This window comes from Henckelia pumila, chromosome 3 (genome assembly GCF_033568475.1).
Source record: "Henckelia pumila isolate YLH828 chromosome 3, ASM3356847v2, whole genome shotgun sequence".
In the NCBI taxonomy this organism is placed as follows: domain Eukaryota; kingdom Viridiplantae; phylum Streptophyta; class Magnoliopsida; order Lamiales; family Gesneriaceae; genus Henckelia; species Henckelia pumila.
In genome coordinates, this window is record NC_133122.1 from 20,866,771 (window position 1) to 20,927,718 (window position 60,948).

Sequence of the window (60,948 nt, forward strand, 5' to 3'; positions counted from 1 at the left end):
ATGGTGTCATCCCGATAGATACTTGGTAACTGTTATTGTAAGAGAATTCCACCAAAGCTAAAGATTCTTGCCAACCACCACTAAAATCCATCACAACAGCTCGTAATAAATCTTCAAGTGTCTGAATAGTCCTTTCAGATTGACCATCTGTCTGTGGATGATAGGCAGTACTCATGGCCAATTTAGAACCCAAAGCTGATTGCAAACTAGACCAAAACTTAGAAGTAAATATGGGATCACGATCTGATACTATAGTAACTGGCACACCATGCAATCACACTATCTGATCAATGTACATTTTTGCCATTTTCGTATATGTCCACGTACGATCATATGGAATAAAATGGGCAGATTTAGACAATCTATCCACAATAACCCAAATGGCATCACAACCACGATTAGATCGAGGTAGGTGTGTCACGAAATCCATAGTAATGTGTTCCCAATTCCACTGTGGTACTTCAAGACTAAGTAACATACCACCTGTCTCATTCTTTCAGCCTTAACTTGTTGACACGTCAAACACTTAGCCACAAAATCAGAAATATCATTCTTCATACCTTCCCACCAGTAATGGGCTTTCAAGATATGATACATCTTTCTAATTCCAGGATGTACACTATGTCGACTACAATGAGCTTCTCGTAGTATATCGTCTTTCAAATCTATCAAATTCGGAACCACAAGTCTACCATTATAATGCAAACATCCATCAGAAGCAACAAGAAATTTCCCTGACTGACCAGCTGGAGTTAATTCTTTCAAGTGATGAATATATGGATCAGTCTTTTGTGCTGCTTTGATTTTTGAAATTATTCGTGGTTCAACTTGAATAGATGAAACTATGAAATGATTATCTTTAGCTCGATAAGTCCATCCTGAAGCTCTCAAATGCTCATGAACTTTAGAAATAGTTAAAGATGCCAACATCTTAGTATGAACTTTTCTGCTCAAAGCATCTGCAACTTGATTCACGTTTCCTGGCTGGTATTGAATATCACAGTCAAAATCCTTAAGCAGTTCCAACCATCGACGTTGTCTCATATTCAAATCAGACTGTGTGAATAAATATTTCAGACTCTTATGATCGGAATAAATCACAAACTGCTCACCGTACAGATAATGACGCCATATTTTCAATGCATGCACAATGGCAGCCAATTCTAAATCATGAACTGGATAACGAGTCTCACGTGGTTTCAATTGACGAGATGCATACGCAATCACGCGTCCATTTTGCATCAAAACACAACCCAGTCCATTCAAAGAAGCATCTGTACAGACAACAAATCCACCTGAGCCTGAAGGTAATGCTAGTACTGGAGCCGTAGTCAATTTCTCTTTCAAAGTCTGAAAACTAGCTTCACATTCCTCAGTCCACACAAAACGTCGATCTTTTTGCGTTAATATAGTCATAGGCCTAGCTATTTCAGAAAATCCCTTGATGAAACGCCTATAATATCCAGCCAAACCCAAAAAACTACGAATCTCAGAGACATTGGTTGGTCTGAACCAATTAAGAACATCTTCAATTTTACTAGGATCGACAGATACTCCTTGTGCTGATATCACATGTCCTAGAAATAATACTCTGTCCAGCCAAAATTCACACTTCGAAAACTTAGCATATAATTGTGATGTTCTGAGTTTCTGACGTACTAATGTCAAATGTTCTTTATGCTCCTTTCTTGGCTTAGAATAAATCAAAATGTCATCAATGAAAACGATAACAAATCGATCTATGAATTCCCGAAACACACGATTCATTAAATCCATAAAAACCGCTGGAGCATTAGTCAACCCGAAAGGCACAACTAAGAATTCATAATGTCCGTAACGCGTTCGAAATGCTGTCTTGGAAACATCTTCCTCTCGAACTCGAAGTTGATGATATCCGGAACGAAGATCAATTTTAAAATATACAGATGTACCCTGCAACTGATCAAACAAGTCATCAATTCGTGGCAAAGGATACTTATTCTTCACAGTAGCCTGATTCAATTGCCGATAATCGATGCACATTCTCATCGTTCCGTCTTTCTTCTTCACAAACAAGACTGGAGCACCCCAAGGTGATACACTTGGTCTAATATAACCTTTTTCCAGCAAATCTTGCAATTGCGTCTTGAGTTCTTTCAATTCTGCTGGAGCTAATCGATATGGGGCTCGAAAAATAGGACTTGTCCCTGGCATTAATTCAATGCTAAGATCTATTTCCCTTTGAGGCGGAAAACCCGGAATCTCATCAGGAAATACATCAGGAAAATCCTTAACGACAGGAATATCTGAAACTTTCAATTTCTCTTCCTTCGTCGCATCTAGAGCATAAATCATAAATCCTTCATTTCCTATCGACAATAATCTAAACATTTCCATTGCCGATACTAATGGAATGCGAGATTGTGAATCACTACCATAAAAATTCCACTTATTGCCATAATACGGTCTAAATCTCACAATGCCATGAAAACAATCAACAGTAGCTCTATAATTCATCAGTGTATCCATACCCAAGATACAGTCAAAATCAGACATAGCTAGTTTGATTAGATTGGTTATCATTATCTTATCCTCAAATCTAATCACACAATTCAAAACTATCTCATTAGACATCAAGAAAACACCAGCAGGAGTAGCAACAGACACAGTATCCAATAACGGGGTAAAAGCAATCTCATGCTCATCAGCAAATGTAACAGATAAAAATGAATGAGATGCTCCTGTGTCTATCAAGATACGTGCAGGATACTCAAAAATATAACAAATACCTGCAATAACTCCCCCAGGTGCATCTTGTGCCTGATCCTGAGTCATAGCATGGACTTGAGCCTGCTGTGGACCTGGAAAACGCTGCTGACTCTGAGGAGATGGATACCTAGGCTGCTAAGTGGACTGTACTGGAATATAAGACTGTGTAGGAGCAAACTGTGGTACAGGAGCATATGGTCTGAATGATGGTCGTCCAGGAAACTAGCCAAACTGTTGTGGCTGAAATTGCTGTCTTCCAGCATTTGGACATACTCGAGACGAATGTCCAGCCTGCCCACAAGTATAACAAGTTCCTGGAAATCCTGTACAATGTGCACTCAAATGCTTACCACCACATCTGTCACAGTATATCCTACCAGACGATCCAACTGAACTTTCTGCACGACTACCACTGGAACTCGATGAACTAGACTGCTGTTTCTTTTTAAATGGTTTCCCCTTAGCTTTAAACCAAGGCCTTTTCGCTTGCTGAGAAGATTGAATAGGCTGATATGAAGGTAAACCCATTGGTGTCTGTGAACTGCTTCCAGCTCCTTGAGGAACAGATGCTGGGATTGATTGTGGTTCACCCCTGAGTAGACTCGCTTTAATCTTCTTTGCCTTTTCTACTGCTTTCATATAAGTCGATGGAGTTCCAGTAGTCACCAGCGTGTGGATAGTTCGTGTAAGCCCCTTCAAAAAATGTGAAAGCTTTGACCGATCATTCTTTGTAACATGTGGGACATAAGGCAAAAGAGCAGAAAATTGAGAAGCATATTCAGCAACAGATTTATTGCCTTGCACCAACAGATTAAATTCATCTTCTTTAGCAGAATAATAAGATGGTGGTGCATATTCTTGTGCAAACTGCTTACAAAATACTTCCCATGTGATCTTTTCACCAGAATTAGAAAGTGTTTCTGCTGTCGTTTCCCACCACAGTTGCGCTCGGTCTTTCAGCTGAAAAGGAACTAACTTCAGTCGAATGTCATCAGGATATTCTAGTCCATTAAACATATTGTTGAGACTTTTCAACCAACTAGCAGCTTTCTCACTTCCTTTATTGCCAAAGAACTTTTGCGGACGCAACTCCTGAAATTGAGAAATTATTAATCTTATTCCTCCCATTTTCTCAGTCAATTGGGCTACTGGATCAGCCTCAGCCTGAATCGCTTTTCCTTTGTCAGGATTTACCCGTGGTTGTTGTTCCATCTCTAATTCCACATCTTTCGGAGGCTGAACAGCTGGTCGACCACGTCTTCCCCTAACAATATCATCAAAATTTCTAACATTTTCCGCTGCAGACTCTTCTACAACTTCCTTCCCTTTTCTACCTCTTCCTCCTGGTGCCATTCTACAAGACACAAGGATTTAATTACAGGCAAAAATAACTTAACAAACAGAAAACTATGATAGGAACTCAGAGTTCTAATATGAATTCATAAACTAATTTTAAAGCCAAGAACTACTGGTTCTAACAAATACGTTCAAAAATAAACACCACAAGTAAGTCACGTAAGAACAAGTAGTCACACACATACGCAACCATTTTGGTAGACTCTAATTCGAGCATATCACAGTATACGCTCTGATACCAAATGAAAGGGCCCGTGTCCTGATTTAATATTTAATGATCAAACAACCAGGATTAATTAATGTAAACAGCGAAAACGAGTTAAAAATTTGCGTTTGGGCCTACAGAAATTTCGGCATGACCTATTCGTAAATAGGACATCCCAAAAACCTGTACAACACAACCAGCAATATATACTCGAAAATAGAGTCACAACTCCAATTTACAAACCTATAGCCGCACTGGCCAGGACTAAACACATGCAGAGCCGGCAAGGCTCGATCACACAAATAACAATTCAAAACAAGGTCCAAAACTATTTATACAGATACACAGGGCATCACCCCGGCAAATATAAAACTCGCTAAACTGATATATATACATATATCTGGGAACTCGACTCCACGCTCGCCTCACTGGGTACCACTAGATGACGCTCCACCAGATGCGTCAAATCCCCCTGGATAACCTGCTATAGAATCACAAACAACCACAACATAAAAAAAAAACAGGGGTCGGACCCCAGTACGACGAACTATAAAAATTACGACAAATATAACTGACATGAATAAAATCAAGTACAATGCAATGAAATGCAATGTAATGCGTGACAGGTATCAATGAAATAAGGGATACCAAAAGGAGTCCAAATAATCGTATCACAATAAACTCAGTGGCCACCCGTGCCAGGAACGCAGCAGACCTCGAATCATCACTGCTAATCCATACACGTAGCATCGGAGGGTGACAGGAGCGACCCGTCCAGCCTCATGCTATTATCAGGAGTGTCGTACGTAGCATCGGAGGGCAACAAGAGCTACCTGTCCGTGCCTCATGCTATCTCAGGAGTGCACTAAAACAATGTCACTCGCTCCATGATGACTCAATACATCTCAAGAGATCAATATCAATAGCAATCAAAGGAGTCAAGGCTCAACGTGCTATGTAAACTTGTAAATGAGTGAATGAAATCATTTAATCCACGTAAGCACATAAAACACATTATCACTCATTACAAAATACTTAATATCATTACATGCCATTATAGGCGTCGTAATATAAACAGCTCATACGTACCTCAACCGACACTTAATTACCACAGAAATATCTCAAGTATTTCTCGGATATTTCAATCCCAAATTTTCAGAATTTGTAATTTCAGAAAAATTGCTCATAAATCCTAAAATTCATAGTTAATATTAAAACATCCTATCAATGACCAAATATCGAATATACGACTCTAAAAGTCAAAATACCCCAAGTAGAACAATCTGAATTTTCCGAAAATTCCTACAAATTTCGAAAATTCGCATTTATATTTAAACACTCAATTAATGAATAATCAACACTTAAATTCGAAAATCCCCAATATAAAAAAATCTGGAAATTCGAAATAAATCCCAAATAAATTCTGAAAAATATCGAATACCTTCAATCGACTTCGATATAATACCTACAACCAATAATAAATCAAATATCAATTATCGGATGTCAATTGAATCGAAATACCCAAAATTCGAAACCCTAAATTCAAAATTATACCTCAAAGCTTGGAATTAAAGGGTTAAACAACTAACACAACCTACCCCTAAACTCCGGCGACGATCGGCGGCGGCGAACGGCGGCGGCTGGTGCGACGGATTTTCGGAAATTTCAATAAAAATATGAAATATGGGTACCGAAAGATAGCTCTCGTCGCGAGGATTCCGGAACTATATTTACTTTCGAAAATCGATAACCGACGGAAAAGTTACGGCGATTTAAAGCGATAGGAAAATTTTTGGAAAAGAAAAGAACAAGGAAAACGATGATGAATACCGAGGAGAGAGAAATAGAATATATATCCGTATATAGTAATTAGATATGTATTGGTTTAATGCCTATCTTATTTTATTCATTCGGGGTTAAAACTTGACCCGGTTTGAGTTATTTCAACTCCTGTGTGATTTATAAATCAAATATGCAATTTAATATCGTCTATAAACCGATATTTATAAATACATATTTTTAACACACAAATTAATTAATAGAGTAAAATCGGGTCCTTACACCAAGTAAAACTGGACTTGGCAGATGGAATCCAAGCCACCCAATTTGGACCCAAGACTGACTATGGAGACTAATAAAGTCCGTTTTGAATAACTGCATTGGCTGCTACTCCAAGTTAGGTAATTTCTGTGGGCTACGCTCGGGAATTTACAGGATGGATACCCAAAAAGACTTAAAAGCACTTTGGCCCATCGAGAGTTTGTACTAACCCCCTTGCACATTTATTGGGCTACATCTTGACAAAATATTCGAGGGTAATTTATGCATCGAGGGTAATTTAAACCAAAAGTATTGGTCTCCCGAAAAACTACTCTTTTGTGAAACCTTATACGTCTTACTACATAAAAAACAAGAGCATTTTAATCAGGAAGGGATCCAAAAATTAAAGTTAGAAAGGGCTTGAACTTAATAAAGAAATTATATATTATAAAAAAATTATTACATTGTAATACTAACAAAAAATAGAAAACTCGTGTTGTTAGTCCTATATGTTTGTCTTTAGGATTTTGATCTTCTATATTGTCAAATTTCAATCTTAGTCCGCTGTCTCTTTTGTTGTTGTTGTTTTTTTTGTTTTTTGTTTTTTTTCTTTCAATTTTCATATTTTTTTCCGATTTAACTCTGACATGAAAATAATGCAGTACTGGAATGACACTAGTGTGTATAGTGTCACATTAGAACTTCTAATAAAAAAAACTACAATTACCAAAAAATTATGTGACTAAAATTGAAATTTGATAACATATAAATCAAAATCATAAAATGTTAAATTTGCAAGACCAAAATGTAAGTTTCCTCCCAAAAATGAAGTTGTGCACTAGAATTAAGAATATGGGTTAGGCTTCCGGTGTGAAAAATAAGTTTTATTGAATTAAGTAAAAAAACTTACATATGTAATAAAAAAAATTTGGGGTGGGCTACAACCTGGCTTAAGCTAGATCCATCCTTGACTTTAATGGTCTCTTGGTATACCCACTCTTAATTTTTTTTAAAAACAAAAACACACAAAATTATCAAATTTCAAAAATATAAAAATAAAAAAAATATTAAAGTCAAATACTTATTTTTTTTAAAAAAAAAAAATCTATGTTATATACACACGTAACATAATATTTGTATATAACTTACACACCTAATGCGTGTGCAATGCAACTAGTTCATTATTAAATTTATAATATATACCCACATAACATAATATCTCTATATAAGTTTACACAATGTGTGTGCAATGCTAGTTCATTATTAAAGCAATGTTTTTGGAACCCGACCGACCGGTTCGACCAGGAACAGGTCGGTTCTCCAGTCCGAAACGACTTCAAGAACCAAAAAACCGATCCAACCGGTCAAAATCGGTCAAAACCGGTCAAAAACCGGTTGAACCGGCCAAGAACCGAAAAACCAGTTCAACTGGTTGAACCGGTTTTTCGAATTTATTTATTTTTTTTGAAAATTTAAATTTTTTTATTTTTAAAACTTTGAATTTAATATTTATATATATACACACATTAAAATTTAGAATTTTTACTTCATTTAAAAAATTATTTTAATAATTATTGTTTTAAAAATTAAATAATTTATAACCATAATTGATATTTTGAATATATTTACATATTTATTTAGCTTTCAAACTATGTTAAATATATATTTTTTGTCTATTCATATTATTTTGGAGTTTTTAAAATTTAAAATATATTATTTATTATATTAAATTATATAAAAGATTTTTCGGTTCGACCGTCCGGTTTGACTTTTTTTAAGTAAACCGATTCGATCACCGGTACGGTTATAAAAACACTGTATTAAAATAGGAAAAAACAGAGTAAGGAGTTTAGCTCTACCAAGTCCAAGTGGCCAAGTCACCCCAAACTTTCCATTTTGTTTCCACTAAATATTTTTCAAAAAAAATTATGCTCTTTTATCTAAAACAATCCGTGATGTTCAATGTCCATAATAGATGGCCTCCGCAACTATTATGGGGAAACATATGCAGGTATCACAGAGCTAAAACATTCAATTATACAGTATACTTTTTTGTTTTTTGTTTTTGACACACAAGTTGCGCCAAGTTTCATCGCCCCCACCAACATTCGGGGGTCAGCCACTGTAAACACCCTGATCAGTACAGAGAAAACTCACCAAGAAACAACAGTGAAGAAGCAGAAGTGGTCCGCATTCAAGTCAAAAGACTCCACCAGTGACATAATGCGAAGGCCTTTGGCTTATTCGAGATATATTGAGTTTGCGTGTGGTGCAAAATCATTGAACAACCTTGAAGCACATAGATACAAACTATGAATGCGATATAACAGCCGAGAATCGACAAAAGCCAGTACACTTTCCCATGGAAACACTTCTTGCAATTAACAAAGCATGAAACAAAAGCTTATAGGAACAAAGATACATAACATATATTCAACATCTAATCGGCTAGAAAGCACCGAGAGCGTTATTATCAACGAATTTTAGGAAGAACGAAAAGAGGTAGTCGCTAGCTATTTATATAATTCCCACGTCCGAACATTTAGGCAACCTATCGCGCTATATAAGCATCAACCATCCCTATTCCAAAAAAGGGTGATGCATGCCGCTGCTTCATCTACCGTTACTATATCGTCCTGCAAAGCGTTGTAACAAAACTTTAACCAGAATCTTGAAATTTGGTGTCAAGAATATTTTTGTGAAGAAGAATAATCACCGTGACAAGTACATCATTCACTTTCCCATGAAGATGGGGTCTCAGTAATAAAGAGATCCTGCAAAAGAAACAAAAAAGTAGTCAATAATAGAAAATTTAGCCAGCAATTGGTACACGAATTTAAAGAACTGGCCTACCCTGCCACCAGTTCCCTCTTGAAGCACCGCCTGACTCATCTTCTCCTCCATCTTTATTAAACTACTCATAAACCAAAATTACATCAAATCATATAGTTCATTAGTAGCTTCCCCTTTAGGTGACACTATAGTAATTTGTAACAATGTGTTTGATTGCCATTAAATCTCGTTTCGTTGAATCTGCCGAGATAGACAAAAGACTTATAGGCTTCATACACATACAAATTAGTGAATTCGCCTTCTTGTCAATTTCATTACTTTCAAAAAGATTGAATAACAACTTTTCTCAAAAACTCGACTTCGCCATTAGTATTTTAACTTGCTACTTCGCATATACGCTGGAGACTAGGTAACCAAGACCAACTCGATAAAACACACAAGATTTCACGCGATGGGGCATGTTAACGCTTTGACTCTGATGCGATGTTATCAACCACTCAAGTTCATAAGAAACAACTTCGAAATACTATTCATGGAGACAAGTTAACTTTGGTAGAAAAAGTAAATCTCGGTGTTTTACTAAAGTAATCTGATCTTTATGTTAACATGTGGATGTGATCCCAAATTTATTTTAAGGCTACTTACAGTAGTGAAACAAGGATTTGGAGCAGTTGGGGGTCGAGAATAGAAATCTTGGCCCCCATAGTAAATTGATGAGTCATAGTGGAATGGATGTGCTTTATGCTCATGTTGATACAGATTCATCTCTTTGTTTGTCGTGCTCTGGCTTCGTCCTTCACCACTTGAAACATCTTTTTCTTGGAAAGAGCCTAAGATGAATCCAACCTCCAAAAAACAGTATAAATCTCTACAATTCAAGAATAAGCAAACAATGAAAATAAATAACCCCTCCTGAAATATACCCGAAACTCCGTTCTTGGCATTCAAAGCTTGACTTCCAGAATCATGCTTCTTCTCTGTTTCAGATGCATTCAAGGGCTCACTCCCAATGCCCTAAAACCAACATAATAATCAAAAAAAAAAATTAAAAAAAAAATCTCTCTCTTTGTTAAATTTAGGTTCAGTTTAAAACTTTCGGTTCTTGAAAGAAAACGTTTTTGACTCCCTGCTGCACCATTCGCTCGCATGCAAGAACTCGAGGGAGGAACACCAACAGGGCCAAAAAATAAGATCTTCCCATCGATTTCATTTACTTTCTCACCTTTAAACAACAGGCTATATAATTTGTAATTCATCTTAACATGATCTTAACATGCCTTTCGACCGATGACAATCGTCATTTCACATCCTGTAATTCCCAAATTTACTCACTCAAATTGGTGAAAATGGCCTCATTTCTTAGCATATAACAGCATACTGAAACCCTTCGGTAAACAAGAAACAGAGAACGAAAACATCCTTAAAAAATTTCAAATCTTGTAACCAAAAACGAAAAAGGCATTGACAAAATCCGATTATTTGATCAAGAATAAATCAACCCAATAAATGATTTCCGATACCTGAGCAGTCCGGGTGAAAATTGAGCCAAAAATCGAAGATGATGAAGCGGCAGAAGAAGAATCATTAACCCCAAAAAGATTAGAAGGAAACGAAGAACTCGATGGCTTGCGTCCTTCCATTCTCTCTCTCTCTCAAATAACCCTATTCTAAAATCTTGAATATGAAATAGAGATTTGGCACAAAAGGTTGGCTGGTATATATAGACAAGGACCACCGCCAAGAAACGTAACCGCCGAAAATCTCTCTCCAGAAAAAAACAGAAACTTTTCTACATAAAGCGATCATAAAATGGCCAAAAATAAAATTTAAATTAAAAAAAGATGAGAAAAGGAGAAAGAAACAGAGCAAAACACGTGAATGATCTCTCTCTTATGTATATTTACACGCAAAAAAGTATATTTATTGGATAGGAAAGAGAATAAATTACATAAACAAATAAAAAAAGGAAGAAAGAGACGCAAGAAAAAGATAAACCGGGCCAAAACGGAACTCTCGCCTGATCAAGATTTATTTATTTTTTATTGTTGATCCAATTTGGGATATGCATATTCTGTCTTTCATACAAATTTATAATTCTTGATTCCTTGTTCAGTTTGTTTATCCTCTCGCAGATACAGTTAGTCTGCGTTTTGATCCTCGGAAAGCCACTTCCTTACTCCTTCAAATCTCAGTGAGAGATGACAAATGGAAAAGCCATGGGACCCAACATTCAACTTCAAACCTTTACTGCCACCAACATTTCTGGATAAATGGTAATCATTTTTGAGACGAGTAAATGTCTTACCAATTTTAATGGAGTCCATTTTTTTCGTATTTATAATAAAAAAATAATATTTTTGATACAAAAAAATTTAAGTTTTTATCATAAATGACATAATTAAGAGATTAGTCTCACAAAATTATCCGTAATATTTTTACAATAATTTTTGTGTTTTGAGAAATTACTTGGAAAATATGTCTTCTTTCATAATTTCAGGATGAGATAAGATGTATCGAAAAGTTGACGGATATTATCTCATCTAGTCATTATCTCATCTAGTCATCTTATATGTAACATTATGCATATAATTGATCTCATGATTTAAGATAGTTAAAATCGATGAGTCTCACTACGTCTAATAGCTGATATACTAAAACTATGTACTTATGATACCGTGAGACGATCGATTTTATTATAAAGATCTTTTATTCGACGCAACACATGAATAAATATTATTTTTATGTCAATCGTAATACTCTTCATTCCACAAAATGAATCAAATTATTCATCTCACATAAACATATTCAATTATGTAATGACGTAGCATAGTTATTAATCTTTGCCAAATTTCTTTGACACCATGCTCACGAGCTTTTCGTTTTGTTGGTTATAATTTGGTCATATTGTGTATGAGTTCAATTATTATTATACGTTTTTAATGGATTCTGGTGTAAATATATCGTGATTAGAGTATGTTTGATTTAAATACAATCAAGTTTAAAGATGTATGAATTCGACTGCACAAGCATTTAGAAATTTAATAGTAATTTGAAATATATTTTATAGTAGCAATCATCATCACCATAGTGTTGTGTTAACTTTTCTTTAACGAGGAATGTATCACACCTATGAGATGGGAAAAAAATGATGTAGTTGATAGTTTTAGTCATTAGATGTTTGTTTACTAATCAAATTGACACTCATTTTGTGTCATTTGTGTTTTTTTTTTAAATTACGAAAATGTCATACTCATTCTACATGAGTCAAAGGTTCATTGACTCATGCGGAGGTTAAATCGAGGGATGTGTACGAGCGGCAGGGACCTGAAGGAGGGAGGAACATGACCCAGCCCCCAGAGCATATCTCACAATATTTCAGCAAAAAATATGCTCTACACGAGAATCGAACTCGCAACGCTGAATGTCATCCACTCAATGTTTCTATTGTTCATTGCTAACTCTTTGTTCACAAAAGCACTACATTTTTTCGTATTTTTTTAATTTTATCATTTATTTATTTTGTTTTCGTTAAAAATGGATAGTTACATATACCGGAGCAAAATATATATATATATATATATATATATATATATAAAAGTTATGTTATGATGTCCATCTCCTGTGTCCACCTCCATGCCCACTTATGAGGTGGCAATCATCCAATTGATGAGATGAATCATATACAAATGGTTCATCCAATGGATGAGTGTCACCTCATAGGTGGGCATGGTGGTGGGCACGAAAAGTGGGCAGCATAACAAAACTATATATATATATATATATATATATATATATATATATATATATATATATAACTATTAATAAAACAAGAGTCAGTTAACTTTTGATGAAGCATATTTCATAATCCCAAAATTTCTCCACACATTATAGATTTGTAATGTAATTAATAATAATAATAAAATTTGTTTTTAAACTTAACTTCAAAAGGAAAGGAAAAATCTTTAAAAATGATTTAAAAACAAAATACAAACAATACATAATATTCATATGATTATGTTACACACACAAAGTATATGTATAGTAGATAATCTATTACTATCTATTATATAAGAGTCATTTAGTTTGGTCTCTTGATATGCACACAAAAATAAAACATATATTGAAAAAAAAAAACACACACACACACATACACACAAACCGTTTCCCTTTACTATTTCAATTTTCCCCCTCTATTATTTTCTTTTTTTCTTATTTTTTTCATTTAATTATCTTATTTCTCCACAATTTTTGTATTTAATATATAATACAATTATTTTATTTTACAATTTTAATTAAAATATTATTTTATTATAAAAACAAACTATTCAACACGCAATGCGTATAAGAAGAGGTTAGTATTATATAAAGCCAAACGTTAAAGTCCTTGATATTAGCAAAATTTGGTGTGCTTTTGTGACATATTGATTTTTACAAAAAAATCATCTGTCAACCAAATATTCACACATTATCTCCTATTAATTAATATTCACTTTTTTTGAAATCAAATATGAACAAATCATCTCTTACGAATTACATATTTATTATAGTTGCATCATTGTCATCCGAATAATAATTAAAATACAACAAAATAATCACAAATATTATATATAGTAGTATCTCTTGACACAAGACATGCATATACATTAAAATTTTTTGTACTAATTATTTTTTTTGAAAAACTTCTAAAGATCTTATCCGAATGAAATTTTTTAAAACTATGTGTATTCAATCCAGAGTTTTAATGACTTTCAGTGACTTTTTAAAATGATAGACTTTTGTGGAGTTGATGAATTTTTATTGACTTTTATATAATCTTACGGATTTACAAACAGATTTTCGTGGATTCGATTTTTATAGTGATTTGTAAACTTTTCATACATTTATATAAATTTGTATCTTTAATATATCTTATTATTTTTATTTTTTCTTTGAAATAATAATTATTTGACATAAATAATAAATTTATTTGAAATATTTTTTTAATTTATTGATGAAATGGATTTCATTTATTTTAAATGTATGTATATATATATATATATTAATGTAACAAAATTATAAACTAAAAACTTTGTGATTGTGTAAAGTTATTTTTTAAAAAAAAACATATGATAACTTATAAATTATTTTATCAATTATATCATAAAATTTATTTGTCAATTTTTTTTTTTATCATGCCTGTTATCCACTATTCAAATATTTGAATTAAATCATATTATAATTTTTTGAATCATATATTATTATCATTAAATATTAAAATTATTGGTATAAATCATAAATTAAAAAGAACAAAATATTTCGAAAATTTCAAAATTTTAAATAATATTTTTTATTTTGATTTTAGTAAAAGAACGAATATATATATATATATATTAATTCATTTTGAATATGAGAGAAAGTGATATAGAGAGGAGTGAGATAGTGAGGAGTGAGGAAATATGAGAAAAAAGATGAAAATTATAAGTTTAGAAATCCATCCAAATCTTTGGGTTAGACCAAAGAATTTTTTTTTATAAAATATAATTGTACCTAAAGAATTAATGTTTGTATGTCCATGATTTTCATGGAGTTATTAAAGCTTAAAAGTTCATTGACATTTTGAATAACATTAGACTTTTGTAGATTTTTTAAAAGTCAAGGTTGAATACCACTTGACTTTTAAAACTCTAAAAAAGTCTATTTTGAATACAACTAGACTTTTATAGAGTATATAAAAGTCATAATTAAATACCACTATACTTCTAAAATCCATAAAAATCATTAATTTTCGAGATTGAATACACCCTTAGTTTTGCAATCATGTGCTTAAAAGAGACACTATTCATTACTCCGTCAGTTCGTTGGCTTGCACAAAAGAAACAATAGAAATTTTAAATTTATATTATATATTTATACTAAAATTTAATGTTCTATATATAATATAAAGGGCGTTATTAGTGTTTGCCAAGCTTTAACGGGTCATTCTATGTTGCACCGGATAAATTTTACCCGATGCAACATCCGCCATTCATTGGCTTGGACCCCACACAATTTGTATGTGGGGCTCGGGCTATGAATGACGCAAATCCACAATTCACCCTGTGGATTATAGGAAAACCCAGCTTTAACATATTTTGCTGGGCCCAAAAAGTGCCAAAAAAATTTAAAACCCAAGTATTATATATAATATAATCTAATATCATATCATATATAAAATTAAATTATAAATACAAGCAACACGGGTTTCGAAACAAAAAACTAATAACTCGTTCTTTTTCAGGTCTTTGCCGCTCGTACACATCCCTCGATTTAACATTCGCATAAGTAAATAAATTTCTAACTCATGTAGAATGAGATATCCTTCGAAGTCAACCATTTTAAAACAACTTAGTCGAAGCTTAGCTACCTGCTAGGAAGGTGGGACAACACTTTTTTATCTTCAAATAATTCCGATTCTTATCTTTACCTCGTTGCATCATCATTATTAGTTTCTTTCTTTCTTTAATCTTTATTATTATTATTATTATTATTATTATTATTATTATTATTATTATTATTATTATTATTATTATGTCAAAAATGGTACAATTAATTAAATAATAAAATATAAATACCATCAAACTTGGCAAGATTCAAATTCAAAACGAAATCATACAAACTTGGAAGAGAGATCAAATGTGTCCAATTTAATTATTATCCCACTTGGAGTTAAAAATCATTATCTTCGACATTAATTACCATATATCAATTAATTATTTAGTGGAAGGAAATTGAGTATGTATATATATATATATACCACTATTTAATTAAGAGTATGTATGGTTTGAGAAACTAGGAGGGTAAAAACATTAAAAAAAACATTTTTCTTAAAATTGTTATGTTTGGTTGCAAAAGCCATTTTTGAAAAAACAAGAAAAAGTATTTTTAAAAAAAACTATAATTTTTAGTTTTTTTAGCTTTTGTGTTTAACTATATTAAAAAATTTAAATAATTTTTTTTTCAATATTTATTCAAACGTCAAAATAGATTCTGTTTTTAAAATAAGAACACTTAAAAAAACTAAATTTATTTAAACTTTTTTTAAAAAAATTCAGCTTATATATCCAAATTGAGCCTAAATTTGAGACCTATAATAAGTATTAATTGATTGTGAAACCATATTCAAAACCATATCTCCATAATATAATTTTATTTCAGTATATATATTTTTTTTAAAGCATATTTCAGTATGTATATATATATATATATATAATATTGTCATTATTAATTTATTATGTAAGATGATGTAAGATAAACTTAGTGGTATATATCTTGATATGTCAAATTTTAAATAATAAAATAAATCCACAAAATTATAAAATTGGTTAAAAAATCTAAAACTATTTATAATTGTGAGAAAAAAATTATTTAAATGCCTATTTTTTTAACATATATATTGTTAATTAATTTTAATTTTCAAACAAGATTTTTTTTATAAAAAAAATCGACTTAATATAAGAATATTTAAATGGGTCCCAGACTCCGGTAATACAAGGTGCAATTAGTTGGTGAGAGCAGCACCACCGAGAGTCGCCGCATGCTACACGTGTGCGTCTTATTCTCCCGCCACATGCTATGTCTCCATCTGCTTCGTCATCGCTCTAATCACCATAATATTGGGATCAAACCAAAGGCGTGGAAAAATACCAAATTTTCGATATATCGATGTTATTGCACCAAAAACATATCGGATTTGTCGAATTTTTGATATAATGAAAATTTTAGTACGATACGATAGCGATATGAATTTTGAAATTTTCGACATATATCGGAATATTAAAATATCGAAATAATATATAAAAATTTAACAATATACAATATTTTTAATCAATAAATTCATAATATTTTTTAAAAATATAATGTTTTCTCCGGTATAAAAATAGTATATACGGTATATCAATATCGTACCAAAATCTCGACATATCTTAAAATTTCGGCATAATTGGTAAGCTAGTTATATGTATCGAAAATTTCGATATATCAAAAAGCGGTATGACGAAAGTTTCGATACAATATCGATATAAAATTTTCTTATATCGTTATTTTCTGTACGATATACGATGTGCAGTATACCACCCCTAGATCCAACATGCTAATTTAATTAAATTACTATTATTCATATATTTTCCTTTCTAATTATAAAAAGTTTTGATATTTTTTCAAATATGCATATAGCTTGTATATGACGATTAATAAAAGATGATAATAGTAATATTGTAAGTTTGGATTCAATTCTAGGGAATGGAAATTGGAAAATGAGTACAAACATATATATGGACTATGGGCTATGGCTTTGGGTTTTTATACCAAGGGATTAGTTTGAATAACTTCTATCCGCATATGTTAAAATAGTTTATTCCGTTATGGGAACATATACGAGTTAGTTGAATAAATGAGAATTTGATCAATAGTTTCAGCTTTTTTTAACTAGTCGAATCACAAGGGTCATATATCTTTGCATCGTTAACTTCTCTCGATCTTATCCATTGTATTTAATGGTTGTATATCTTTTCTTGCATTTATTTGAACCACTTCGTCATATTGTTTTTCTTTTATTTTAATAATCTATCACGGCTAAAATTCAACATTATGCCTTGTTATATGTCTTACTAGTGGAAATAACAAATTATAAGGTATCCTATTTTGGGTTGAGTTATCTCCAAATATATATCTTTGAAATATATTGATTCGATTCATATTAACAATGAAAAATAATATTTTTACATATAAATAATATTTTAAATTTAAATGACTAAAAAATTTCGTATAAAAAAATTGACCATGAGATGATTTCATAATAGTTTTTGTGTTTTGGATGTAAATATATTCATTAATCAAATTTTGGTCTAATAATATAAGTTTTAATTTTTCATTGATTTTGAATCTTATTTCACCCAAATACTGAAATGAACATATCTATATGATCTACATGGTTTAGTCTATGTTACCTCATTCGAGCAGTGTTTGAATGGGGATCCAACGGCCCACATTTTTTTTTACATTTGAGATGTTCACATGAATATTTTAAATGCAAAAAAATTGGGCACATGTGCTAACATAGACTAAACCGATCTATATAGGGAATTAGAGCTACATTTAGTGTCCTGATAGGTTTTGTACATGCCGTCCATATGGTACTACCCTATGGCGACGTGTTTCCCCATGATTGGTCCAAATCAGTGGGTTCCATTGATTTGAATCAATCAAAACCCGCCACGCTATGCACAGGGCACTACCCTACATGGGTCTCATTGATTTGGACCAATCAAAACTCGTCACGCTATCCGCAGGGCACTACCCTGTGGGTAGGGGTGTCAATTCGGGTTGGTCGGGTGGGTTCGGGTTTGACAAAAAAAACAAAAAAATTTGTCAATCCGAACCCGAACTAACCCGAAAATGCCCAACCCGAACCCGCCTAACCTGATCAACCCGAACCAACCCGATTTTATTTTTTTTATTTTTTTAAAAAATAATTAAATAAAAATTCAAAAACACAATAATATTATTAATATTTAATTTAATCACATAATAATAAAATCTAAGCTTATATATAATTTAAATTTGAACTTTTAGTTGTAGAAAATTTAAAGTATACTTATTACAAAAAATAAAAAAAAAATTTTAAAAAAAAATTGTACAAAATAAACATTAAATGACGAAAATATATTATATCAATATACAATAATTTTTTTTCAAACATACAACATATAAAAATGTAGTAAATCTATCTTAATTTATATAAAAAAATATTATAATTAAAAGTTTCGGGTCATTTCGGGTCAACCCGGATTGACCCAAACCCAACCCGAACCCGATTAATTTTTTCGGGTTAGCTTTCGAGTCAACCTGATTTTACCCAAACCCAAAAACCCCCAACCCTAACCCGATATTTTTCGGGTCGACTCATGTCGGATTGACGGATTGGGTTGAATTTTAACACCCCTATTTGTGGGTAGCATCGACATCTCCATCATGATATAAGATCATCTATGTTTCAAAATCTTTTAGATATTAAATTTCTTTTTTATACCTATATAATATCTGCAGTTCTAAACTTTTTAGATGATTGGATCACTTCTAATTAAAAACAATTAGTATTAAAATTCATTAATTTCAAAATAACAAAAATTAACATATCTATAAAATATTATAATGTACGAAGGTGTTAAAATAACCGTTTTTGGTCATTTTAATGGTTGTATATCCCTACTATTATTCACTAAAGATATCATATATATCACTGCCCCACTTTCTCACATTCTTTCCTACGTTTTTTTCTTAATCGTCTCTTCTATAATAGTGGGAAATAAATCATGTTAATATATATAAATATATAAATAAATAAATTTTATATATTATAATTTATATCACACATGCAAAGCGTGTTTTGCATGTGTGCTTGAATGCTAGTTTAAATAGTTATTCCAATTATACAACACACAACACTAGTAATCAATTAGATCTGATTTTAGTGTAATATATAGTCTGTTAACCTTATCTACTGACATGTCACAGTATACATATACATATATTTATATTATTAATATATTTATACACACGATGTGTATGATGAAAATTTTTATTATTATTATACTTAATTTCAATAAAAAATATAATAAATTTATAGTATAAAAAGTAAATTTTTTTTGGATTACGAATGATAACTATAAGAAGTAATTAAAGCATCATTGTGTCTATTAGGTATTTTTTTGCTCCATTAATTTTTTTAAATAATTTGAAATTTGAAAATATATTATTATTAATTTTGTGTAATTATACCAAGATATCAAACAATTTCTATAAAGTCTTCTTATTTAATATATAGGTATAAATATGTGTATATATCAGCGATGCGAGCTTACAAAATTGAAAGAACTTTGACTAGTTAATTAAAATCCAAAATATGTCAACAGGATGATTTTAGTAATTTTTCCTACCTATATATGTTGCTATATCACCAAGCTTATCACATAAATTTCACGCAAATATTGTTACAAATGATCACACACTCATATATATATACATATATATGTATATTTAATTTCAACATGCTTGGATTAATGTTATCCTTTTCCATTCTTTTAAATTCTTATCATGACACACCCCAACACACTAGCTGAAACAACTAGTGAAATTAAAAATTACCATGATCCGTGTCTTTATATGATTAAATAAATTAAATATTCTATGGTTGATAATATAAGCTCGAGTAATCAACTAGGACATGATTACATCGACGAATATTGGAATATATCACGGGGCATAATGCTAATATAAATCATGAAATGCTTTTATGTTCATCATTGAAACTTTTAAAGGATAATTATTCAATAACACGCTTCAATAAATATATATATCTTCTATTTCCCAAAACATTGTTCCAATTATGCCCCTTAAATTATTTCACCGTTTCGCTTTCTAAATCTTTGATCAGGTATATTTTGGTAATTTATCCACTCAACTTCTCCACACCATTTCTTCCACTTATCCCACGCCATCTTCGACCGCTTCCGATCATGTTTATTTCTCTTATACAGTTTTATTTATTTATTTTGACTAAATGTAGTTGAACAAAAATATTTTAATGTTTACAGTGCAGCAAGAAGAAAACGAAGAAAAAACGAGCGCCCAAGGAAGAAGAGTGCTAGGAAAAGGAGTATGTGACTGAAGAGTACATTTCTATCTATGCCCAAGATCATCACTTTTTTTTATATGGATACTTTGTATTAATGTAGAACATTTATGTTATTTGTATAATTTCGTGAATGTATTATTTATATATATATATATATATATATATATATATATATATATATTGTATGGAGTTCTTTTACCAACAAACTAAAACCATATATATATTTCATATGAGATCGTAATTGTTAAATAATGTGTAGCAACGAGTATCTTTAGAATTCAATTTCCGTTTCAATTAAATTCTTATAGGAGTTTCAGTAGGCTGTAAATAATAACAAACATTTACTATAAGAAAAATATTTTTGATGCTGGGCTATTTTGTGATGAAGTAGTTGTAAACTTGAAATTTCTCGATTCTTATTTTGCACAACAATGTTATATAAAACAGAGCACCAAATATTTTATATTTTTGTTAACATTGGAAAATTACACATATTATGTTTTACACACGCATTGCGTGTGATTCGGTCTCTAATATATATAATGGAAGAGAGTAGCTAGGAAAACCTATCTGAGGGGGACGAGCCCTTAGCCTCATCTTCATCTCAAGGGAGAGTTCTCTTAGCTTCAATCCCGTCTCAAAGGTGATGTCATACCTTGAATCGCCCAAGGAGGGCGAGCCCAGGATGAATAACATGTGAGTTACAAGTGTGGTCCTCTACATTCATTTGCAACTCGTTCATTTTAATTTCAAGGAACGCTCAAACTCTTTTTTTTTATTCGTTCACGTCTCTAAATTGACCGTTGGAGGGATTACGTCGATCGGGACACCCTCTCCACCTTTTTTAACACTCTTTGCTTGGTTTCAACCTTTTCAGGTTCATCTTGAACTTGAAATTTGAGCTTAGGTTAGATTCAGACCTCATAAAGAACCCTCTTATTTTAATGAGTACGTACCATATATAAACCCACATATATGATATATTATATTTTTTTTCTAAGATTTATATATTATAATTTTAAAATATTGTGTGTGTTTATCCAATTTTTTCTAAAAAGAAAGTGAAATTTTGGGTGCAACAATTTTCTGTGCTTCTCATGCCAATCATCAACTTGTGATTATGAAATTTCTTGATGTAAGTGGTATTATGACATTAATGATAATGTAACAAACCTTTCCTTAGTCACATCAAATGTGAATGCTTTTATTGGAATAACATGGATATGCGCAAGTGACCACAATTCTGTCAAGTCTATATCCAACTTCAACTCACTTTTGGATTTTAGACTTCTTGTGATATAACATTTAACTTATCATCACTAGGACCTTACAAGAATTTCAAGTCCCTTTTATTGGATCATAGAAATTGGACACACACACTTATTATTATTTTTTTCCTTTCAAAAAAATGTTATCAAACGTACAAAATCAAAATTGTAATTTTCTCAAAACGCTAATGTCATTCTGTACTATATTACAAGATTTTTGGGTCAAACCCAAATAGATATTGAATCACAAACTCTAAACATATTTTAAGTGGAATATTAATCTATTCAAATATTTTAAATCTATCCCTTTTCATTTGTGGGTGCACATAATATATCGAAATTAACCTTTGTGTGAATGGTGTGTCCCATCTCTTTCTTATCTTTAAATCGAGGGTTCTCAGATTTGGTGGATTGGTCATTATGAAATGGGACCGATTTGATGATTATATATAAACCGATTTGATGATTCTAAAAGAAAAAATTTTCTCAGATAGAATGATATGTCCTTATGACACAAACTGTCCTAATTATTAATTTTATAAATTATAGAGTGTCATTTCATCGGAATGGATCCATCATGGGAATCAAAAGAAGAAATAAAAAGGACGCCATCCACTGATCCAAGGGCGGACCCAAGTTCAACTCCACCTAGGCTTTAGTAAAGCCCGGGTCGATTCAATTTTTTTTTTAAAATTTGTATTTAAAATTTTTGAATAATTTTGATTTAATTTGATTGTAGTCTGGGTAATTTAATTCAAAATATTAAAAGATGTGGGAGCTTAGAATTTTAGCCCGAGTAGACTAAAAATTCTGGGTCCGCTCCAGACGCCATCTAATTTTTTTTTATTTTTAAATTTTGAAAAAAAATGAGGAGCATTCTTGGAATAATTTTCTGTTTTGATTTTCAGTTTCCTATTCTACTAGTTTCTTTGGAAGATTGAAGAGGTCCTATATTTTTATAAAGCGTATGAAATTATTGTCCTCGATTAAGAAATTATTGTACTTTGGTCCGTCGTTAACATTTGCCTCCACTAATCACTATCATATCGGCCTGCCTGCCTGCCTATTTGCACATCAGAAACTAGCTTGGTTATGCATCCTAAATAAGACAGGTCAATTGATTTCAAATAATAATAATAATAATAATAATAATAATTTAATAATAATATGGATAAGTGTTATCAGTTCTTTATATTTTAATAATCTAAAGATTAAGACAAGAAGATGAATAACAAGAATCAGACATGTTCAACATATATATTCTTAGGGTCCGTTTGAAGTTATGGATTATTAATCTATCTATTAATAATTTTATCTAATCTCACGTTTTTTTTGCTGTATTATTTATCCATCTTTCAATTATTTATATCACATCAATAAAATCATTAATTATTTATATTACATCAATCAAATTATTAAATTTAAATTACTATATTACCCTTTATAAATAATATTATTTATATTTTATTAATTATTAAAAGGATAAAATGATATTTTACTATTTTTATATAAAATATAATCAATCAAATCAAACAAACCATAATCAATCAATCAAATCAAATTTTATATTAACTATCTTTATTTATTTATTTTTTTATTACAATATATTACTTATCTCTATATTATTTATCTTATCTCCCACTTCAAACGAACCCTTACCATCGTGTCAAGATCCGACTATTTCGACATACTACATGCAAGAATTTTGCAAAAGAAGTTACGTAGACTTATGTCATCCAAAATCTTCTTGAATGCTCTATTATTTCCTTGAAGGCAAAAAATGTTGAACAGAAGTTAGTAATAGACTTCAAGGTTCTATGTTCATATGAAAGGACCTAGAACATTTTAGAAAAGACTTGAACATTCCGTGAAAAATGCTGGCTCTAAAAGCTTCTGCGGTAGTCTAGAAAAGTATAAAAACTTGAAAAAAGATCTAAACAATTCTAGAGCTCAGGACATATGTTGGAGTAGAAAATAAGTGTAAGAAGTTCTAAAACTATCGAGTTACGAGTATATAGAGCAAGGTAGAATATTGTAGAGACTTCATATCCATCATTGCTCACTATAAAGATCAAGATAATGTAGATGACTTATATATATATATATATATATATATAAGTGTAAGAACTCATTTATAATCTATTAGTTAACACTCATCATCTAACAATTCTTTATTATCTCAATCAAGTGTTGTATTTTTCCTCTTTACATAATCTTCCAAAGTAATTAGATACTTAACAACATAAAATCACTCTTAATGAGTTCATCGGGAAGTCATTTCGTTATGGTCTCAATGTTCATTGAGATCATAGCAAAATGACTTACGGAAGAACTCATTGATGCTACCAAAGGGTCCTCCAACAGATAACTGCGGCCCCATCTTGATACCACTCGCATTTCATTATTCAAATAATTACAAATTGCTTGATTTTTATTATATAAAATTTCTTTTTTATATTTCTCTTTTACACATGCTACATCCTCTTATTGTTCTTTTTATTTTCTCGCATTGTGCATTTACGCCATCAAGAAAAAAGATGAGATTGAAAGGGTTGTCAGGGCCAATCTAGCAATGCTTATGTTGGTCTAAAGAGTTATGCTTTAAAACATTTTTGTTTTCAATTGTGTGCTAGAAAAACTATTGTACTTCGCTGTGAATGGTGATTTCGTCTATCATGTGGCATCGATTTATTTATATTTTCTGCAACGTTTTTCAGAGTGAATTGAATTGTCAGGACTACAAGTGTTTCAATTAAACTACTTGAGTTATTATGCTGTAGTGGATTTCTTTACTTCATTTTTGTCCCATTGTCTTTTATTCCAAAGTTGCAACTGAGTTTTACAGCTTTATTCGTATTCAACAATCCATTGTTTCTAAAATTATCCTTCTCATCCAAGAAGAACCATATAAACAACAGTTTGTTTCTCAAGCATTTTTTCATAATTTTTTTTTTTTTAGCAATTTTGATATTTCACAAAGGTAGTATGCAATTACCTCTTGAAAAATTTACCAATTTTAAAATAAAAAAAATTTTGTGGGATAATCTAGTCAATTTTAGGAGACAAATGATATTTCGAGTAGTATTCGTGTTCCAAGTTCCAACCAATCACTGCAAACTGGATTTGGGCTGGGCTTATGTTGTAAACAAAATGGGTCCGAACATATTCTAGCATATTAAGATGGGCTTATGTTGTAAATAAACTGGTTAGGTAATAGAAAGATGACTGAAAATTGCATATTTCACTTAATTTTTGGTCATCTTTTTATTTTTGACTACCGAGATTAAAATTTGTATCATATAATATATCGATAGATTCACATTTTCGATACGATCCTACTGAAAATTTCAAGACAATCAGAGTTATTTTGAGCACGGGTGCACGTGGAACCCCACGCACTCTAGGATGCGTGAGATCAAAACACTATATATATATATATATATATATGCTTGTGTGTGTTTAATAATAACATGGTTATGATAAATGAATGTTAATTTAATGTGGTTAGGATCATTGTTTAAATGGTCATAGATGAGTAAATATTAAAAATTAGACACATGAAAAACAAATACATATTGAAGGATAAATATCTAAATTTTGTTTGGTAATGATTTTTTTTAGACATTCGATATAATTCTATATATGAACTTCTAATTTTTTTGGAATTTATCTTTAACTTGGAGCTTCATGTTTGATACACGCAATATTATGCATGGATTTCACCATAAGAGTTATTAATTTGAGCACATCTTATACGTGACGGTAAACGGATTTATATCTATGAGATATATCGATCCGACCTATACTTAAAATGAAAAATAATATTTTTTTGCATAAAATATAATCCTTTTTATAAATTTATTTAAATAAAATATGTGTCCTACAAAATTGACCAATCAAAATGTTTCATAGGATTTTGCGTATTAATTTCGATACAAGAAAACTTGAGTGGCTGAGTAAATACACATGCATACATATATATATATATATGTATGTATATAATTAATATGATGATTTTATAGATCAGTAGTAGTGTATGGATTAATCTCAGTGCATGTTACGGATGGACCATAAGAAAGACAAACTATTTGGTGACATAGTGTAACATGGCCGTGATTTCATGTGATAGTTTTATTTTTATGATTTAAATTTTTGGAAAAATGCATTTTTGGTCTTATAATCTTATCACTCTATGATTTAGTCTTTTATGCATTCACATTTATTTTTTAGTCTACTATTATTTTTTTGTTTGCTGTAATTTTAGCCTTTTTTTCTATACAAAGCTGATATAACAACAATATATCGACGATGTGGAAATAACTGATTTCAGGCACACCTGTATTCTGATGAAAAATGATTAGATTTGCAAAAAAATCTAAATATGTAAAACTAAAATAAAATGTGAAAACATAAAGAACTAATCGCAAGATAATAAAATTACATGACCAAAAATATACTTTTTTCTTATATTTTTTTATGAATTAAGTTTTTACAATAAAATATTTATGAAAAAATTGAAACATAGTGGTTTTCATAAGACTCAATCAATTAATGGGTTCGGTGAGGATCTGCCATGGTTTAATAATAATTAAATTAATATTTGTTGAAAAACAGAATAATTCATTAAGTTAATAATTTTAACCGAGGCATTCAAGTAAATAGCAGAAATGATAAGGGTATTTTTGACCATTCTCAGTCCTAGGGTTTCGTTGCCTCCCTTTTTATTCATAACCTGCTGCTACCACCGCAAATCGCACAGCACAGGCAAATCGAAGAGGCAAATATGGCGGTTGCGATAGAGGCAACTAATCAGCTTGATGATAAGGTTCATAGCTCTGTGATGCTCTTTAACCGTTGGTCCTACGACGAAGTTCAGGTTACTTTCCCTTCCACGATTTTTTAGAATGGGTTTACCATGAATTTTCGATGCGAATGTACGTGATTTGATCAATAATATCAATTTTGAGTTATTTATGCTGTTTATTCCTATAGGATGTTGTTGCATCTCTTTTATGTTTATCAATGGAGAAAAACTTTTTTGAGTTGTAAAGAAAATTGGAACGATGACACACACCATTTAAATGTTTTCCACTGTTGAACATCCATGCTTGAGAATCCGTATGTCCATTATTAGTTATTGGTGTTTGAACTGCTGTCTCTGGACCACAGCTTCGGCCTCCGAAGGAAAATCAATTGGATAAAAATTATAGGAAGGCCAGTTGGACACAGAAAAAAATGTTGACTTTGACAAAAAGAAACGGAATTCATTGGAAAAAAGCTTTTTGTTGTGAGCCTGATACTGTATTGGGTGATTGCAATGTTGATATATCAACGTCTTATCTTGTGACTAAATCAAATCTTAAGTAATCATCTAGTATCTGTTGATTGTAAAAACATTTTATGGCTGGGCAATGGCATTTCTCCTGCGCATTGTGATTTAATAAACTCTGTTGTGAAAGTGCTTCTGGTCTTTGATTCCTTGAATTTTCCACTCCTGTTTAGATCAATGATATATCTGTTGAGGATTATATTACTGCAACTGCTTCAAAGCACCCTGTGTACATGCCTCACACTGCTGGGAGGTACCAAGCGAAGAGGTTCAGAAAGGCCCAGTGCCCAATTGTTGAAAGGTTGACTAATTCCCTAATGATGCACGGGCGTAACAATGGGAAGAAGCTGATGGCTGTGCGAATCATCAAGCATACCATGGAGATCATTCACTTGCTGACAGATCAAAACCCAATCCAAGTCATAGTGGATGCTGTGATCAACAGGTAAGAAATTTGTTGGCTGACAAAAGACATAGTTGTGAAGTTTTAATGTACAGCTTTATGGCCATGGCGTAAATTGTCTCCACCAAGAATGACATGTATACATAATAGTTCTTGATTAGCAATCTTCTTTTCATGGCATATATTTTATTCTGAGTTTCATGTCATAAAGAGGCTTGATTGTAAATTAATCATGTTTGCATACTGTCTTACATATTGTAAGGGCATCAGTTTTAGTTGCAGAATTACTCCAGCCCTTTCTATTTCAAAATATTTTATTCTGGGCAGTTTATACTTACTTGTATATTTTTGAATCAGTGGACCTAGGGAAGATGCAACCAGGATTGGTTCTGCTGGTGTTGTGAGACGTCAAGCTGTTGATATTTCACCTCTGCGACGTGTTAACCAAGCAATATATCTTCTTACTACCGGTGCTAGGGAGAGCGCATTCCGCAATATCAAGACGATAGCGGAATGTCTTGCTGATGAGCTTATTAATGCAGCCAAAGGGTCTTCCAATAGGTAACTGCTGGCCCGATTTTGATACTATTTGCATTTTATTATTCAAATGATTATAAATTGCTTGATTTTTATTATCTTAAATTTCTTTGTTATCTTTCTCTTCTACACATGCTACATCTTTTTATCGTTCTTTCATGCTATTGTTCTTTCATTTCATTTTTCTTGTATTGTGCAGTTACGCCATCAAGAAGAAAGATGAGATTGAAAGGGTTGCCAAGGCCAATCGTTAGAGTAAAGCTTATCTTGGTCTAAAGAATTATAATTTAAGATGGTTTTGTTTTCAATGGTGCTTTATAAATGTTTGCCCATTGTTCGTTGTAACTCAAACCCCATTGTTTTTTTATTCCATAATTAGTAACTGAGTTTTGCAGTTTTATTCGTATTCAGCAATCTAACATGAATAATTTTGTTTCTCAAGGGTTTTACAGTTTATTCGTATTCAGCAATCTAACATGAACTATATGAAACTGCGTTCTTGAAAAAATTAACAGCAACTCATTTACTTTCATTTCAAGGGACGTCCAAGCTCTTTTTTTTCTTAGTCATTCACGTCTTTGACTTGAGCGTCGGAGGAACTAAGTTGGGACATCCTCCTAGCCTCATCTAACACTCTTTGCTTGGTTTCAGGTTCAAATTAAACTTTAGGCTTAGGTTAGATTCAGACATTTGATAGAACCCTCTCATTTTAATGTGTACCATATATAAACCCACATATGTGATATTATAATTTTATTCGAAGATTGATATCATATTTTTAAAATATTGTGTGTTTATCCGATTTTTTTTTCCTAAAAAGAAAGTAAAATTTTAGGTGCAACAATTTTTTGTGCTTCTCATGCCAATCATCAACTTGTGATTATGAAATTTCTTGATGTAAGTGGTATTATGACATTAATGATAATGCAACAAACCTTTTCTATTCCTTAGTCACATCAAATGCGAATACTTTTATTAGAATAATATGGATATGCGTGACCACAATTCTGTCAAGTCTATATCCAACTTCAACTCACTTTTGGATTTTAGACTTCTTGTGATATAACATTTACCTTATCATTATTAGGACCTTACAAGAATTTCAAGTCTCTTTTATTGGATCATAGAAATTGAACACACACACACACACACACCTTTTTTTTTTTTTTTTTTTTTTTAATGTTATCAAACGTAACAGAATCAAAATTGTGATTTTTCCAAAACGTTCATGCCATAGGTGGTATAAATTAAGTTATACCATAGTCCATGCACACTGGTATATTATTTTTTTTTTTTTTTTAATGTTATCAAACGTAACAGAATCAAAATTGTGATTTTTCCAAAACGTTCATGCCATAGGTGGTATAAATTAAGTTATACCATAGTCCATGCACACTGGTATATTACAAGCTTTCTGGGCCAAACCCAAACCCAATAGATTTTGAGTCACAAATCCTTCATATTTTAAGTCGAATATTAATCTATTCAAATATTTTATATTTATCCCATTTCATCTGTTGGTGCACATAATTATACAAATTAACCTTTGTATCCATGGTGTGTCCCATTTCTTTCTTATCTTTAAATTGAGGGTTTTCAAATTTGGTGGATTGGTCATTATGAAATGGGACCTATTTGATGATTATATATAAACATATTTGATGAACTAAAAAGAATACTCTTTTCTCAGATAGAATGATTTTTCTTTATCACACAAACTGTACTAATTATGAATTTTAAAAATTAAAGAGGGTGATTTCAAAGGAATCGATCCATCGTGGGCATCAAAAGTAAAAATAAAAAAAATGTTGAATATTTTTAATTTTATTTTCTTAAAAAATCAAGGAGCATTCTTAGAGTAATTTTCATGTTTTGATTTATAGTTTCCTATTCTACTTGTTTGATGAAGAGGTTCTATATATTTTTTTATAAAGTGTAGAAATTATTGTCCTCGAGTAAGAAATTATTGTACCCTGGTCCCTCGTTACCATTTGCCCCCATTAAGTTTTCTTGATATTAATTCATTAAGTTTTCAAATTTCGATTTCCATATACCATTTTTTTACTTTCCCTCGTTACCATTTGCCCCCATTAAGTTTTCTTGGTATTAATTCATTAAGTTTTCAAATTTCGATTTCCATATACTATTTTTTTAGTTTTAAGTTATTTTCGTTAAATTACTTATGATCTCAGAAAAAATACTGACATGACATCGAAAAATGCTGACGTAGTATCGAAAATTGTTGATTTGATCAATATCATTTAGTAATTAAACCAAAATGGCTAATAATTAAACATTAATATACCAAAATCAAATTATGAAAATTAATAGATCAAAACTAAAAGTTGAAAAAATTAATGAATAAAAAGGTGTTTTCCCACGGCTGTTGTTATTGGGTACGTATCGTGTCTTGAAAAGTTAATTCCCGAAGTCCGAAGAGGGGATCAGGATACAAGGGCTAAAAGATGGTAAAATTATCAGATAATTTATTAGTAAAGATTCTTGCATGCGATATCAGTTTTATATGTCAATTAGTAAGTGATTTTATTGGAGAAAAGCGATATGTTAATATAAACACAAAAGACAATTTCATATACATAAAAAGTGTAGCCAATTCTAATAGGGTAGGGAAATATTAGGAGATTAAAATCACAGCAAATTCTAAGCAGTTGTTATTAACATTGATGATTATGAAAGTTTTTTCACCGGTCATGTTATCGATTATAATAATTTTAATTTGATAATTAAAGTTTTGAATCATTTTATTGATGAGATAGTTAAATAATTACTTCATCTAATTTTTTTTCCCATTATGATATTGTCATTTATATCCATCGTGTTTTAAGCATATGATTTGATTTTGTTTTGTCTTTTGTTATTTTAAATGAACATATGTATTTTTATATTTGATTTCCATGCAGAAGTTGAGAGGTCTTTTACTGTATATTCTTCTATGGATCGAATAAAATTAAACAAACACAGACAAGACAATTCAAAATATGACCATCATCATGAAAAATATAGAAACTTCGTAAATCTTACCAAACCATCGAACATTTGACTAGTTATAACTTATAACCTTCTATATACAAAGACGAGTTAAAATAACGAGCATCTTCCTAAAAGAGTGAACAAGTATAGATATGGGTTTGGATCCTCTACCATGTTAAAACCTAGTGTCGTGTTAAAAACACGACACTGTGTGCTATCTACTTTTTACACAAGATGATGAAGACCCCACATATTGTTAGATAAATTTGAAAAAGTTGTAAGATGGATTGAGATGCAGCTAATCATCTTGTTTAAAAAATGCACAACACATGATGATGTAATTGAACCACCGTAGAATCCAAATCAACATAATATACATAATATTTAGCAATAGCACAGCTGTAGAATTTTGTGGCTTCTCCACAAAATCTAATATCGTTTTGATCTTGTCTTCCTAAATGTTCGAGTGAAGGCAAGAAATCAAAGAAACCGGCTCCTATCGCACGTCGCTGAGTTCATGCTATACCTCAGCTTTGGTGCAAAAAACAACAAAGTAGTAATATTTTATAGAGGCTTTCTGGACAAACAAGTCCATTTTCCTCTATAACTAAAGCCCCTCCCACCAGAACATAATACATACAAACACATAATAGCAAAAGGAAAAACTACATACAAAAGTATAAGATAAACTATAATGGGAGAAGTGAAGTTGTTTGGTGCTTGGGGAAGCTCAATGACCTGGAGAGTTGAAATGGTGCTGAAATTGAAGGGAATAGAATATGAATACATAGAAGAAGATCTAAGCAACAAGTCCGCTTTGCTTCTCCAATACAATCCAGTTCACAAAAAAGTTCTGGTGTTTGTACACAATGGTAAAGCCATCGCGGAGTCATTGGTGATCATTGAATATATTGAAGAAACTTGGAAAAATGGTCCATCCGTTTTTCCTAGAGACCCTTATGACAAAGCCATCGCACGTTTCTGGGCAAAATTCTTTGATGAAAAGGTACAAAATCTCACAATCCTTTTATGTCCTGTTAACTTGTTTTGATCTAGTCACGAGTTAAAGTTTATGTGTTGACAGTTGAACATAAGAGCCTAGAGCATAGTTAATGCCAATGCCATTAATCATATGATTTTTGTACCATTAATAATTTGCAATTATACTAAATAAAACTAAACGATAACAAGGGTACCTAAAACTTATGATGAAATTAAGCTTGACTTGTCTTGTGCCAGTGCTTTCCTGCGATGCTGAAGGCATGTAGCACAGCAGGGGAGGAGCGAGAGAAAGCCAAGGAAGAAGCAATTGAACAATTGAAATATCTGGACAATGAACTAAAGGGCAAGCGATTTTTTCGGGGGAGACACCATCGGGTTTGTTGATATTGCGGCCAATTTCAGTGCCTATAGGTATGGGCTCATCTCAGAATTGGTGGGTCTCGAGCTCATAACGAAGGATAAGTTACCGAATTTATGTAAATGGATCGAAGAGTTCGTCAATCATAGTGTCGTTAAGGAAAATCTGCCTGATCGGGAGAGAATGATTGAGGTTTACAGGTTAATGTTTCTGGGTGGCAATGCTGCTAAATGAAGATGAGAAGATCCAAGTTCATTATTGTCTACTGGTTGAGTCAATGTATGCATTTGAAATTTTAGGTATGAATAAAACAAATCTCGTGCCTTGATGTTTCTTAATTTTATTTGACTACTTTTTCTGTTCCTAAATGAGCTAGCTAGGCCTCTAAGTGCTTGTATCATTATTCGTAACATGTAATAAGATCAAAATAAATGAAGTTCGAATAGATAGAATCCCAACAACGAGAATGCAAATTTTAACATTGCTACAAATACTGTCTACTATAGGATACATATTTTCATACCTCAAATACCAAATATTTATTACAAGAAAATAACCTTAGTTTTTCAGACATAATTGGTTGACTCAGTTCCTGTGGAATTCTGGATCCTTCACGATTGTAACGGGGCACAATGCATTTGCCATCACGTAATTAGTCACGCTTCCTAATATTATCCTATATTTCATTGAAAACATAAAGAAAACAAAATCAATTCCTGTGGTGATCTAATGTGATTCCAACTTTGATATTTTCACAAAAATAAACGTACATAAATTTAAATTCTTTATAACAGTTTGTCTGCTCATATTTGACTGAGGAGAACAATATTTAGTAAAAATTGCAATTTTAACTATTAAAAAGGCAAATAAATTACCTCTGGATGGTGGTGAGTCCCCTGCTTCCCATGACCAAAGAATCCAGCTTCAAATCTTCAATAGCTTCGCAAAGCTTCTCTCTCGCATCTCCCCAGTAAAGTTTTGTAATAATGTTTATCTAATCAAAATTCAAATGAAACGGTGATTATATGGATCCATTAACACGTTGATTTAATCAAACAAAGATGTCAAAGATGGCTAGAAATTCCATTTGAGTGAAATAAAATTTGACAAAGAAAAGAAAAATTAAACCTCTTTCTGCCTGGCTGCGGTGTCGAGCATGTCGAGAACTTCAACATCGATAGGAACATCGTATTTCTTCATGATCGTTGGTTCGCGAAACTCGGACAGTGGAATCAGAGCTAAAAATTCGATATTCAAACTTTAATATTTGGAATTCTGGTTCAAATTCCTATATTTGACAAGGTTGATACTATTTGAACTCCAATGTTTGCCAATCGAGCTCCATGTTATGTATAAAATTTATTCCGTTGACAAATATTATGAATTATTTATATTTGTACGATTATGCTGAATTTCATTTCGAAACAACGTATAATAATTCAAAATTATATATGTTATTAGCTAATTCGATCGTCAAACTTAACTCATAGTATGTCTGTATCATATTCTATTTGATTAGAATCGAGATCTTAAAATACGCTTAAAATGTTCGACATTTCGACATGCAACAAATGAAGAAAATAAATACAGAACATTCATAATTCATATAATTTATATTTATAAATCTAAAAATAAACTGACTAAAATGTTTGTTTGTTTTTTCACTCTTCCAATCCAGATTTCGCTGTAACCTCCCGATCTATCAATCATCAGACGATAAAAAATAAAAAAGTGCTGGGATCATCATGCTTCATACATGAAAAACACTCTAAATCCGCAAAAAAAAAACTTTTTCTAAAAAAAAAAAAGAGAGAACAGGAAGAAAAAAAAAACGTACGAGAACCGGATTTAGACCACAATCGATCGCGCGACTCTTGGGCAGAGTTAGATTTGATATGGATCAAATAAAAATTGTCGCCCTTTTCAGCTAAATTGTCGATCGCCCACTGCAGTGCAGCTTTGCTACTCTTGGAGAAATCCATCGCCACCCCAACTTTCCTGTCTTTCACCATATTCTTTTCCCCAAATACGTAAACGATAACAATGGATTATTCACGCCAATGTGCAGAAGAAATATAGAGGTAGTTGCGTGTAGAAGATGAAAGCAGATTTGATTCAGTTTTTGGGGAGTGAATGTGAATTTATTTATTCCCTTTGCTTGTTCGTGTGATTGCTCGTCATTTATGTAACGCTAACGCTTACGCGTGTATTATGAATTGTGAAACGGGTCGGGTCACACCCGATTCGGGCATGGTTTTCCTTGCGTACAAGTATATAGTATCTTACCGTACAATCAAATAAATATTCACTTTTGTTGCATAAAATATTGAATTCGAAATTTAAATATTGTTGATTAATATTATATGTCGAATGAAACCATAGCTTATAAACATATATGCCACACGCATCAAAGCTTAATATACATATATATTAAAAATTAATGATGTTGATCACGACCACAATGAACACGTAAAAGATCATCTTGAAATATTACGTACCTGTCTATAATAAATGTTTATGTAATGTTTCGAAATGCTTAAAAAATTGATTATGAACTGTAAATTATAAAATTTTGAGTTCCAACGACTACCTTAGTTCTCGGACTCGGAGCTATGGAACTATGATTAGGTCGTTTTAAGTTCGGGTTTGTATTTGATCACAAGAGCTTCCATGAATTCTAATTGATTTTGTTTTATTCAAAGTAAAGATTATATTTATCCTTAAAGGTGTTATAACCCCATAATAATAATAATAATATAAGAAATATAGGAACCGCGATCTATAACCCCCTTTTCATTTGTTTGGGAGTCGGGGAAATTTTTTTTTTTTAATTGGTAAATCTTGTAATTAAGAATTTTTTCTACTGATTAATAAAATTACAAAAAGTACCTTTCAAAAAACTTTAATAATTGGGTTCCTACTATTTGTGATCCAACATTTTTTTTCCTGATTAAAGAATGTTTTAGAAACTATACGTGTTGATTATTAGAATTAAGACTAATGAAAGGTATAAAAGTAACCAGAAAAGTTATCCGCGTTAAAAATGAAAAATGACAACTTAATTTAGAATAATGCATATATTACTCACTAAAATCCTTTAAACAAAGACAAAAGGAAAAATAAAACAAAACAAACACACATTATTAATTATTTCTAAATGTGAGCTGAGGGCTGAGGCGAAGGCGTTGCTAGCTGTCACTTGGCTATCTCAATGGATTTGCAACCTGTCATCTTCGAAACAGATTCTAAATTAGTGGTTGACGCTATCTATTTAAATCCGATGGGCTGCGGCGAATTTGAAACAATAATTATAGATTGTTGCTCCTTACTCTCAACAGAAATCGACTACAAATTTTGATTTGTTAAACGACAAGCGAATGTAGTTGCACGTACATTTGCTAAAGTGACCAATTCATATGTTAGTCCATATTTTTTTTTTATGATGCTCCAACTTTTATTTTGATTTTTTACTTCGTGATTGTAGCGACTCTTATTTGAATTAATGAAGTTTTGAGTTTTGACTTGCTTGCTAAAAAAAATATGAGCAAAAAAATTATTGTTTCGCTTTATTTTGGTGTAGATAAATTTATTGTGTGTAATATAAAATAATTCTCGTCACACGATGAACCAGAAGATCAATACAAAATAAGTAAATATTCGGTGATTTTAGTGGTTACTGGTTAGAGCAAAAACATAACAAAAAATATATGATTTATTTGGACAAGTACTTATAAAAAATTTTATATATGTAAAAATACTTTTTTAAAAAAAATTAAAATATTTTAAAAATTGTTTTAAAAATAAATATGTATTTAAACAACTTTTTATAAAAGCATTTTAACAATTCAAAAATAAAATTATTTTGATTTTCATCGTAATCTTATCTCAATTGTTCTTTAAAAATGTATACTTGAAAAACATTTTTTAAAAAATGATTCTAAAAAACATCTACAAAAATCTCACCTAAACGGATAAACACATACTTTAACAATTTAACTTATAGAACACAAAAAATGTTTTTAACGTATATATATACAAATGGAAGTATGGAACAATATATCCAAGCCATCAAATTAAAACAAACTATAACAAATTACATCACTAAAATTCAAAACAAGTCAAACTTATTAAACTAATACGACAGTTTTCCCCATTAAAAGCTTTAGTATTGCGAATTGCGTTGACAAATTCTAAAAACAAGAAACTAAAACTGCAACAACAAACGTGAAAAGACAACTTTGTTAGTTTCTGTTGTAATATCTAGATATTTCAACTAAAAACCGTATCCAATTAACCAAAACGATTCAAACCACATTTCAAGTAGCTGACAACGCAAAAGTCCTGAATTTGTCGCCATTTACAACATAAACAACAGGCAGCGGTTATCGGAGCCCTTTCCCGTTAAGCCAGTAAATATTACTTGAAAACTTACGCCAGCTTCCCATTCCATGGCAGCTCGGTTATATCTCAATGCGCACTGGTTGTTGGTTCCCAGAAAGCGTTTTGCCCGTAAAAGATTTCATGAAACAAACTGAGCAAGAACGTTCATTGGTTAGTCTTCGCAGTAACAATCACATTCAGCTCTGAAAGATAGGACGAGAATATTCATATATACAATACATCGAAACACAAAACTGAAAATCCAAGAAACAAGCTGTGCGGAACATAAACGGTAAACCATGGTTACATGTGCAGCAAGTTACTTTCGCATTTTTACCGCCTCAACTTGGACGACGACCATCTGAGCCTGTTTTACTGTCATCTGCAAATTGCACATGTAAAGAATCCAGCCTATTTTTTATAGAGCACAAAATTTCTATTAGAGCTGTATAACAGGAACTAGCAAATTGAATGGTCAACATTAAACCTACATATAAGAAATATAAACAAAAAATGCCAAATACATGCGCATGACTTCTTCATCCCAAGAAACTCCACATAAAATTAGATGCAGATAAACAAATGGAATACTGAATATTGAATGAATCACCCAAAAACAGCCAAGTCAGGTATCACAATCTTGCCAGCTCATAGTATTAAACTGAGTTATCAAAAAGCGTAATAAAAATATATTTGAAAATTGTCGAAGAACATAGATCAAATTCAGAAAACCACATAGCCCAAGAGTACGTAGGTTCAATCAAGATTTCCACTTTTATGGAGTTCGAAACAACTAATCCCAATAGTAAACTATTCCATAGAACCAAGTATTCAAAAGGATTCAAGTTATTCAACCCAGTTAATTTCCATAGAAAATTACATGAAAGAACAACCCAAAAAGTAACTAATTTACGTAACAAAAATTTTTCTCACTGCATCAATCAAGAAAAACGAAATGATAAACACCCAACCTTATGCCGTTACAGGAATCTCCTCCAAGTGCATGGTACTTCAGTTTGACCTTCGCATCATCATTGGGATTGGTCAAAACGAACAGAATCTTTATTCATCATCTTCCTCCACGCATCAAAACCACCAAAAAAACAGGATAAGAAATATCACGAGACTCCAACTAAAGAGATGAAAAAAATCCCCATTCTTGAAAAGAATTCAAAAGACAACCCTTTTATTATCATCTATTATTTAGTCTTTGAATGTGATAAAGCAAAATAAAACCCCTGAGATATTGCAAGTGGCATGAGGGTCTGTTTTTGTGGTTGAAGGCACTATAAGACATCTTCTTTTGTTTGCAATAATGAGATATCAAGAATATTTTTGACAGTAAAGAATCTATACATGTACAAAAACAGTTATTTAATGAAGGCGCTTAATCTCTGTCAGGACACCATCGTCAGGCTTGACTGCATGCAATGTTACAAGTGACTTATTCACAGCAAAACTCTTCACTTTTTAGCCATTTTGTATGCATCAGATGTATGTTCCTACTCCAAACCCGGTTGAATCCAGGCCCTTTCTCACTGAAAACAAAGTTTGGATGAAAGAGATTACTCATAAATTTTTTACTGAAAGAAATACAAAATAAAAAAAATGCAAAGAGAGGACATTAAAATAGGAAATGAGACCTGTATCTATCTGGTATCAATCATAACTAAAACTTGAGTTAAGAATTTAACTATGATTTGGAAGCTGCGCAAATGTCCCGGGATTTGGACTACATCCCCCAATCACCATCTCCTCGTACATTTCATATGCACGATCAGGGTGACCTGACTTGCTGTATGCTCGTATTAGAGCATTGTACGTAAACACGTCAGGTTTAAGACCAGTAACTTGGAGTTCTTTGTACATATTTCTTGCTTCCTCTATCATTCCGGCAATTCCAAGATTAATTATTAAGGAGTTGAAGGTATAAAGATTCGGGGTCATCCCCCGGTTTCTCATCTCACGAAGAAGAGACATAGCTTCCTCGTTTTTCCCTGATTTTCCAAGGCCATTGATCATAAGATTGTAACAAAACAAATCTGGATCCAGGCCAGCTAACTTTATTTCCTCAAAGTAGTACATGGCTTCATTGACTCTTCCAAGCAAGCAAAAGCAGTTGACAAGAATGGTGTAGGACTTCAAATCTGGTCTAATCCCTTCCCTAATCATTCGATAAAAAAAAGCACGAGCAGATTCAATGTCACCCATTTTTCCAAATCCATTAATAAGGATATTGTAGATAGCACAATTAGGTTTGCATCCATATTCAATCATCTCTTCGAACAAATTCTTTGCCTCGTCTAGTCTCTTGAGTTTCAAAAATCCATCTATAAGAGGACCATATGTACAAGGAGTAGGAGAAAAGCCTCCGCTTACAAGTTCATAGTATAGATCTATAGCTTTCTCTAAGCTGCTGGACTTTACTAGACCAGAAATCAGTATGTTATAAGTTATGGTATTGGGTTCAGTTCCTCTGTGAAGCATCTCATGGTATAAATCAAAAAGTGCATCCACCTTCCCAGACTTCCCAAGATAATCGAGTAACAAATTGTAGGTGGAGACATCAGCGATACAGCCAGAGTTCTTCATCTCTTCATAAACATCCCATGCCAGTTGAGTCAGATGGATATCAAGAAGCCCATCGATCAAATGATAATATGCTTTCACAGTTGGTTGAATCCCAAAAGATTTCTTAAATTTCTCGAATAACCTATGAGCATCAAGAGATTTCTTTTTCTTGGACAAAACTCTGAAAACAGGAACCATTATTGAGCCATTTTTGCAAAGGCCTGCAGAGACTAATCTTTCGGTGAAAGAAATAGCATGATCTAACTTGGCTTCGTTCAAAATGCCATCCATCAGATTTTCCCAAAAGAAACTGTTAGACAAATTATTCCTACTACGATAAAAAAAATCCTCGGCAACTTTGAAAGCATTCTCTACCATACCAGCTTTTACAACACCTGGGAGGAGAGTATACAGAGTCACATAATCAGGATGCATTGTTTTCCTCATCTGATGGTAAAACCAAAAAGCTTCAGTAATCCTGTTATCTTTTGCTAACCCATAGATGATCGTGTTGTAAGTAAAAAGGTCCGGGAGGCAACCCATTTCTGCCATTTCATAAAGCTTCTTCAGAGCCAAATCAACCTCATAATTCTTACAGAGACAGTCCAAAAAAGTGTTGAAAGTTATCGTATTTGGAGGACACCCACAGTCCATCATGCTCTTAAATAATTTGAAGCTTTCTTGAACTTTGCCCTCCTTCCCAAATCCAGCCAACAGTGTGTTGTATGTCACAACCGTTGGAACAAGCTTCAAGTCCTTCATTTTGCAAAACATCTCCCACGCCTCACTAGACCGATCAGCCTTGTAAAGTGCATCTATCAAAGAGTTGATAATAATAACATCAGGCTGACAACCACTGTCTATCATCTCAGAAAGTAGTCGAATAGCTTCATCAATTTTCCCGGAATTGCTATAACATTTCATCATCATATTATAGGAGATTGAATCTGGCACAAGTCCACTATGTTTGATTCCATCAAATATCATTCTTGCCTCTCTTAGCTTACCAACTTCGGCTAGGCTGTAAAGAGATGCATTGCAGGCAACAACACTGGGCGCAATGCCACGAGCTTTCATTTTCTCAAAAGTTTCAATAGCATTATCAGCTTCTCCTAGCTTACCATAGTAGTCAATGAACAGGATGTATGTATATGCAGTTAGTTTAATGCCAGACAATTCCATATTTTCACATAGTTGTAATGCTTCATCTAATCTGTTTAATCTCAAAAGCCCACCAACCAACGTGTTGTAAGTATGAAGATTTGGTAATATCCCTCTTTCTTTCATTTCGTCTACTACTGCAAATGCTTCACTGGCTTTCCCAACTTTGCACAACGCATCAATGAGTACAGTAAAAGTAACTACATCTGCTTTATAACCGTCATCCTCCATCAGGGCCCAAATCTCTCTAACTGCATCCAAATCTCCAGAGTCACCGAGCTTGTCCAACATAGTGATATAAGTCACTCGGTCTGGCTTATGGCTGCCGCATTTCATCTTCTTAAACACTTCTCTGGCAATGTCAAGTTTGCCTACATTACAAAGTGCATCAATGAGAACCGTATAAGTGACCACATCAGGTGCACATCCCTCATCATCCATTCTCTTTAATATATGATAAGCCTCATCAATTTTTCCAGCTCGTCCAAGAACTCGAATGCAGATGGTAAAAGTATAGACATTTGGCCTCAATCCCAAATTCTCCATCTCTTCTAGTAATTCCATGACTGTTTCAGTATCCCTTCTCTTACCACTGGCTACCATTAGTGCAGAATATGTCTTAAGACTTGGCTTTAATTCTTCTGATATCATTCTTCTATATATTATTAACGCCTCCCTACAAAACCCTTCTTGAAGAAGCAAATGTATCAATCCATTGTAAGAATATGCATTCATTTTGAACCCTGCTTTTCTCATTCTTTCAAGCCCAAACGGTGCCTGCCTGATGCCTCCTCTTACGCTTACACCCTTAAATATGATCAAGTAAGTATCTGAGTTCCTGTAAATAATTTGCTTTTGCATCATATCAAACACAACAGCCATATCCATTATCCTTCCATGCACCCTGAAATGCTCGAGCATATAGTTGCATGTTTCTGTAGTGTGTATAACATAAGGAAGTTCTGCAACAGTTTTAAAAACAAAAAAAGCCTGATCCAAGTCTTGAGTTGACTTCAATATCCCAATTAATTCCTCCGAAGACATGTCCTTACCGATTTTTCCCTTCATTTGCAACAACAGGTGTGATTTTCATGGATGGTCTCAACTAAATATAATATAACAAGTCATTGTGCAAAGACTTTAGACAATTAGACCTTGCTTGATTTTGGTTTTCAAGAAACACTTTTTATCCCCCCAAAACAAAAACAAACACTATTTTTAAACTTTTCTTTTTTTTTTTCGAAAGCACACTTACCCTCTTTTCAGGTTTCATTCCATAATCGTTGTCTTTAACTAAATTTTTCACCATTCAAAATATTTCCTATTATTATATTATATTCTAATGCAAAATATAATATTCTTAAATTTTTAAATAATTTCAAACGTGATTTGACACATACATTAATACTATTATTTCATTAAAACAAACCACACACAATTTATTTGCTCAAAACATTTCCCCAGACTATTCTCTCAAACTCTTCCCATTAAATTCTGAAAACAAAACCAAGCAAGCACTTATTTATCTAAACACGTATTTTCTACGAGTACCTTGGAAGAACTAATGTCACTGTTATCATCATTATTCTTCTTTCCACCAAATAATGAATGCACTCTCGGAGATTTCTTTACCATTCCACTTAGGCTTCCGGGTAAAGGCAAATTTGGTACACCAACATGGCTTGCATTGTGATAGGACTTACCTTGAACTGAAACAAAAGATAATGGAAAATACCATGTCGATGTCAGAAAAACAAAACATACATTGAGTTTATTGGCTATAATTTCCTCAATGTATATTATATATTTATATTATTATTTCGCACATTTATATCACATCACACCTCTTGCTCTCCTTGTCTATCATTTAAACATATACAAACCGTGTGGCCCCTTTTGTGCTTCATACGCTGCTACCACTCTTTAAATTTTAAATTCTATTTGGTTGTAAAATTTGATGGTAGCAAAGGCGTGATGAGCACAAAATTTAATCCTCCAAACTTACAATAAAGTCCCCAAGTTGAAGAATATGCATGTTAAAGACCATTAGGACCCTTGCTGAATTTAGAATACTACTAGTGCTAAATCTCATAAAGCCCAAGTGCCACAAACACGGGTGGGATAGAGATCCATTTTCCCAGCCTTCTGGGGATAAAAAAAATTAAATAAATAAGAAGCAGACATATCTTAAAACAAAACATTATCTAAATCGTCATTTGCCTGATTCTTTGGCATTTTTTTGAATCTGTCTCCCATGTAATGTTAACTTATTTTCTCAAGCCAATGGTCGAAAAGCAAAACACGTTCATTCAAAAGAAGCACTAATGATTTCACTTCGGATGCGTAAAATTTAAATCCAAAATCAACCAAGCAAAACACGTTCATTCAAAAGAAGCACTAATGATTTCACTTCGGATGCGTAAAATTTAAATCCAAAATCAACCTAAAGGAAATCGTTGCCTAATAGCATACAATTGTCTTTTGCAAAATACATACTTTTCAACTCAAGGGACAAAGTTAAAAGGACTAAGTAGTGGTGCCAAAGTTTTACAATTTTCACAATTTCAATGAATTTTCCACTTTCCACGACTAATTGCCGCACATATGATATAAATTCTAAAACTAGCGGTCCATGGAAACACTCTAAAAGCTCAAAAAATTCGATCTTTATTTTACATTTCGGGCAATCAAAACCCAAGGATTGAGCTAAAGCAAGTTTATGAAGACCCTCATAGCCAAATAGTTTGTTTGCATAATCTCAAACAGAACCACCATCCAGGCTTATCAGAACGGATACAGTCACCCTAAAAAATCCTTCTACAGAAATTATATCTAGCCAATAATATAAAGGGAAAGAGGATGGGGAAATAGCTTACTTGAAGAGAAGGAAGAACCAAAACATGAGGGAAATTGAGCCACTGAAGCTGCAATTGGAGCCATTGTCCTGTTTTTCGTTACTAAGGGCCAGTTTGGCTTACTGGATGAGGAAGAATTATATCACAAATCAAGCGTTATCCGCAGTTTGTCTGAATGATTAGTGAATTCAAGCTCAAACAAGAGGCCCGTGATGAATCCATGTTTTCCCCATAAAAAGCATCTCTCGTGTGATACTTCCTCACAAGTCACAACCTGCAGTGAGTCATGGATAATGCTTACAGATTTACACGTCTTTGTATTTCCATATAAGAAACTTGCACAAAAAATAAAATAAATCAGAATACAGAACTCGGAAGATAAATTTTACAGTGATGTGTGTGGTTTGGGCGATAGAACAAGAGAATAGAATCAAAGCGAGCAGTGAGGAAACAGGAGTTAGCTTCCACAGAATGTAATTGACGGTCAGCATTATCGTTTTCTTTGAACTATTTATAATTTCATAATATTTTTTTTATTTTTGCTTTTTAAAAAAATATTTTGAAAAAAAAAGCTAATATCTTGTTTTCAAAAAAGACAAAATGTTAGGAAATCTAAAAGGAGGGTAACGTGTTTTTGAGAAACTAATGACATTGTCAAACTTCCTTTTTTTTAAAACATAAGATTAAGAAATTGTTATACAGATCAATTTCGATCAATGAAATTAACTGTGTTATTTTTCATGTCAATGATTCGAGTTGATCTGTGTCAACTCGATTGAGACCGTTGTATGTGTTAGTTCTGTTGGTTAAGTTTTTCATTCATAAAAAATTAATATATATATATATATATGGATTCGACTTACTTATTATATATGTGTATTCACAAAAAGATCATCTTTCAAGAGACTTAATACTCGGTTTAACACGTGTGAACGGTCAAGAATCAAGCTTATCAATTTATCATACCTGACTTAGCCATTTTTTGTGTAATTCAATCAATGTTCAATATTCGTTTTGTTTGTTTGTCTTCATCTTCTTTTATATTGAGTTTCTTGCGATGAAGTTGTCATCTGCATGTATTTGGCGTATTTAATTTGTTTATATTTAATTTCTTTTGTTCAGGTTTCATGTTGACCGTTTAACTCGCCATTTCTTGCTCCAACAGAATGTTTATGCTCTATAAAATTAGGCTGGAATCTTAGCTAGGAACCATGCAGAATTTATATGACAGAGTAAAAATAGGCACAGATGGTTGTCCAAGTTAATTGAGGCATGCAGTAAAAGGGCAAAAGGAACTTGTGGTGTATCATGTATGTAACTAAGATTCATGTTCTACACATTTTTATGGCTGCTTCTGTTTGTTTCTTGGATTATCATTTTTGTGCTTCAATGTATTAACTATATATTATGTATTTGAATATTCTTGAGAGCTGAGTTTTATGGTTACCGCGTGTTAGCCAAGACTGAGAAAATCGAATCACAAAAATTAATTTTATGTGATTCCAATAATCTCATAAAACAGGATCATGATTGTTTCACGTATTAAACACGAATTAATTAATTTACACACAAAGGAATTGAGATTACCTTTGAAGCGTGCTTTACGTTGTCTTGTCTGCAACAGAACTGCAACTCAACGCTTCAAACCTCCAGGCCTTCTCCGGTGTTCTCTCAAACTCAATCGTAGGAAAATTGTACGTGGTTACAACTTTCTGTCAGACTACGTTTTTATCAAGTAGTCTAGAAAGATAAGATAAATTCAAGAATGAAATTATCTCTTTTCCATAAATTAAAAGATTATCAATCGTATCAAATCTTATCGTATCGGTAAAGTTTTAATTCAAACTTTCCATAGATAAAGATACTATAATCATATTAATTTATTTCTACGAGTTCCATAAATTATAACTCATATAATTTATTTGAATTTATATTTGAGCCACCAAAGGGACCTGATCGGACCCAATTAAAATAAGCTCCAATAAATTAATTTGATCTAATCAACTCATGATTAATCAATATAATTTATTAATCTTATTCTACTCCACTAAAAGAACAAGATTGCACTCTTAATTTAATTGAAATTACTGAAGCATAAAATCAATAATTACATCCTTAGATTGATCGACCCAACATATCACCCCGTCGATCAACTAAAACATCTAAAATAGGATACCATGACCATGTTGCCTATATTAGATATTCATAACCACTCACCCTCATCTTCTATTTGACAGTCACATGTGATCGCATCACATAATTAATTCAACAAATATTATTGAACTACTGAGCTCAGATTTTACTGTCTTTTAGAAGAACTCGTGAGTTCATGATCATGTAGGTGACGGATTCCATCTTGCGAATATATGTTCTTTGTTATTTCACTTTGGTTCCCAAAACATCGAGATATTGATCAATGGTCTGATCTCACTCATTGATGTCTCAAAGAACTTCAAGTTAGTAATCAAAGTTCATTACCCGCTCAGGATTAAGGTTCTATGTACGATAACCTAGTGAATTTGAATTAGTATGGTCAATTCAAATTCAAATCTCACGTGGTCCAGTCCAATACATCAAAATGTATTTCCAATTTTATTACCAAGCCAAAGATAGACTTCAATAAAATTGAAACGATCTTGTCAAAATAATTTGTCCCTATTTATTTTCCGATCGTGGACATTAAAAATATGAATTGAATTATAAAATGAATCTTTCTGTGTTTAACAACATAAACACTCAATTTATAATAATACAACAATTCAATGGACATATGCATTGCTCAAAACAATTTATTTAAGAATAAATAAATAAAACATTATTATAATTTCAAAATGTCATAATACATGAGAAATTACTCGATGGCCAAATACTGTTAAACATTTTTCTCCCACTTGCCCTAGAGTAAATGAGACATGTCCAACACTCCCATATTTCGAATATGTTCCTCAAAAGCTCTAGCAGGTAAGCTTTTAGTAAACGGATCAGCAAGATTTTCAGCAGATGCTATCTTGCACACTGTCACATCCCCTCGTTGAACGATATCTCTCACTAAGTGATACTTTCGTTCAATGTGTTTTCCACGTTGATGGTTTCTGGGTTCTTTTGCATTTGCCACTGCACCACTGTTATCACAGTATAAAGTAATGGCATTTGATGCAGAAGGAACAACCTCGAGGCTGAGCAAAAACTTTTTCAGCCAAACGACTTCTTTTGCTGCTTCACAAGCCGCCACATACTCCGCTTCCATAGTGGAATCAGCAATGCAAGATTGCTTGATACTCCTCCAAATAACGGCACCACCACCCAATGTGAACACAGATCCTGATGTAGACTTACGAGAGTCTCTGTCAGCTTGAAAGTCAGAATCAGTATATCCCACAGGTGCCAACTCAGAAGCTGTATAAACAAGCATATTCCCTCTAGTTCGACGAAGATACTTGAGAATATGCTTTACAGCAATCCAATGCTCTGGTCCTGGGTTTGACTGATATCTACTAACAATCCCAACAGCATAACAAATATATGGTCGAGTGCATAGCATAGCATACATAAGACTTCCTACAGCCGAAGCATATGGAACTCTTTTCATGTATTCTATTTCACTTTGAGTCTTAGGATTGTGGTCCTTGGACAAGTGAATTCCATGTCTAAAAGGTGTTTGACCTTTCTTGGAATTTTCCATTGCATATCTCACCAATATTTTATCAATGTATGAAGCTTGAGATAAGGCAATCCTCCTGTTCTTCCTATCCCGAAGGATCTGGATACCTAGAACAAAATTTGCTTCTCCCAAGTCTTTCATATCAAAATGTTGAGCCAACCATCTCTTAGCAGATGTCATCACCCCCACATCATTTCCAATCAGTAGGATGTCATCCACATATAACACGAGAAAAATCACCTTGTCATCTAAAACTTTCTTATAGACACAAGGCTCATCAAGATTTTGATCGAAACCATAATCCTTCACAGTTTGATCAAATCTGATATTCCAAGATCTAGACGCTTGCTTAAGTCCATAAATAGACCTTTTAAGTTTGCATACTTTATGCTCTTGACCGTTTTGGATAAAACCATCTGGTTGCATCATATAAATGCTTTCATCAAGATTTCCATTTAGAAATGTTGTCTTGACGTCCATTTGCCACACCTCATAATCAAAATGAGCTGCAATGGATAAGAGAATCCGAATAGACTTTACCATAGCCACAGGTGAGAAGGTTTCTTCATAATCGATTCCTTCTCGTTGGCTAAAACCTTTAGCTACTAATCTAGCCTTAAAGGTTTCTACTTTTCCATCTATTCCTCTCTTTCTCTTGTAGACCCACTTACACCCAATAGGTTTTACCCCTTCAGGCATATCTACAAGATCCCAGACAGAGTTAGTGTACATAGATCGCATTTCTGAGTCCATAGCACTCCTCCATTGGTCAACGTCTATATCCTCCATAGCTTCTTTGTACGTAATGGGATCCTCCTCTTGTTCAATAGAAACTGCCTCTAAGGACTCTCCATAGAGCAAGTATCTAGAAGGTTGTCGGATGACCCTCCCACTACGTCTAAGTTGTGGAGGTTCTTGGTTGATTGGATTCGATTGTTGGTTCCTTGAATTGTCTTCTTCACCATGTGCCTCATTCTCCATTTTGGTACGGTGAGGTGAATGAACAATAGGAACACTATCTTCCACCATATCAGTTGTTCTAAAAACAGTGATTAATGGTGGTATAGATGTGAAATCAAACTGAGTAGGTTCAGTGCGGATCTCTGGAGTAGATGATGTTTCAATAATCTCTTCCAAAAGAACCTTACTCTTTGATTCACGATCTTCTATGTATTTGTCCTCTAAGAAGGTTGCATTTGTGCTCACAAATACCTTCTTATCTTGAGTACTATAGAAGTAGTATCCTCTCGTTCCCTTGGGATATCCAACAAACACACATGCTTCTGATCTAGATTCCATTTTATCCATCTTTCTCTTGAGCACATACGCAGGACATCCCCATATCCGAATATGTTTTAGATTGGGTATACGCCCATTCCACATTTCTAGGGGTGTCTTAGAGACAGACTTAGAAGGAACCATGTTCAATAAGTATATTGCAGTTTGAATAGCATATCCCCAAAAAGATGTACTGAGCGTAGAGAAACCTAACATGGATCTAACCATGTCCAACAAAGTCCTATTTCTCCTTTCCGAGACACCATTTTGTTGAGGAGTATATGGTGCGCTCAATTGGGATAAAATCCCATTATCTGATAAGTATGCTCTAAAGCCACTGGATAGATACTCACCACCTCGATCTGATCGAAGTGTTTTTATGCTCTTACCTAATTGTTTTTCCACTTCATTTCTGAATTCTTTGAACTTTTCAAAAGCTTCAGATTTGTGGGACATTAGGTAAACATAACCGTATCTAGAGTAGTCATCAGTGAAGGTGATGAAGTACTGAAATCCGCCTCTATCTTGAACACTAATTGGTCCACATACATCAGTGTGCACTAATTCCAAAACTTCATTGGCTCTATGTCCTTTAGATTTAAAGGACCTCTTAGTCATTTTACCCTCCAAACAAGATTCGCATACAGGCAAGGATTCCACCTTTAAATCACTTAAAGGACCATCCTTTACCAACTTTTGAATCCTATTAAGGTTGATATGACCAAGCCTCAAATGCCACAAATAAGTTTCATTAGTGGGAGATAATTTTATTCGTTTGTTGGATTGCGTGTGATACAAAGAGCTGTCAACGGGTTTTAAGACATACAAATCATTATTCAAATGTCCTTTGCATATAGGAGCTTTATTGAAGGAAATATCAACCACCATTTGTGAAAAATGGACAAAATATCCTTGTCTAAATAATAAAGCAACAGAAATCAAATTTCTAGTAATGTCAGGAACATAATAACAATTTCTCAAAACCAAATGTTTATTATTCTGAAAATAAAGATAAACGACTCCAACAGCTCTTGCAGATACCACAGCTCCTGTGCCAACTCTAAGAGTATGTTCCCCTTCATTGAGCTCCTTGGTTACTTGGAACCCCTGCAATGAATTGCATATATGATTAGTGGCTCCAGAATCTACAATCCAAGTATCAGTAGAATCAACCACTAAACAAGACTCAATAAATGATAACTCACCACCTCCTTGCTTTTTGGAAGCTAGGTATCCTTGGCAGTTCCTCTTCCAATGACCCTTCTCTCCACAATGGAAACATTTTCCTTTGGGTTTGCCATCTATTTTGACTTTTTTTGCTTTTTGCTGTGGACCCTTCTTGTTGGGCTTCTTCCTCTTATTATTTCCAAATTTACCTTTCGGTTTGGAATAGGATGGTCCAACAGAAGCAACAGCAAGTGCATCACCACTTTGAGTTTTAAGAACACTTTCAGCATTTTGGAGTTCCTTCATCAACTCAGTCAGGGACATGTTTAGCTTGTTCATATTATAGCTAACCTTGAATTGTGAGAACATTTCAGGGAGAGTCTCAAGTGCCATGTCAACCTGAGTCTCTGATTTGATTTCAACCCCTAAAACCTCAGCCACATTGAATTGACCGATCAATGCAAGCATATGATCTCTCACGGGCATCCCAGGTTTCATGCGCATGTTCATAATGCTCCTAATGGCTGCTTGACGTGCCTGGCGTCCTTGATGCTCAAACATTTCCTGAAGGCTTTCCATGATTTTTACCGCGGTTTCCATATTCTGATGTTTTTGTTGCAACACATTTGAGATGGATCCCAAAATGTAGCAACGAGCCATCTCATCAGAACGGACCCACTTATCATAAGCCTGCATTTGTGCAGCAGTGGACTCCGCCGTAGGCACCGAGGGACATTGTTCAGTAAGCACATATTTATGTTTCTCCGCAGTTAAGACAATCATCAAATTGCGTTTCCAATCAATGTAATTTTCCCCAACTAGTTGGTTGTTTGTTAAAAGCATGGACAGTGACAGTGAGTTTGAATACATTTTTCTGAAATTAAAATAAATGAAATGAGCAACACATACAATAAATAAAATGACATGTGTTATGCATGAAAAAAAATGCATTAGTAGACCCAAAAACTACTACAACACAGCAATGACCTAAAACTCCAAAATCAAATTATACTCTTCTTTAGGAAAAGTAAACACGATTTATAGCTAGGCTGGGACCCTCCCACTAAATTCAATATATCTAGCATCTCATGCAATATTAATTTTGTATTGCTTGATCTTTGGCCATCAAAAATACATTGTTTGACTATTCTATAGGAATATCTCACAATGTTATTGACTTAAGTGTATACCCTTATATTGATTATTTTTCAAGTACTTAATTAATTATGTCACCTATAGGGTGATCAAAATTAATTTTACTTTAAAAAATTATCACCATGTCGGGTCCAATCAAGTAACCGAAACAGTGCAGCCCTCCTATAGGGAGACCAATGAAAATTGGCACGAGGCATACACAAATTCTTACTAATGGACTAATAAGGGAGACCATGGGCTCATATAAAATACACCCCTCACACTTAATATTTTTGAAAAATAATTTTGGTTTTATCCGATTAATAATATCCTAACTATTTTAACTCATAAAATAGTTCAATTATTAATCAAAAATTTATTTTCTATATATAAAAAATAGAAAATAAATAAAATTTTGAGTTTTGTCCGATTAATAATATCCTAACTATTTTAACTCATAAAATAGTTCAATTATTAATCAAAAATTTATTTTCTATATATAAAAATAGAAAATAAATAAAATCTTATTTTATGCATGACAATATAATACCTAAAACGGTGTTTATGCAATCTACATGGCATGATACATGAATGACATATAATGCACATAATAATTAAAGCAATAAGCAATAATTAAACAAGAACAAATTTATGGCCCATCCTAGACACAAAAATACAATAAATACAAATAAATTAATTGAACCATAAAATGGTCCAATTCTCCAATTTAAATGCTTTTGTATCCAGCCCAGATCTTGGTCCAAAACAATAATCCAAGGCCCAAAGTAAAAATCCATGAGTTACGACCCGGTTATAGCCCACGACCCGATAGTCCATGAACCACACCCGCAACCCGACCCGGATCTCTCCTTCAGTCCTAACCACGCCGCCGCCATGTCCGCCTAGCCGCCGCCGTGACCTTGGGAATTCGCCGGAAACAGTCGTGCACATCACACAGCTCGTCGCTGCGCCATATACGGAGATATCACCATGACTTCTCTGCCGATTCGAAACCGAAACAGCAGCCAAAAATATCTCCGATCCAGCAAAATCGATGGTCACGCCGCCATGTTTCAGCCCAAGCCGTCGATCTTATGCAGCCGTGCGAAGGGTTCCCGAGTTAGAGTAACGGCTGGCTTGCTTCTGCCTTCAAATCTGGAGCTTCCATGGTGATTTCGAAAATTGCAGGAGAGGCCCTCGAACTGTTGAAGAAGATGCACTCTGGTCCCTAGTTGCTTTGGACGAAAATTGCAGATTGCCCCTCCGATTGATCCAAAACATTTCAGAGAGCTCCAATCCGAAAAATTACAATAAAAATTGCAATAAAATAAACAAACAAGGGGAAACATGGAGTCGTAATCCACCCTCTTGGTTACAGACTCGATAATTACGAAATACAATTTCACCAAAATCTAGGGCCATAAATTGTTCAAAAAAAAAAAATAAACATTCAACCAAACCATAATCACATAAATCTAACACCGCTTTAAACTAAAACATGCATACAAAATTAATTAATTCGAAATACGCAAAACACTATCAAAACCCGTGGCTCTGATACCATATGTTAGCCAAGACTGAGAAAATCGAATCACAATTTATGTGATTCCAATAATCTCATAAAACAGGATCATGATTGTTTCACGTATTAAACACGAATTAATTAATTTACACACAAAGGAATTGAGATTACCCTTGAAGCGTGCTTTACGTTGTCTTGTCTGCAACAGAACTGCAACTTAATGCTTCAAACCTCCAGGCCTTCTCCGGTGTTCTCTCAAACTCAATCGTAGGAAATTGTACGTGGTTACAACTTTCTGTCAGACTACGTTTTTATCAAGTAGTCTAGAAAGATAAGATAAATTCAAGAATGAAATTATCTCTTTTCCACGTACAATTTTAACTCATAATATCCTAACTATTTTAACTCATAAAATAGTTCAATTATTAATCAAAAATTTATTTTCTATATATAAAAATAGAAAATAAATAAAATTTTGAGTTTTGTCCGATTAATAATATCCTAACTATTTTAACTCATAAAATAGTTCAATTATTAATCAAAAATTTATTTTCTATATATAAAAATAGAAAATAAATAAAATCTTATTTTATGCATGACAATATAGTACCTAAAGCGGTGTTTATGCAATCTACATGGCATGATACATGAATGACATATAATGCACATAATAACTGAAGCATAAAATCAATAATTACATCCTTAGATTGATCGACCCAACATATCACCCCCGTCGATCAACTAAAACATCTAAAATAGGATACCATGACCATGTTGCCTATATTAGATATTCATAACCACTCACCCTCATCTTCTATTTGACAGTCACATGTGATCGCATCACATAATTAATTCAACAAATATTATTGAATTACTGAGCTCAGATTTTAATGTCTTTTAGAAGAACTCGTGAGTTCATGATCATGTAGGTGACGGATTCCATCTTGCGAATGTATGTTCTTTGTTATTTCACTTTAGTTCCCAAAACATCGAGATATTGATCAATGGTCTGATCTCACTCATTGATGTCTCAAAGAACTTCAAGTTAGTAATCAAAGTTCATTACCCGCTCAGGATTAAGGTTCTATGTACGATAACCTAGTGGATTTGAATTAGTATGGTCAATTCAAATTCAAATCTCACGTGGTCCAGTCCAATACATCAAAATGTATTTCCAATTTTATTACCAAGCCAAAGATAGACTTCAATAAAATTGAAACGATCTTGTCAAAATAATTTGTCCCTATTTATTTTCCGATCGTGGACATTAAAAATATGAATTGAATTATAAATTGAATCTTTCTGTGTTTAACAACATAAACACTCAATTTATAATAATACAACAATTCAATGGACATATGCATTGCTCAAAACAATTTATTTAAGAATAAATAAATAAAACATTATTATAATTTCAAAATGTCATAATACATGAGAAATTACTCGATGGCCAAATATTGTTAAACATTCTTCTCCCACTTGCCCTAGAGTAAATGAGACATGTCCAACACTCCCATATTTCGAATATGTTCCTCAAAAGCTCTAGCAGGTAAGCTTTTAGTAAACGGATCAGCAAGATTTTCAGCAGATGCTATCTTGCACACTGTCACATCCCCTCGTTGAACGATATCTCTCACTAAGTGATACTTTCGTTCAATGTGTTTTCCACGTTGATGGTTTCTGGGTTTTTTTGCATTTGCCATTGCACCACTGTTATCACAGTATAAAGTAATGGCATTTGATGCAGAAGGAACAACCTCGAGGCTGAGCAAAAACTTTTTCAGCCAAACGGCTTCTTTTGCTGCTTCACAAGCCGCCACATACTCCGCTTCCATAGTGGAATCAGCAATGCAAGATTGCTTGATACTCCTCCAAATAACGGCACCACCACCCAATGTGAACACAGATCCTGATGTAGACTTACGAGAGTCTCTGTCAGCTTGAAAGTCAGAATCAGTATATCCCACAGGTGCCAACTCAGAAGCTGTATAAACAAGCATATTCCCTCTAGTTCGACGAAGATACTTGAGAATATGCTTTACAGCAGTCGAATTCTCTGGTCCTGGGTTTGACTGATATCTACTAACAATCCCAACAGCATAACAAATATATGGTCGAGTGCATAGCATAGCATACATAAGACTTCCTACAGCCGAAGCATATGGAACTCTTTTCATGTATTCTATTTCACTTTGAGTCTTAGGATTGTGGTCCTTGGACAAGTGAATTCCATGTCTAAAAGGTGTTTGACCTTTCTTGGAATTTTCCATTGCATATCTCACCAATATTTTATCAATGTATGAAGCTTGAGATAAGGCAATCCGTCTGTTCTTCCTATCCCGAAGGATCTGGATACCTAGAACAAAATTTGCTTCTCCCAAGTCTTTCATATAAAAATGTTGAGCCAACCATCTCTTAGCAGATGTCATCACCCCCACATCATTTCCAATCAGTAGGATGTCATCCACATATAACACGAAAAAAATCACCCTGTCATCTAAAACTTTCTTATAGACACAAGGCTCATCAAGATTTTGATCGAAACCATAATCCTTCACAGTTTGATCAAATCTGATATTCCAAGATCTAGACGCTTGCTTAAGTCCATAAATAGACCTTTTAAGTTTGCATACTTTATGCTCTTGACCGTTTTGGATAAAACCATCTAGTTGCATCATATAAATGCTTTCCTCAAGATTTTCATTTAGAAATGCTGTCTTGACGTCCATTTGCCACACCTCATAGTCAAAATGAGCTGCAATGGATAAGAGAATCCGAATAGACTTTACCATAGCCACAGGTGAGAAGGTTTCTTCATAATCGATTCCTTCTCGTTGGCTAAAACCTTTAGCTACTAATCTAGCCTTAAAGGTTTCTACTTTTCCATCTATTTCTCTCTTTCTCTTGTAGACCCACTTACACACAATAGGTTTTACCCCTTCAGGCATATCTACAAGATCCCAGACAGAGTTAGTGTACATGGATCGCATTTCTGAGTCCATAGCACTCCTCCATTGGTCAGCGTCTATATCCTCCATAGCTTCTTTGTACGTAATGGGATCCTCCTCTTGTTCAATAGAAACTGCCTCTAAGGACTCTCCATAGAGCAAGTATCTAGAAGGTTGTCGGATGACCCTCCCACTACGTCTAAGTTGTGGAGGTTCTTGGTTGATTGGATTCGATTGTTGGTTCCTTGAATTGTCTTCTTCACCATGTGCCTCATTCTCCATTTCGGTACGGTGAGGTGAATGAACAATAGGAACACTATCTTCCACCATATCAGTTGTTCTAAAAACAGTGATTAATGGTGGTATAGATGTGAAATCAAACTGAGTAGGTTCAGTGCGGATCTCTGGAGTAGATGATGTTTCAATAATCTCTTCCAAAAGAACCTACTCTTTGATTCACGATCTTCTATGTATTTGTCCTCTAAGAAGGTTGCATTTGTGCTCACAAATACCTTCTTATCCTGAGTACTATAGAAGTAGTATCCTCTCGTTCCCTTGGGATATCCAACAAACACACATGCTTCTGATCTAGATTCCATTTTATCCATCTTTCTCTTGAGCACATACGCAGGACATCCCCATATCCGAATATGTCTTAGATTGGGTATACGCCCATTCCACATTTCTAGGGGTGTCTTAGAGACAGACTTAGAAGGAACCATGTTCAATAAGTATATTGCAGTTTGAATAGCATATCCCCAAAAAGATGTACTGAGCGTAGAGAAACCTAACATGGATCTAACCATGTCCAACAAAGTCCTATTTCTCCTTTCCGAGACACCATTTTGTTGAGGAGTATATGGTGCGCTCAATTGGGATAAAATCCCATTATCTGATAAGTATGCTCTAAAGCCACTGGATAGATACTCACCACCTCGATCTGATCGAAGTGTTTTTATGCTCTTACCTAATTGTTTTTCCACTTCATTTCTGAATTCTTTGAACTTTTCAAAAGCTTCAGATTTGTGGGACATTAGGTAAACATAGCCGTATCTAGAGTAGTCATCAGTGAAGGTGATGAAGTACTGAAATCCGCCTCTAGCTTGAACACTAATTGGTCCACATACATCAGTGTGCACTAATTCCAAAACTTCATTGGCTCTATGTCCTTTAGATTTAAAGGACCTCTTAGTCATTTTACCCTCCAAACAAGATTCGCATACAGGCAAGGATTCCACCTTTAAATCACTTAAAGGATCATCCTTTACCAACTTTTGAATCCTATTAAGGTTGATATGACCAAGCCTCAAATGCCACAAATAAGTTTCATTAGTGGGAGATAATTTTATTCGTTTGTTGGATTGCGTGTGATACAAAGAGCTGTCAACTGGTTTTAAGACATACAAATCATTATTCAAATGCCCTTTGCATATAGGAGCTTTATTCAAGGAAATATCAACCACCATTTGTGAAAAATGGACAAAATATCCTTGTCTAAACAATAAAGCAACAGAAATCAAATTTCTAGTAATGTCAGGAACATAATAACAATTTCTCAAAACCAAATGTTTATTATTCTGAAAATAAAGATAAACGACTCCAACAGCTCTTGCAGATACCACAGCTCCTGTGCCAACTCTAAGAGTATGTTCCCCTTCATTGAGCTCCTTGGTTACTTGGAACCCCTGCAATGAATTACATATATGATTAGTGGCTCCAGAATCTACAATCCAAGTATCAGTAGAATCAACCACTAAACAAGACTCAATAAATGATAACTCACCACCTCCTTGCTTTTTGGAAGCTAGGTATCCTTGGCAGTTCCTCTTCCAATGACCCTTCTCTCCACAATGGAAACATTTTCCTTTGGGTTTGCCATCTATTTTGACTTTCTTTGCTTTTTGCTGTGGACCCTTCTTGTTGGGCTTCTTCCTCTTATTATTTCCAAATTTACCTTTCGGTTTGGAATAGGATGGTCCAACAGAAGCAACAGCAAGTGCATCACCACTTTGAGTTTTAAGAACACTTTCATCATTTTGGAGTTCCTTCATCAACTCAGTCAGGGACATGTTTAGCTTGTTCATATTATAGCTAACATTGAATTGTGAGAACATCTCAGGGAGAGTCTCAAGTGCCATGTCAACCTGAGTCTCTGATTTGATTTCAGCCCCTAAAACCTCAGCCACATTGAATTGACCGATCAATGCAAGCATATGATCTCTCACGGGCATCCCAGGTTTCATGCGCATGTTCATAATGCTCCTAATGGCTGCTTGACGTGCCTGGCGTCCTTGATGCTCAAACATTTCCTGAAGGCTTTCCATGATTTTTACCGCGGTTTCCATATTCTGATGTTTTTGTTGCAACACATTTGAGATGGATCCCAAAATGTAGCAACGAGCCATCTCATCAGAACGGACCCACTTATCATAAGCCTGCATTTGTGCAGCAGTGGACTCCGCCGTAGGCACCGAGGGACATTGTTCAGTAAGCACATATTTATGTTTCTCCGCAGTTAAGACAATCATCAAATTGCGTTTCCAATCAATGTAATTTTCCCCAACTAGTTGGTTGTTTGTTAAAAGCATGGACAGTGACAATGAGTTTGAAGACATTTTTCTGAAATTAAAATAAATGAAATGAGCAACACATACAATAAATAAAATGACATGTGTTATGCATGAAAAAAAAAATGCATTAGTAGACCCAAAAACTACTACAACACAGCAATGACCTAAAACTCCAAAATCAAATTATACTCTTCTTTAGGAAAAGTAAACACGATTTATAGCTAGGCTGGGACCCTCCCACTAAATTCAATATATCTAGCATCTCATGCAATATTAATTTTGTATTGCTTGATCTTTGGCCATCAAAAATACATTGTTTGACTATTCTATAGGAATATCTCACAATGTTATTGACTTAAGTGTATACCCTTATATTGATTATTTTTCAAGTACTTAATTAATTATGTCACCTATAGGGTGATCAAAATTAATTTTACTTTAAAAAATTATCACCATGTCGGGTCCAATCAAGTAACCGAAACAGTGCAGCCCTCCTATAGGGAGACCAATGAAAATTGGCACGAGGCATACACAAATTCTTACTAATGGACTAATAAGGGAGACCATGGGCTCATATAAAATACACCCCTCACACTTAATATTTTTGAAAAATAATTTTGGTTTTATCCGATTAATAATATCCTAACTATTTTAACTCATAAAATAGTTCAATTATTAATCAAAAATTTATTTTCTATATATAAAAAATAGAAAATAAATAAAATTTTGAGTTTTGTCCGATTAATAATATCCTAACTATTTTAACTCATAAAATAGTTCAATTATTAATCAAAAATTTATTTTCTATATATAAAAATAGAAAATAAATAAAATCTTATTTTATGCATGACAATATAGTACCTAAAGCGGTGTTTATGCAATCTACATGGCATGATACATGAATGACATATAATGCACATAATAATTAAAGCAATAAGCAATAATTAAACAAGAACAAATTTATGGCCCATCCTAGACACAAAAATACAATAAATACAAATAAATTAATTGAACCATAAAATGGTCCAATTCTCCAATTTAAATGCTTTTGTATCCAGCCCAGATCTTGGTCCAAAACAATAATCCAAGGCCCAAAGTAAAAATCCATGAGTTACGACCCGGTTATAGCCCACGACCCGATAGTCCATGAACCACACCCGCAACCCGACCCGGATCTCTCCTTCAGCCCTAACCACGCCGCCGCCATGTCCGCCTAGCCGCCGCCGTGACCTTGGGAATTCGCCGGAAACTGTCGTGCACATCACACAGCTCGTCGCTGCGCCATATACGGAGATATCACCATGACTTCTCTGCCGATTCGAAACCGAAACAGCAGCCAAAAATATCTCCGATCCAGCAAAATCGATGGTCACGACGCCATGTTTCAGCCCAAGCCGTCGATCTTATGCGGCCGTGCGAAGGGTTCCCGAGTTAGAGTAACGGCTGGCTTGCTTCTGCCTTCAAATCTGGAGCTTCCATGGTGATTTCGAAAATTTCAGGAGAGGCCCTCGAACTGTTGAAGAAGATGCACTCTGGTCCCTAATTGCTTTGGACGAAAATTGCAGATTGCCCCTCCGATTGATCCAAAACATTTCAGAGAGCTCCAATCCGAAAAATTACAATAAAAATTGCAATAAAATAAACAAACAAGGGGAAACATGGAGTCGTAATCCACCCCCTTGGTTACAGACTCGATAATTACGAAATACAATTTCACCAAAATCTAGGGCCATAAATTGTTGAAAAAAAAATATTCATTCAACCAAACCATAATCACATAAATCTAACACCGCTTTAAACTAAAACATGCATACAAAATTAATTAATTCGAAATACGCAAAACACTATCAAAACCCGTGGCTCTGATACCATATGTTAGCCAAGACTGAGAAAATCGAATCACAATTTATGTGATTCCAATAATCTCATAAAACAGGATCATGATTGTTTCACGTATTAAACACGAATTAATTAATTTACACACAAAGGAATTGAGATTACCCTTGAAGCGTGCTTTACGTTGTCTTGTCTGCAACAGAACTGCAACTTAATGCTTCAAACCTCCAGGCCTTCTCCGGTGTTCTCTCAAACTCAATCGTAGGAAAATTGTACGTGGGAACAACTTTCTGTCAGACTACGTTTTATCAAGTAGTCTAGAAAGATAAGATAAAATTCAAGAATGAAATTATCTCTTTTTCATAAATTAAAAGATTATCAATCGTATCAAATCTTATCGTATCGGTAAAGTTTTAATTCAAACTTTCCATAGATAAAGATACTATAATCATATTAATTTATTCCTACGAGTTCCATAAATTATAACTCATATAATTTATTTGAGTTTATATTTGAGCCATCAAAGGGACCTGATCGGACCCAATTAAAATAAGCTCCAATAAATCAAATATAATTATATGAGTTATAACTTATTTTCTTGATTGAATAATCTGGGAATTGAGCTCGTAATTTAATAATTTGCGCAAGTAATCTAGCAAATGCTATATTTCGAGTTGAAAGCAAACTCACATGTGACCATCTAGTAGACGCATCAATCAATATCATGAAATATCGAAATGGTCCACATGGTGGGTGTATAGGCCCACAAATATCCCCATGGATTCTTTCCAAGAAGGTTGGAATTTCAACATCAACCTTTGTAGGGGAAGGTCTTATAATTAGTTTGCCTTGTGAACAAGCAACACATGAATAATCATTATGCAAAAGAATCTTCTGGTTCTTTAAAGGGTGTCCATGTGAGTTCATTATTATTTTGCGCATCATTGTTGCCCCAGGGTGACCAAGCCGATCATGCCATAGTTTGAAGCTTTGTTGGTCGATAAACTTCTGGTTTGTGCAAGTGTTTGCTTCAACTGCTTTTATTGTGGTAAAATACATCCCAGAAGGGAGTGCACATAACTTTTCTTTTATCTGCTTCTGGCCAGATATAATAGATGTAATACCAAGGTATTCAAAATTATTCTCATTTAATGTTTCAATATGATATCCATTTCGACGGATATC

At 33.3% G+C, this 60,948-nt stretch overlaps 4 protein-coding genes and 1 pseudogene across 17 annotated transcripts; 2 read left to right on the top strand and 3 right to left on the bottom strand.

Annotated features, from left to right (window-relative positions):
* Positions 1-8,649: 8,649 nt before the first annotated feature.
* On the bottom strand, positions 8,650-11,295 carry LOC140891831 (uncharacterized). The gene is made up of 6 exons (XM_073300491.1): positions 10,663-11,295; positions 10,066-10,156; positions 9,788-9,972; positions 9,203-9,263; positions 9,066-9,123; positions 8,650-8,985 (listed from the first exon to the last, which is right to left on the bottom strand). Exons 1-5 carry the CDS (start codon positions 10,780-10,782, stop codon positions 9,107-9,109), a joined length of 474 nt encoding a protein of 157 aa, XP_073156592.1. The 5' UTR covers positions 10,783-11,295; the 3' UTR covers positions 8,650-8,985; positions 9,066-9,106.
* Positions 11,296-26,787: 15,492 nt separating this feature from the next.
* On the top strand, positions 26,788-28,711 carry LOC140891728 (small ribosomal subunit protein uS7-like). Its single transcript, XM_073300349.1, has 4 exons — positions 26,788-26,936; positions 27,563-27,834; positions 28,150-28,353; positions 28,529-28,711. Exons 1-4 carry the CDS (start codon positions 26,844-26,846, stop codon positions 28,581-28,583), a joined length of 624 nt encoding a protein of 207 aa, XP_073156450.1. The 5' UTR covers positions 26,788-26,843; the 3' UTR covers positions 28,584-28,711.
* A 3,174-nt stretch (positions 28,712-31,885) lies between these two features.
* Positions 31,886-32,914, top strand: LOC140888223 (probable glutathione S-transferase; annotated as a pseudogene).
* A 178-nt stretch (positions 32,915-33,092) lies between these two features.
* Positions 33,093-34,841, bottom strand: LOC140892063 (universal stress protein PHOS32). Its single transcript, XM_073300813.1, has 4 exons — positions 34,518-34,841; positions 33,809-33,918; positions 33,556-33,674; positions 33,093-33,356 (listed from the first exon to the last, which is right to left on the bottom strand). The coding sequence occupies exons 1-4, from the start codon at positions 34,690-34,692 to the stop codon at positions 33,266-33,268; spliced, it is 495 nt and encodes a 164-aa protein (XP_073156914.1). The 5' UTR covers positions 34,693-34,841; the 3' UTR covers positions 33,093-33,265.
* A 2,064-nt stretch (positions 34,842-36,905) lies between these two features.
* On the bottom strand, positions 36,906-44,125 carry LOC140886759 (uncharacterized). Of its 14 annotated transcripts, none has more exons than XR_012151674.1 (7): positions 44,037-44,125; positions 43,669-43,921; positions 42,344-42,501; positions 38,704-41,854; positions 38,417-38,598; positions 38,032-38,137; positions 36,906-37,211 (listed from the first exon to the last, which is right to left on the bottom strand). XR_012151674.1 is itself a non-coding variant. In XM_073293564.1 (5 exons), exons 2-4 carry the CDS (start codon positions 43,730-43,732, stop codon positions 38,750-38,752), a joined length of 3,321 nt encoding a protein of 1,106 aa, XP_073149665.1. In that variant the 5' UTR covers positions 43,733-43,921; positions 44,037-44,125; the 3' UTR covers positions 36,906-38,598; positions 38,704-38,749. The 14 variants fall into 14 exon arrangements, 3 of the variants coding, with proteins under 3 accessions (XP_073149665.1, XP_073149663.1, XP_073149664.1); XR_012151671.1 differs by having other exon boundaries at positions 36,906-37,442; XR_012151673.1 differs by adding an exon at positions 37,368-37,442 and having other exon boundaries at positions 38,032-38,598.
* Between the last annotated feature and the right edge of the window lie 16,823 nt (positions 44,126-60,948).

Coding starts and splice junctions, on each gene's coding strand:
- LOC140891831 (XM_073300491.1), bottom strand. CDS start 10,782: ATGGAAGGACGCAAGCCATCGAGTTCTTCGTTTCCTTCTAATCTTTTT. Junction 10,157..10,662: donor TTTTCACCCGGACTGCTCAG/GTATCGGAAATC, acceptor TGTTGGTTTTAG/GGCATTGGGAGTGAGCCCTT. Junction 9,973..10,065: donor TGCCAAGAACGGAGTTTCGG/GTATATTTCAGG, acceptor GATTCATCTTAG/GCTCTTTCCAAGAAAAAGAT.
- LOC140891728 (XM_073300349.1), top strand. CDS start 26,844: ATGGCGGTTGCGATAGAGGCAACTAATCAGCTTGATGATAAGGTTCAT. Junction 26,937..27,562: donor GGTCCTACGACGAAGTTCAG/GTTACTTTCCCT, acceptor ACTCCTGTTTAG/ATCAATGATATATCTGTTGA. Junction 28,354..28,528: donor GCCAAAGGGTCTTCCAATAG/GTAACTGCTGGC, acceptor TGTATTGTGCAG/TTACGCCATCAAGAAGAAAG.
- LOC140892063 (XM_073300813.1), bottom strand. CDS start 34,692: ATGGTGAAAGACAGGAAAGTTGGGGTGGCGATGGATTTCTCCAAGAGT. Junction 33,919..34,517: donor GTGGTCTAAATCCGGTTCTC/GTACGTTTTTTT, acceptor TCGAATTTTTAG/CTCTGATTCCACTGTCCGAG. Junction 33,357..33,555: donor GGACTCACCACCATCCAGAG/GTAATTTATTTG, acceptor AATGAAATATAG/GATAATATTAGGAAGCGTGA.
- LOC140886759 (XM_073293562.1), bottom strand. CDS start 43,732: ATGGCTCCAATTGCAGCTTCAGTGGCTCAATTTCCCTCATGTTTTGGT. Junction 42,502..43,668: donor TGGTTCTTCCTTCTCTTCAA/GTAAGCTATTTC, acceptor CTTTTGTTTCAG/TTCAAGGTAAGTCCTATCAC. Junction 41,855..42,343: donor GTGACATTAGTTCTTCCAAG/GTACTCGTAGAA, acceptor TTGCAAATGAAG/GGAAAAATCGGTAAGGACAT.